Here is a 72,089-nt window from a genome sequence, read left to right as displayed (position 1 = left end):
GTTTGAGAATCGGCGCAGACGCAAAACACTCCTTCAAGGTATTGAATGCCTCCCTGGCCAGACTGGACCATTTGGAAAAGTCTGTCCCTTTCCTGGTCATATCCATCAGAGGTTTGGCCACTACCAAAAAGCTTTTGATGAATGTACAGAAGTAGTTGGCAAAGCCTAAAAACCTTTGTAACGCCTTTAAGTCTTCAGGACGATCCCAATCCAGTACCGCTCGGACTTTCTCTGGATCCATGTGAAAATCGGTGGATGATAAAACATAGTCCAGAAAAGGGATCTCCTCAAACGAGAACATGCATTTCTCTGGTTTGACAAATGATTTATTGTTTCTGAGTATCTCTAAGACTTGCCTAACATGTACCTGATGTGACTCATGGTCAAGAAAATAAATTAATATGTCATCGAGATAGATCACAACAAATCTCCCTGCCAGGTGACTAAAGATGTAATTAACAAAGGGCAGAAAGACGGCAAGGGAATTAGTCAACCCAAATGGCATCACAAGGTTCTCGTGGTATCCCTCAGGTGTACTGAAGGCTGTTTTTCACTCATCCCCCTCTTTAATACAAATGAGATTATACTCCTTAAAATCCAGTTTACAAAATCATTTTGATCCAACTATCTGGTTAAAGAGGTCAGGGATGAGAGGGATAAGATACGGATCCTAGACCATGATCTGATTGAGTTCATGGAAATTTAGGCAGGGCGGAACCCAACGTTTTTCTTCTTTACAAAGAAAAATCCTGCAGCAACTGGGGATGAGGATGGTCTGATATGACCCTTTGCCAAACTTTCCGTGATATAGTCCTTCATGGTGTGCCTCTCTGGACCAAAGAAATTACATAGTCTACTCTTTGGCAGCTTGGCCCCAGGAATAAGATTAACTGTGCAGTCATAAGAATGACAGGGAGGAAGTTCTTGGCACCCCTACCCCAAAGTCACACAGGTATTTAGGCACAGATTGGGTATCCACCCTGGCTAGCCGGGTGCCCAGTGTCCTTGACAATAGTCGCTCCACTTTACCACCTCCTGAGTCTGCCAATCTACCGCAGGGTTGTGCAGCGTGAGCCAAGGTAGTCCAAGAACCACAGGAGAGGGCAGACTCTCTAACACATAACAGTCAATACATTCTGAGTGCATGGCCCCTGCCTGTAGATGTATCCATTGGGCGACTTGAGTAAAATACCCCTGGCTCAAGGGTGCAGAGTCAATGGCAATTTTGGGTATATGTCAAGAAGGCATACAACAGAGCAAAATTTACATCAAGACAGGACGCCTTATACACCTCCAGACTACCTTCGATGATGTAATAGGTCAGATTTATTACCTCCGTAAATGTCTGGAGACACTGTGGCACATTCTTTTGGGGGATCCAGTCCTGGCAAAATATTTGAGTGACACACCAGCTATTACCTTCACAAGAGCCTCCAACCTGAAGGATAAATTGGTCCAAAGTCACTATAAACACAAGCCAACAATGTTCCGTGATTCCATTAAACAACCATGGGGTTGCCATCTGTGTGGCAAATGTGTGGCCTGCCCAAATATTTCTAGGTCAAATTCATTTACTGACTCCACTGGCAACAAGAACTTTACTATTACTCAGGCTATTTCATGCAATACTCGTGCAGTGATCTATTATGCCACCTGTACATGTTCAAAAATTTATGTTGGGTTGACTACCAGACAATTCAAAGTTTGCTTGAGCACATCAATGGCATTATTGCAGCCAAAGACATTGATGACCTGAATACTCTCAAGACCATCCCCAAGCACTTTAACCCCTTAATCCCATATGACGTACTATCCCGTCAAGGTGACCTGGGACTTAATTCCCAGTGACGGGACACTACGTCATATGCGACGTCATATGACTATCGCAGCTGACATCCGGCACTATGTGCCAGGAGCGGTCACGGACCGCCCCCGGCACATCAACCCCCAGCACACCGCGATCAAACAGGATCGCGGGGTGCCAGTGGTACAGGGATGCATCGCGCAGGGAGGGGGCTCCCTGCGTGCTTCCCTGAGACCCCCGGAGCAACGCGATGTGATCACGTTGCTGCGAGGGTCTCTTACCTCTCCTCCGGGTCCTGCAGGGAGGGAGGTGGCTTACCAAGTGCCTGCTCAGAGCAGGTGCTTGGTAAGCCTGCAGTCCTGTAAGTCAGATCGCCGATCTGACAGTGCTGTGCACACTGTCAGATCAGCGATCTGTGATGTCCCCCCCGGGTCAAAGTAGAAATGTAAAAAAAAAAATTTCCACATGTGTAAAAAAAAAAAAAAAAATTCCTAAATAAAGAAAAAAATATATATATTATTCCCATAAATACATTTCTTTATCTAAATAATAAAAAAAACAATAAAAGTACACATATTTAGTATCGCCGCGTCCGTAATGACCCAACCTATAAAACTGTCCCACTAGTTAACCCCTTCAGTGAACACCGTAGGAAAAAAAAAACGAGGCAAAAAACAACGCTTTATTATCATACCGCCGAACAAAAAGTGGAATAACACGCGATCAAAAAGACGCATATAAATAACCATGGTACCTCTGAAAACGCCATCTTGTCCCGCAAAAAACGAGCCACAATATATCATCATAAGCAAAAAAATAAAAAAGTTATAGTCCTCAGAATAAAGCGATGCCAAAATAATTATTTATTCTATAAAATAGTTTTTATCGTATAAAAGCACCAAAACATAAAAAAATGATATAAATGAGGTATTGCTGTAATCGTACTGACCCAAAGAATTAAAATGCTTTATCAGTTTTACCAAACGTGGAATGTAGCACCAAAAACCAACTTCACATAAGGCAAAAAGGTAAAACAAACAACTTTATTAAATGACAATAATTAAAATCAATCAACATCTGGGTGGCCTCCTAGAGCACAAGAACACGGAGGACAACCCAGCGGACACTCTATAGATAATACAGACAGTAATATATTGATAATTAATCATAACATTAGTGATCATGTGCAAATGAACAATGTCACATAATATCAAACATGAAAAAAATATATACATAAATTAATGGTATCGTTACCAAGGAAGAGCGCTGCTGGATGCCCACCAACACCCGACGCACGTTTCGCACGCGCGTCGGGTGTTGGTGGGCATCCAGCAGCGCTCTTCCTTGGTAACTATACCATTAATTTATGTATATATTTTTTTCATGTTTGATATTATGTGACATTGTTCATTTGCACATGATCACTAATGTTATGATTAATTATCAATATATTACTGTCTGTATTATCTATAGAGTGTCCGCTGGGTTGTCCTCCGTGTTCTTGTGCTCTAGGAGGCCACCCAGATGTTGATTGATTTTAATTATTGTCATTTAATAAAGTTGTTTGTTTTACCTTTTTGCCTTATGTGAAGTTGGTTTTTGGTGCTATATTATTGGTTGCTTCACGGCTATATGTAGTGGGTATTAATAGGTGTTGTGCAAACGTGGAATGGTATAAACGCCCCCCCCAAAAAAGAAATTCATGAATAGCTGTTTTTTTGTCATTCTGCCTCACAAAAATCGGAATAAAAAGCGATCAAAAAATGTCACATGCCCGGAAAATGTTACCAATAAAAACGTCAACTAGTCCCGCAAAAAACAAGACCTCACATGACTCTATGGACCAAAATATGGAAAAATTATAGGTCTCAAAATGTGGAGACGCAAAAACATTTTTGCTATAAAAAGCGTCTTTTAGTGTGTGACGGCTGCCAATCATAAAAATCCGCTATAAAAAATGCTATTAAAGTAAATCAAACCCCCCTTCATCACTCCCTTAATTAGGGAAAAATAATAAAATTAAACAAATTTATTTATTTCCATTTTCCCATTAGGATTAGGGTTAGGGCTAGGGTTAGGGCTAGGGTTAGGGCTAGGGTTAGGGTTAGGGTTAGGGCTAGGGTTAGGGTTAGGGCTAGGGTTAGGGTTGGGGCTAGGGTTGGAGCTAAAGTTAGGGTTAGGGTTGGAGCTAAAGTTAATGTTAGGGTTGGGGCTAAAGTTAGGGTTAGGGTTTGGATTACATTTACGGTTGGGATTAGAGTTAGGGGTGTGTCAGGGTTACGGGTGTGGTTAGGGTTACCGTTGGGATTACGATTAGGGGTGTGTTTGGATTAGGGTTTCAGTTAGAATTGGGGAGTTTCCACTGTTTAGGCACATCAGGGGCTCTCCAAACGCGACATGGCGTCGGATCTCAATTCCAGCCAATTCTGCATTGAAAAAGTAAAACAGTGCTCCTTCCCTTCCGAGCTTTCCCGTGCGCCCAAACAGGGGTTTACCCCAACATATGGGGCATAAGCGTACTCGGGACAAATTGGACAACAACATTTGGGGTCCAAGTTCTCTTGTTGTTACCCTTGGGAAAATATAAATTTGGGGGGCTAAAAATCATTTTTGTGGGAAAAAAAAAGATTTTTTATTTTCATGGCTCTGCGTTGTAAACTGTAGTGAAACACTTGGGGGTTCAAAGTTCTCACATCACATCTAGATAAGTTCCATGGGAGGTCTAGTTTCCAATATGGGGTCACTTGTGGGAGGTTTCTACCGTTTGGGTACATCAGGGGCTCTGCAAATGCAACGTGACGCCTGCAGACCAATCCATCTAAGTCTGCATTCCAAATGGTGCTCCTTCCCTCCCGAGCTCTGCCATGTGCCCAAACAGTGGTTCCCCCCACATATGGGGTATCAGCGTACTCAGGACAAATGGGACAACAACTTTTGGGGTCCAATTTATCCTGTTACTCTTGTGAAAATATAAAACTGGGGGCTAAAATATCATTTTTGTGAAAAAAAAAAAGAATTTTTATTTTCTCGGCTCTGCGTTATAAACTGTAGTGAAACACTTGGGGGTTCAAAGCTCTCAAAACACATCTAGATAAGTTCCTTAGGGGGTCTACTTTCCAAAATGGTGTCACTTGTGGGGGGTTTTAATGTTTAGGCACATCAGGGGCTCTCCAAACGCGACATGGTGTCCCATCTCAATTCCAGTCAATTTTGCATTGAAAAGTCAAACGGCGCTCCTTCCCTTCCAAGCTCTGCCATGCGCCTAAACAGTCGTTTACTCCCACATATCGGGTATCAGCGTACTCAGGACAAATTGCACAACAACTTTTGTGGTCTAATTTCTTCTCTTAACCTTGGGAAAATAAAAAATTGGGGGCGAAAAGATCATTTTTGTGAAAAAATATGATTTTTTATTTTTACGGCTCTGCATTATAAACTTCTGTGAAGCACTTGTTGGGTCAAAGTGCTCACCACACATCTAGATAAGTTCCTTAGGGGGTCTACTTTCCAAAATGGTGTCACTTGTGGGCGGTTTCAATGTTTAGGCACATCAGGGGCTCTTCAAAGGCAACATGGCGTCCCATCTTAATTCCAGTCAATTTTGCATTGAAAAGTCAAATGGCGCTCCTTCCCTTCTGAGCTCTGCCATGTGCCCAAACAGTGGTTTACCCCCACATATGGGGTATTAGCGTACTCAGGACAAATTGTACAACAACTTTTGGGGTCCATTTTCTCCTGTTACCCTTGGTAAAATAAAACAAATTGGAGCTGAAATAAATTTTGTGTAAAAAAAAGTTAAATGTTAATTTTTATTTAAACCTTCCAAAAATTCCTGTGAAACACCTGAAGGGTTAATAAACTTCTTGAATGTGGTTTTAAGCACCTTGAGGGGTGCAGTTTTTAGAATAGTGTCACACTTGGGTATTTTCTATCATATACACCCCTCAAAATAACTTCAAATGAGATGTGGTCCCTAAAAAAAAAATGGTGTTGTAAAAATGAGAAATTGCTGGTCAACTTTTACCCTTATAACTCCCTAACAAAAAAAAATGTTGGTTCCAAAATTGTGCTGATGTAAAGTAGACATGTGGGAAATGTTACCTATTAAGTATTTTGTGTGACATATCTCTGTGATTTAAGGGCATAAAAATTCAAAGTTGGAAAATTGCAAAATGTTCTAAATTTTCGCCAAATTTCCGTTTTTTTCACAAATAAGAGCAAGTTATATCGAAGAAATTTTACCACTATCATGAAGTACAATATGTCACGAGAAAACAATGCCAGAATCGCCAAGATTCGTTGAAGTGTTCCAGAGTTATAACCTCATAAAGGGACAGTGGTCAGAATTGTAAAAATTGGCCTGGTCATTAACGTGCAAACCACCCTCGGGGCTTAAGGGGTTAAGGAACACAACAATTGTGACCCATCACAATTGATGTTCAAGGGAACTGATCATATTATTCCCAACTTCAGGGGTGGCAATGTGAGTAACAAGCTGGCCAAATTAGAAACCAAGTGGATTTGGACCCTCAAAACATTATACCCCTTAGGCCGTAATGAAAACTAAAGTTTTGTCCCTTTACTATAATTTCTCTGCCATATAACTACCATTCTATTATCGAATGCATATACCGTACACCTTTCTAGACCTTGTTCTCCTATTTTTAACCTCATAAATTTGTTATTTATTATAATAATAATTTTTTATTTATCTTGTTTTTATTCCAATTATGCCCTTGAGTTTTGCCTGGTTATATCCTTGATTCTAACATTTTTCTTATATCCCGCAGCCCGTTGGGTTTTCTCTATGTTCTCCAGTTTCCTTCCACACTTCAAGACATACTGATAGGGAATTTAGATTGTGAGCCCCAGTGGGGACAGCATTAATAATGTATGTAATGCGCCGATGAATATGATAGCGATATGTAAGCAATGCAAATAAATGAATATTTACACTGAAGGATTATATAATTGTGTTGCCTAAACAGCCTGCTGATCAACCAATGAATGAGCAACACACTTGTTGGCCTGGTGAAATGATTTTTTGTGGTGCATAAAAGATCATCATTCTCGGCAGCGTATCATCCTGTCTAAACACGACTAGCACTGCAAAGAACAATGGTAGCCTATGTGCACCGATCTAGCAAACCTGGGCTTCAGGTGACTGCGACTTTTTACATATGCTCTCCCAAATAAAATAGAAATCTAGATCTCTTTGGGCCTGTCAACAGATCACAAGCGGCAGACTTCAGAGATAGCTAGCAATTTAGGCAACAAGTAAAACAGAGTAAATTCATTCATAATTCACCCTCATTCTCCACAAGTTAAAACTGTCTTAGGCCGGTTTCACACGTCAGTGGCTCCGGTACGTGAGGTGACAGTTTCCTCGCGTACCGGAGCCACTGACACACGTAGACACATTGAAATCAATGCATCTGTGCAGATGTCATTGATTTTTTGCGGACCGTGTCTCTGTGTGCCAAACACGGAGACATGTCAGTGTTCGTGGGAGCGCACGTATTACACGGACCCATTAAAGTCAATGGGTCCGTGTAAAACACGTACCACACACGGATGTTGTCCGTGTGCAGTCCGTGTGCCGTGCAGGAGACAGCGCTACAGTAAGCGCTGTCCCCCCCACATGGTGCTGAAGCCGCCATTCATATCTTCTCTGCAGCAGCGTTTGCTGTAGAGAAGATATGAGTAATCCTTTTTTTTTTTTTTGTTTCTCATGTTTAACATAAAGATCCATGTCCCCACCCCCCTCCCACCCCCTGTGCGGCCGCCTGCTGTTATTAAAATGCTTACCCGGCTCCCTCGCAGTGTCCTGTCCTGGCCGCAGCTTCTACTGTATGCGGTCACGTGGGGCCGCCCATTACAGAAATGAATATGCGGCTCCACCCCTATAGGAGGTGGAGCCGCATATTCATGACTGTAATCGGCGGCCCCACGTGACCGCTCATACAGTAGAAGGTGCGGCCAGGACAGGACACTGCGAGGGAGCCGGGTAAGTATTTTAATAACAGCGGGCGGCCGCACAGGGGGTGGGAGGGGGGTGGGGACATGGATCTTTATGTTAAACATGAGAAACAAAAAAAAAAAAAGGATTACTCATATCTTCTCTACAGCAAACGCTGCTGCAGAGAAGATATGAATGGCGGCTTCAGCACCACGTGGGGGGGACAGCGCTTATCTCTAGCGCTGTCTCCTGCACGGTGCGTGTGGTACCCAGTCGGTACATGGGCAGCACACGTCTGCCGCACGTGTGCCACACTGATGTGCCAAAGAAACGCACGGGCACACGGACACGGATAATTCCGGTACCGATTTTTCCGGTACCGGAATTATCTGGACGTGTGGGACAGGCCTTACCAGTCTAAAATATACAAAAAAAGTTGCACTCTAACAAACGACTGACTGGCACATCCAAGATAGTGTGAGTAGGTGCATACCAGGAGCAGTTACCTCCATAAACAATATACAAAAAAATGTTGCACTCTATCGTGCTAAAGCATGTCAATGTGAAATATATGAAATATGAATAGCAATACGGCTTCCGAATATTAGGAAAAAAATTAGACGCTTTGCACATAATTTGGCCAAATCATGCCTGCCCATCAACCAACATAAAAAAAAGATGGGTCCCTATGTGTATGAATAGCTTTCATAGGAGTGCTCAGTCAGTAAGCTAACATACATAGAGTGCAACCTTTTTTTGTATATTATATATGGAGGTAGCTGCTCTTGGTATGCACCTGTTCACACTATATTGGATTTGCCAGTCAGTCTTTTGTTATTTGTATGTTAACTTACTGACCGAGCACTCCGCCCTTCAACATGAGGTGATTTTTTTTATTACAGCAGGTTCCTACCTACCCATAAATGCAGGCTTTACTGAGAGTGTTGTCCACATTCACCCAGGAATTCAGACATCAGCCTAAGGCCGGCGTCACACTCAGCGTATGTAAATACGGTCCGTTTATTATGGCCGTAATACGCAGAAATGTTCCAAAAATAGTGATCCGTATGTCATCCGTAGGCAGGGTGTGTCAGCGTATTTTGCGCATGGCCTCCTCCGTATGTAATCCGTATGGCATCCGTACTGCGATATTTTCTCGCAGGCTTGCAAAACCGACATCTAATCGATTTATGTGCTCAAATGTTCGTTAAAACATATATACAGTATGTATATATATATATATATGTCATTGAGACACACATATATATATATATATATATATATATATATATATATATTCTGTATTTATATTTAATTCAGCGCGAGATATGTGAAAAGCCGGTAATTCAATTGCCGGCTTTTCATTTCTCCTTCCCAAACCCGACATGATATGAGACATGGTTTACATACAGTAAACCATCTCATATCCCCTTTTTTTTTGCATATTCCACACTACTAATGTTAGTAGTGTGTATGTGCAAAATGTGGGCACTCTAGCTTGTAAAATAAAGGGTTAAATGGCAGAAAAAATTGGCGTGGGCTCCCACGCAATTTTCTCCACCAGAGTGGTAAAGCCAGTGACTGAGGGCAGATATTAATAGCCAAGAGAGGGTCCATGGTTATTGGCCCCCCCTGGCTAAAAATATCTGCCCCCAGCCACCCCAGAAAAGGCACATCTGTAAGATGCGCCTATTCTGGCACTTGGCCTCTCTCTTCCCATTCCCATGTAGCGGTGGGATATGGGGTAATGAAGGGTTAATGTCACCTTGCTATTGTAAGGTGACATTAAGCCAGATTAATAATGGAGAGGCGTCAATTATGACACCTATCCATTATTAATCCAATAGTACGAAATGGTTAATAAAACACACACACATTTTTTACAAGTATTTTAATGAAATAAAGACACAGGTTGTTGTAATATTTTATTATACTGGTAATCCACCTGATGATCCTCGTCCTGTAACAAAGGAAAAATAAAAACTCAACAATATCTCATACCTTCCGACGCTCAGGTCAAGTCCCACAAAGTAAATCCATCTGAAGGGGTTAAATCATTTTACAGCCAGGAGCTGTGCTAAAGCAGTGCTCGTGGCTGTAAAACCCCCAGGAATGAATGGATTGCAGGGGAATGACCTGTAGTTACCTTGAGTTGCGGTGAGGCACCCTCTGCTGGATGTTCTCATGAACTGGAGCCTGGTAAAAGTTCCCACGCTCGAGCTCATATGAGGACATCCAGCAGAGGGCGCCTCAACGCAACTCAAGGTAACTACGGGTCATTCCCCTGCAATCCATTCATTCCTGGGGGTTTTACAGCCACGAGCACTGCTTTAGCACAGCTCCTGGCTGTAAAATGATTTAACCCCTTCAGATGGATTTACTGCGTGGGACTTGACCTGAGCGTCGGAAGGTATGAGATATTGTTGTTTTTTTATTTTTCCTTTGTTACAGAACGAGGGTCATCAGGTGGATTACCAGTATAATAAAATATTACAACACCCTGTGTCTTTATTTCATTAAAATACTTGTAAATAATGTGTGTGCGTTTTATTAACCATTTCGTACTATTGGATTAATAATGGATAGGTGTCATAATTGACGCCTCTCCATTATTAATCTGGCTTAATGTCACCTTACTATAGCAAGGTGACATTAACCCTTCATTACCCCATATCCCACCGCTACACGGGAATGGGAAGAGAGAAGCCAAGTGCCAGAATAGGCGCATCTTACAGATGTGCCTTTTCTGGGGTGGCTGGGGCAGATGTTTGTAGCCAGGGGGGCCAATAACCATGGACCCTCTCTTGGCTATTAATATCTGCCATCAGTCACTGGCTTTACCACTCTGGTGGAGAAAATTGCGCGGGAGCCCACGCCAATTTTTTCCGCGATTTAACCCTTTATTTTACAAGCTACAGTGCCCAAATTTTGCACATACACACTACTAACATTAGTAGTGTGGAATATGCAAAAAAAAAAAGGGATATGAGATGGTTTACTGTATGTAAACCATGTCTCATATCCTGTCGGGTTTGTGAAGGAGAAATGAAAAGCCGGCAATTGAATTACCGGCTTTTCTGTAGAACACCGCTGCGTATTTCTCGCAAGTCACACTGCTGGTCCGTGTGTAATCCGTATTTTTTTCGCCCCCATAGACTTTCATTGGTGATCTTTTTGCGCAATACGGTGACAAACGCAGCATGCTGCGATTTTGTACGGCCATAGAAGACCGTATAATACGGATCCGTAAAATAATGCTGATAGGAGCTGGGACATAGAGAATCATTGGGCCGTGTGTTATGCGTATTTTACAGGTGTATTTTCTGCACTCATACGTCCGTAAAACTCGCCAGTGTGACGCCGGCCTTAGAGAGGTATTCATACACATAGGGACCCATCCGTTTTTTGAGACCACCTTGACGTTGGTTGATGGGCAGGCATGATTTGGCCAAATTATGTGCAAAGCGTCTCATTTTTTTCCTAATATTCAGAAGCCGTATTGCTATTCATATTTCATATATTTCACATTGACATGCTTTAGCACGATAGAGTGCAACCTTTTTTTGTATATTGTATATGGAGGTAACTGCTCCTGGTATGCAACTACTCACACTATCTTGGATGTGCCAGTCAGTCGTTTGTTATTTATTTATCAGTCTAAACTCTCCAGGAACTATGCATATTCTCATGCTCTATAAAACACCATACATTTTTTCTAAGTGGGTGATTACTGTTGCCATTTTTCAATGGCATGACTGAAAGCCCACCTCTAAGTTGTGCATATATGCAGCTTGACAGACAGGAGAGCATGAGCAGGGAGACAAAAATCTGCTCCCACTTTCTGTAATCCGTCTCAGTACATTTTATGCTAGAAACAGCACGCTTAAAAAGAGGTGTTGGCTAGCAAGTTACACCGAAGGAAGACACACAGTGGACCTTTAGAAATAAAATAATAAGAGGTAAGACATCTTTGTTTAATAAAAATTAATTATCAGATTGTCTATTTACATCTATCAATTGTAATGAAAATGTTCTATTTCATTAGAATTCTAGGAATGTACTATGCAATATTCGAGGTAAGAGAATCACAGATGTTAAATAGTACGATGTGATGACCACCTTTTTTCTGCTCAATTTATTATGACATATTTTAATCTTGTTCAAATTACTGCATGAACCAGAAAGCTCAGAAAAGTGTGGAAAGTTAGGAGCTAACACTGGAAAGTTATAGCTCTGCGAGTCTGACCTGCATTATTACAATAAAGAGTTATTGTTTTGTTAGGGAAAGTTCACAATAATCAATGCATATCACAAGAGCAGGACCCCCAAACCAACTTACACGATTATGGTGAATGAATGAGTATTCCTAGCTCGTTCCATGATAATATTGAGGTCTCAGAAGATCATTCTCGACAGCACATCGTCCTGAGAAAACAATGGCAGTATATGTACACGGAAATATCTATTACTGATCGTACAATGCACATCGGAAGCCGGTTCAGCCTGTTTGATGGGAAACTGGCAGCCGGTCCAGTTACTGGCCAGTCTAAAGCTTTAGGCTATGTGCACACTTTGCGGCGTGCTCTGCGGGTTCTCCCGCAGCGGAATTGATAAATCTGCAGGGCAAAACCGCTGCGGTTATCCCTGCAGATTTATCGCGGTTTGTTTTCCGATTTCCGCTGCGGATTTACTCCTATACTATTGATGCTGCATATGCAGCAATATGCAGCATCGATAGTAATGTTAAAAATAATAAAAATTGGTTATACTCACCCTCTGATGTCCGGATCTCCTCGGCGCTGCACGCGGCGCTCCGGTTCCAAAGATGCTGTGCGAGAAGGACCTTCGTGACGTCACGGTCATGTGACCGCGACGTCATCTCAGGTCCTGCTCGTACAGCAACTGAGACCAGACAGCCGCGTGCAGCGCTGAGAGGTGAGTATATCATTATTTTTTATTTTAATTCTTTTTTTTTACACTATTTATGCTTCCCAGGGCCTGGAGGAGAGTCTCCTCTCCTCCACCCCGGGTAGCAACTGCACATTATCCGCTTAAGGTACCTTCACACTAAGTGACGCTGCAGCGATACAGACAACGCTGCCGATCGCTGCAGCGTCGCTGTTTGGTCGCTGGAGAGCTGTCACACAGACCGCAGGGCCGCGCTTAGTAACCCGATGTTTACTCTGGTTACCAGTGTACAAATGTAAAAAAACAAACACTACATACTTACATTCGCATCCCGTCTGAACTTTAACCAACGACCAGCGATATCACAGCAGAATCCTGATCGCTGCTGCCTTTCAAACTCAATGATATCGCTATCCAGGACGCTGCAACGTCACGGATCGCTAGCGATATCGTTTAGTGTGAAGGTACCTTTAGTCTCCCTGGCTACATGGCTAAATGGTTTGGTAAATGCCAGAAACTCTTCTCCAGATAAATGAAATGCTGAAGTGGTTCAAAAAGGAAGCATAATAGGGCATTTTTTATGAACAAAAATGCACCAATTTCGGGGAGAAAATATGCTTTAAAAACTGGCGCATTTTATACTAGACATATTTATTAACTATTTTTACCAGAAAGAATGATATTTTTTTACACACTAGACACTTTGCTCCTGAACGCTCAAAAGACACGAGGCTTATGATTGTCTAAGTTTTATACATATTTTTGACTAGTTTGTAACAAAATGTGGCACAATAAAAGTGACGTAAATTATACCACATCCAAACTGGCAGGGTTTGACTAGTTTCGCAAAATTTACCATTTACAATGAAAAATCATCCAAGTAAAAATGATTTAAGTTAAACTCACAATTAGGCATCAATAATGACTTTTAGTCTTTGTTGACACATTTATGACTCTAAAGACTTTAAAATAACATATATATGTCATACAGCAGCTTGTGACTCAATTGTTTCATTTTTAACCCCCATATCACAGGCATTGACCTTAATTTGTAGTTTTATGGAAAATATACTGTATATGCAGTGTGACCGCGTAAGAAATGTGCTCCAGTAAGGGACATAGACAAATGCATTCTGGCCGTTATTCAGCAATTTGCTCAAGAATTGTGACAGAAAACTGAAATATCGCGTTTTTGCGCAACTTGTAGTTTTTACACCAATTTCAGACAGCTGCCCAAATATTGAGAAAGTGGCAAAGCTTCACTTCTAGGACGCATGGTCAACAACAAATTCATTATTGCTTCTGCTGCTAAACTGGCGTAAATTTTTACAGAACTGTACTCCAACCAAATTAGGCTTATGTGTTATCTGATGAGTTTTTCTCAATGAAAATTTATTTTTATCTATTGTGGTGCATTTACTTTTTCCATAAAGATTGTGATATCTATGACTAAAACATCAGACTAAATAGCCCCAATGGTCAGTGTAAAAATTGCATGATTACTAATTTTTTGTTTTGTTCTGTTATAAAGATTGCGATAAATATACACTGTAATGGTTGAAAGTGTTGCCACCCTTGAAATTGTTCCAGAAAATGAAGTATTTATCTCAGAAAATTATTGCAATTACACGTTTATTTCCTTTGTGTGTATAAAAACAGCAAAAAAAAAAACAGATGAAAAAAGGCAAATTGCACATAATTTCACAGAAAACCCCAAAAATAGGACAGACAGAATTGTTGGCACCCTCAGCTTAATTTTTGGTTGCATACCCTTTGGAAGAAATAAATGCAATCAATCGCTTCCTATAACCATCAACAAGTTTCTTACACCTCTCAACTGGAATTTTGTCCCACTCTTCTTTTACAAACTGTTCCAGGTCTCCCATACATGATGGGTGCATTCTCCCTACATAAATTTTAAAATCTCTCCACAGGTGTTAAATGGAATTTAGATCCAGATCCATTCCTAGCCACTTCAGAACTCTCCAGCCCTTGGTTTCCATCCATTTCTGAGTCCTGCTGGAAAACTCATGACCTAGGACGCAAACCCAGATTTTTGACAATGGGCACTACATTGCATCCCAAAATCCTTTGGTAATCATCATATTTCATGATGCCTTGCACACAGGCAAGGTACCCAGTGCCAGAAACAACAAAACATCCTCAAAGCATCTTTGAACCTCCACCATCTTTGACTGTAGGTACTGTTTTCTTTTCTTCGTAGGCCTCATTCCATTTTCAGTAAGCAGTAGAATGATGTGCTTTACTAAAATGTGCTATCTTGGTCTCTTCTGTCCACAAGACACTTTCCCACAAGGATTTTGGCTTACTCATGTACATTTTGGTAAACTGCAGTCAAGGTTTTTCATGTTTGTTTCAACAGTGAGGTCCTCCTGGTTTTCTTGCCATAGCGTTTCATTTCATTCAAATACAGATGGATAGTATACGCTAACACTGATGCACCTGGGGCCTGCAGGACAGCTTGCATTTCTTTGGAACTTAACTTGTGCTGCTTTTCCAACCATCCAGACTATACTGAGTTGCAACCTTTAATACATTTTTCTCTGTTGTCCACTTCCAAGGAGAGGTACAGTGCCTTGATTGTTGATATTTTTCATCAATTCTGGTTCTGAAGTCCTCAAATAGTTCTCTTCTCTTTCTATTCTCTATGTTTAATGTGGCACACACAGACCCACAATGCAAAGATTTAGTAAACTTCTCCCCTTTTCATCTGGTTTCAGAAAAAATTGACCACATTCGACAGGAAATCATTTCCCAATCTCTTCATACCAAGCACTGTCCTCCCTCCCCCACTGCATCTAGTTCACTCTCTGACTTTGAACCAGTTACAGAAGAAGAAGTAAGCAGGCTCCTTGCATCTTCTCGTCCGACCACTTGCACCAGCGACCCCATTCCGTCGCATCTCCTCCAGTCCCTTTCCCCGGCTGTCACCTCTCACCTAACAAAAATATTCAACCTTTCCCTCACTTCCGGTATTTTTCCCTCCTCATTTAAGCATGCCATCATACATCCACTACTTAAAAAGCCCTCCCTCGATCAAAATTGTGCCGCTAATTATAGACCTGTCTCTAATCTTCCCTTCATCTCTAAACTCCTGGAACGCCTGGTCCACTCCCGTCTTACCTGCTATCTCTCAGATAATTCTCTTCTCGACCCTCTTCAATCTGGTTTCCGCTCTTTACACTCTACTGAAACTGCCCTCACTAAAGTCTCTAATGACCTACTAACAGCTAAATCTAATGGTCACTATTCCATGCTCATTCTCTTGGATCTCTCCGCAGCATTCGACACTGTGGATCATCAGCTCCTTCTCACTATGCTCCGCTCCATCGGCCTCAAGGACACCGTTCTCTCTTGGTTCTCCTCCTATCTCTCTGGCCGATCCTTCACTGTTTGTTTTGCTGGTTCCTCCTCCTCTCACCTTCCCCTTACTGTTGGGGTTCCTCAAGGATCAGTCCTAGGCCCCCTCCTCTTCTCTTTGTATACTGCCCCTATTGGACAAACAATCAGTAGATTTGGTTTCCAGTACCATCTCTATGCTGACGACACCCAATTATATACCTCTTCTCCTGTTATCACGCCGACCTTTTTAGAAAACACCAGTGATTGTCTTACCGCTGTCTCTAACATCATGTCCTCCCTCTATCTGAAACTGAACCTGTCAAAAACTGAACTCCTCGTGTTCTCTCCCTCTACAAACCTACCTTTGCCCGACATTGCCATCTCTGTGTGCGGTTCCACCATTACTCCAAAGCAACATGCCCGCTGCCTTGGAGTCATCCTTGATTCCGAGCTTTCATTCACCCCCCACATCCGATCACTGGCTCGCTCTTCTTATCTGCATCTCAAAAACATTTCCAGAATTCGCCCTTTTCTTACTTTCGACTCTGCAAAAACTCTTACTGTCTCACTTATTCATTCTCGTCTGGACTATTGTAACTCTCTACTAATTGGCCTACCTTTTACCAGACTCTCCCCGCTCCAATCTGTCCTGAATGCTGCTGCCAGGATCATATTCCTCGCCAACCGTTACACCGATGCCTCTACCTTGTGCCAGTCATTACACTGGCTACCCATCCAATCCAGAATCCAGTACAAAACTACTACCCTCATCCACAAAGCACTCCATGGCTCAGCACCACCCTACATCTCCTCTCTGGTCTCAGTCTACCAACCTACCCGTGCCCTCCGCTCTGCTAATGACCTCAGGTTAGCATCCTCAATAATCAGAACCTCCCACTCCCGTCTCCAAGACTTTACACGTGCGGCGCCGATTCTTTGGAATGCACTACCTAGGTTAATACAATTAATCCCCAATCCCCACAGTTTTAAGCGTGCCCTAAAAACTCATTTGTTCAGATTGGCCTACCGCCTCAACGCATTAACCTAATTATCCCTGTGTGGCCTATTAATAAAAAAACAACAACATAATCACGTTCCTCCATCATGTTCTCATACACTTTATGCAGTTAATAGCCTCTGTGTCTGTACTGTTACATACTTAGGTAGTTAACTGGTTCATGCAGCTTTACATGAACACCCGAGCCTTACACTATGGCTGGTCCAAATAACTAAAGCAATTGTTACCATCCACCTCTCGTGTCTCCCCTTTTCCTCATAGATTGTAAGCTTGCGAGCAGGGCCCTCATTCCTACTGGTATCTGTTTTGAACTGTGATTTCTGTTATGCTGTAATGTCTATTGTCTGTATAAGTCCCCTCTATAAGTTGTAAAGCGCTGCGGAATATGTTGGCGCTATATAAATAAAATTATTATTATTATTATTATTAGGTGTAATTTTCATATTTCCCACACCTGTTACTTGCCACAGGGGAGTTTGAATGTGCATCACATGCTTGAAACAAAGTTGTTTACCCACGATTTTGGAATGGTGCCAGCAAATTTGTCCACTCCATTTTTGGGGTATTGTGTGAAATTAGATCATCGTTCTTAGAAGTTCATTATCCTGTCTAAACAGGACTTGCACAGCCAAGAACAATGGAAGCCTATGTGCACAGGATGAGCTATTACAGATCATTCAGTGTACATTGTTAAGGGCGGTCTGTTTGTGTAAAACTGGCTATTAAATGACTGCCATTTAGTAAATTATCATTTTGGCTAGTTTTCTGGGGTAAATACTAATGAATTTGTCAGCTACCCTTGGACATACCCCCCTCTCAGATAATCTCCACCTATTTACAGAAAGTTGGCAGAGCTAACATTTAAATGCAAAATACCATAATCTTCAGTTTTTTGCCAAAATTCTGGTGAAAACTGATAAATCTGGGCCTTAGGCTGGGTTCGCATTACATTTAAGCAGTCTGTTAGATGGACTGCGTTACACCGCCGCATAACACGGTGTCACGCAGTCGGTTAACGCTGCCATAAAGCACTATTTCGGGCACATTGCTAGCGCACGCCCAAAATGGGCGTGCGCTAGTGATGTGCCGTCATAGAGTGACGGACCCTCAGACGCGGGCTGCAGCGTTTCCTTGTCCATCACCGCTAGCGCAATGGCATGTCGGCACTTGCGTTAACGCAGCCCGTTTAACGCATGTGTTGAATGGGCTGCTTTAACGTAATGTGAACCCAGCCTTAGTATATAAACATTAGGCTGCCATCACACTAGCAGTATTTGAGTATTTGGTCAGTATTTTACTTCAGTATTTGTAAGCCAAAACCAGGAGTGGGTGATAAATGCAGAAGTGGTGACGTGTTTCTATTCTACTTTTCCTCTGATTGTTCCTCTCCTGGTTTTGGCTTACAAATACTGATGTAAAATATTAACCAAATACTACTAGTGTGAAGGCAGCCTTAATCTAGCAAACCTTGGCTCCATGTGACTGTGTCTTTTTACATATGCTTTCCCAATTAAAATAGAAACATAGATTTCTTCGGACCTGTAGATAGATAGATAGATAGATAGATAGATAGATAGATAGATAGATAGATAGATAGATAGATAGATAGATATTAGAGAGATAGACAGATATTAAATATTAGATAGATAGATAGATAGATAGATAGATAGATAGATAGATAGATAGATAGATAGATAGATAGATAGGAGAAAGAAAATTAGAGCAGCACAAAGAAAGAGTTTGGGTGCAGAGCTCCCCCAGGCAAATACCAAAAATCAATTATAAAAAACCTGAAAAATTGGAGGCAGCACACCGTTTTGTAGTGAAAAGGAGCTATTTAATCAGCCCAGAAAGCAAGGAGAAAGGTTCCTGTTGGGACCGAAACGTCGCTTTCTGGGCTGATTAAATAGCTCCTTTTCACTACAAGACGGTGTGCTGCCTCCAATTTTTCTGTTTTTTTAGATAGATAGATGTTAGATAGAGATAGATAGATAGATAGATAGATAGATAGATAGATAGATAGATAGATAGATAGATAGATAGATAGATAAAGAAAACAAAAAAGCAGCACCAAAAGAAAACAAAGGGTGCAAAAAATCCTTCCAGGTATATACCAAACCTCATGCTATTATCCAGAAAAATGAAGGCAGCACTCCAATAGAAAAAATAAAAGTGGTTTATTGGCCCATGTGTGACGTTTCAGTCTAGGATGTGGACCTTTCTCAAGCTTGAGAAAGGTCCACATCCTGTACTAAAACGTCGCACATGGGCCAATAAACCACTTTTATTTTTTCTATTGGAGTGCTGCCTTCATTTTTCTGGATAATAGATAGATAGATAGATAGATAGATAGATAGATAGATAGATAGATAGATAGATATTAGATAGATAGATAGATAGATAGATATTAGATAGATAGATAGATAGATAGATAGATAGATAGATAGATAGATAGATAGATAGAGCAGTTCTCACTCTCTCAGTGTCAGAGACAGAGCTCCTAGACCAGACTAAACATGACATGACATATGGGAGGTAAGGTGTGAAGTCATAACATATTCATTTCAACTCCTGTGACAATCATAACAGGCTGTGCCGCCGAGCAGTTCAAGGCTTTTCCTCGATGAACTCAACTTTTTAAATAAAAAGTGTTTTGTGCCTACACTAGATCTCCTGTATATATTATATGGCCGGGGAGATGCTGGGATGGAAGAACTCAATGCTGGACAGCTTCCCCCTCTGCTAGCAGTCTATGGACATTAGGGCTCATTGAAGCACTCCTGTCCTGAGACACAGCATTGCACCCACCATCACCCCTCCAGCTAAGCTGTCTACTCTCCTGGGAGCCACAACCCCCAGCACTGGCACTGAATGGGTTAGCAAGAGGCAGAGCTGCCACTGTTATCAGCAGCCTGCAGATCCCCATTACCCACTCAAGGGTGACTACAGATGTATTTCCCACATTACCAGTCAAAATAAATAATGTGTGACATAAAGCCAATCTAACCAGGGCCAGCCTGTGATAAGATGATTGCATGCAGAGAGGAGCTGCAGCTCACAGCCACACAGGGAATTATACGTGACAATTACACCAACACTAGATGTGTGTCTGTGGATATATATATATATATATTTAGGCATTTAGGGTGTGTGTGTGTGTGTGTGTGTGTGTGTGTGTGTGTGTGTGTGTGTGTGTGTGTGTGTGTGTGTGTGTGTGTGTGTGTGTGTGTGTGTCCTATAGATACTGTATATATATAGATATATATATACATAAACTCCTGTGTATACACACACACACATATATATTATGGACTTAAGTTTTGTATCTATTTTATTATGTACAGCGCAGATTACTAAATTACTTTTGATACTATTACACAACTAATTCCAATTGCCACCATACAGATCCGAGTGATCAGCTAACATCCAAATCAAATGTTCAAATAATAATCCTGTTTAATATTCATTGATGCTATATATATATATATATATTGCAATGGAAGCACTCCAGTAGAATGAGTGAAAAAGTGTCCTGTGTTCACCCAGAATAGACGACCATCGCTCCACTTTTGGTGTTGTGCTCTCCAGATGTGCCCACCACCAGACACCCATGTTAGAGCACGAGTTTAGCTTGGCCCCATTGCATCCTACGTGCATTGCTCACTTTCATACTGTATCGTTTTAACTCCTGATGCGTTAGTCCAGTACTCAAAGGGTTACACACTGGCTATTGGAAAGGTACAAAGCAGACAGGGGGGCCTGGAATTTTTGACTAATCCTGGTTTTACAAGTCAAAAGGACAGTAGGAGGGGATCACTGCGGGGGTCTCTTTCCATCCCAAACACTAATATAAATACAGGGCGTATTAGCCGGACACTTAGCGGCTCCTCTCCTCTGTGACTCCATTACAAGCTGTTTCTCCTCCCAGGACTGCCCTATACTAGCGGTATGGAGTTTGGACAAAGTTGTCCTGTGGGTGGAGGGGAAGCTGGAATCAAACTGGCAAGTCTTCTTTTCTGCATGACAAAGAGGGGCGGACAGTGAGGGAGCAGGGTCCCTGCATTGTCCCAGTGCCATGGCTCTGGGCTCCATTGCCGCTGCACTGGCCATTTACTCTCCATACACTCCTAAACAAATGCAGAGCTCATTGTGTGATTGTGATGTAAAGCTGCTGCCACAGCCCACTGTGCAGAGCCCCCCATGGAGGCTGCTCGGCCATTTGTGCCCATACAGCTCGCTGCTATATACCCATGTGGCAGGACTCCTAGCAGTGCCCAGCCATCCCACCCTGCCCAGTGCCAGGGACCAGTCTCCAGCCAGTGTAGTCCTGATATAAATTAACTGGTAACCATAGCTACTGAGCCCCGATTGGCTGCTAGAGGCAAACGTGCCGGTGGACGTCACCAAATCTGAATAAGGATGCGCGAACTGCCAGGCTTGGCACACAAAGCTGGTTATGGGGCATAGAGGTGGAGTTGGAGAAAGTGTCATCTAGGATCTGTGCACATCCAGCAGCCTGTGCCCGGCGAGGAGGACACTGGACCAATGAGGAGGACATAAGGGAGCACTTGTATCCTGGGCACTGCCAGCTGTCACATGCGGGCACAGGAGTGGCACTGAGGAGCCGGGTGTATGTGGATTTATCTGGAGCCAGGTCTAGGTGTTCTGGGTGAATCATGATGGTCCATTGCGCTGGCTGCGAGAGGCCCATCCTGGATCGCTTCCTCCTCAATGTGCTGGACCGGGCTTGGCACGTCAAATGCGTCCAGTGCTGCGACTGCAAGTGTAACCTCACCGAGAAGTGCTTCTCCAGGGAGGGCAAGCTCTACTGCAAGACAGACTTCTTCAGGTAAGAGCAGAGTGTGCCCAGGAGTCGGGTATTAGGGCAGAGACTGTCCAGGAGTCGGGTATTAGGGCAGAGACTGCCCAGGAGTCGGGTATTAGGGCAGAGACTGCCCAGGAGTCGGGTATTAGGGCAGAGGAGCTGTGCCCAGAGTCGGGTATTAGGGCAGAGGAGCAGTGTCCAGCGTCGGGTATTAGGGCAGAGGAGCTGTGCCCAGAGTCGGGTATTAGGGCAGAGGAGCAGTGTCGAGCGTCGGGTATTAGGGCAGAGGAGCTGTGCCCAGAGTCGGGTATTAGGGCAGAGGAGCAGTGCCCAGCGTCGGGTATTAGGGCAGAGGAGCTGTGCCCAGAGTCGGGTATTAGGGCAGAGGAGCTGTGCCCAGAGTCGGGTATTAGGGCAGAGGAGCAGTGTCCAGCGTCGGGTATTAGGGCAGAGGAGCAGTGTCCAGCGTCGGATATTAGGGCAGAGGAGAGGTGCCCAGCGTCGGATATTAGGGCAGAAGAGCAGTGTCCAGAGTCGGGTATTAGGGCAGAGGAGAGGTGCCCAGCGTCGGATATTAGGGCAGAAGAGCAGTGTCCAGAGTCGGGTATTAGGGCAGAGGAGAGGTGCCCAGCGTCGGATATTAGGGCAGAAGAGCCGTGCACAGAAGCCGGGCATTAGCGGCAGCGGGTCCTCTATCTGCAAATACTGTGTGTATATTTAGCAGACATACTAAATAACATAAGGCATTCTGTCTGTAAATCTATATATCTACCTATTCATCTATCTTTCTTATTATTAGTTTAACACGCTATTTACTTGTTTGTTTGCATCTTTATTTATCTATTCATATACAAGTTTAACTGTACAAGAATAAAAGACATGTAGTTCACATTTACAGATACCAAATCCCAAATAAAACATTGTAAATGGCAGTTTTCTGCGCACTGAAATGGTTAATATACTTTGGATTTTAAACGGACTTTCCTTAACATGTTCTTAAAATGAAAATAAACTCAGGCAACATTAGTGCATCACACATGTGGGCAAATGAGAAACCGAATGCTGATAACTGTGATAATGCTAATAATAATTGTGAATATCCCTCAATATTTTGTACACACATATACATTTAATACAATATAAATTCACTGTATGTGTACGTAAATATATATATTTGTATGTTTGTGTGTGCGAATGTATATATATATATATATATATATATATATATGTGTGTGTGTATTTATTTATGTATGCACATATATATATATATGTGTATATATATGTTTTTGTGTATGAGAATATATATATATGTCTGTCTGTGTGTGCATATATATGTGTGTTTTTATATGTGTGTGTGTGATTGAGTGAGAGGGTATATAATTCTGTATATAAATATATATATATATATATATATATATATATATATATGTATATATATATATATATATATATATATATATACGTGTGAAGGAATAAATATATGTGTGTGTATGCATATGTGTGCCTGTATGTGCATATATGTGCGTGTGCTTATATTTATGTGTATATATATATACTGTATATATATAGGTGTGTGTGTGTATGAATATATAGTTGCACACGCACGCACACACACACACACACACACACACACACACACACACACACACACACACACACACACACACACACACACACACACATATATATCTTCAATGAAAAACTTAAATAAATATTCCTTGCGTTACATAGTGTGATCTTTCCATCTTTCCTAAGGCATAATTGGCCATAGGGGCAGCCCATCAGTATTAGTGTTCCAGGATCGCAGATCCCTCACTTTTTCACATCTGGATATTTCTTTTTCATGTAAAATTCCAGTCTATTACTTCCATGTTACGCCATATAATGTCACTGAGCTAAACGAGCCTGGAATGAATGGGTATTGTACTCCTGGATCTCCAGCTCACCTTTACAGTGTTGTTCTGATTTTGGCAACTTGATTGACGGAAAGTTTTGAAAGCTATCTGAGGAAGGGGTTAATTGGGCAATTCGCTCCCCCCCCCCCCCCCCTTTCCCTATCATGAAACAAATGAACAGTTCCTCAAAGTCCCCTCCCAACTAATGTGAAAACTATTTAGAAGCATTTAATGATTTTTGATAAGGTGCAGGTGAGCTAATTATTTTTCTGGATAAGGCAACCATGACTTATGACCTGTATTACAGACACTAAATCAAAGTCACAAGAAGCCTCAGGTGAACACAGCCTTAGCCTCCTCACACAGAGATGGTCAGGGCTTAACATGCATTATTAGCATTATCATGCCTGTATGTGTATATATATATATATACACATCTATATATATGTATATATATATAGATATATATATATATACATACACACATACACATCATACACACACACACTATATATATATATATATATATATATATATATATATATATATATATATATATACATACACACATACACACACACACACACACACACACACACACACTATATATATATATACATACACATACACATCATACACACACACTTTATATATATGTAATTTGTATAATTTGCATGGGGCAATAATTTGCGTTATCGCAGGGACAATCGCATTGCTCAGGAAATAATTGTTAATTTAAATTTAGTCCTAAAATGGTTTTATTCGATCTTTTTCACAATTTCGTCGGAATTAGGTTTTACAGTAGCTTGATATTCTAATTTCCAAGTGATGTGAGCATACTATTTACTTATTGATGGATAAATAAAAATATCTACAAAGCTTTTGTGAGAAACAACCGCAAATCGGCCCCACATAGAATATTATACTGGGATTGTCCTATATATGGAATTATTTTTCTCGTGTATGTATTATTTTAATAATATGTTGGTCTTGTAGTTTACTTCAAATTGTGTTGACATATAACATATTCATGCAAAATATATTATTTTAGTAGGTAGATATTGTCTGCTTCTTTATCCCTTTACACATATACACCCACATAAACATGTTCAAATATTTGTATGCAATACCCACAATCTAAATAGATAGATATGAGATAGATGGATAATAGAGAGATAGATAGATAGATAGATAGATAGATAGATAGATAGATAGATAGATAGATAGATAGATAGATAGGGGATAGATAGATAGATAGGGGATAGATATGGGATAGATAGATAGATAGATGGATAGATAGATAGATAGATAGATAGATAGATAGATAGATAGATAGATAGATAGATAGATAGATAGATAGATATGGGATAGATGGATGGATAGATAGATAGATAGATAGATAGATAGATAGATAGATAGATAGATAGATAGATCCGTTGTATATGAACTGTTGAATTGTAAAGCGCTGCGGAATATGTTGGCGCTATATAAATAAAGATTATTATTATTTTATTATGTTTATTCTTAATATTATTGATATATATGAGAGATAGATAGGTAGATAGATAGATTGATTTATGTGTAGTTTATTCTGTTATGACCTAAAATAAATCATAATTTGTAGAAATGGTCGGGCAATGTTTCCGGCCGGGGCGATGAAGAGCAGATCTGTCAGGTCCCACATCCAGTGCTCACATCTCTCCCCTGCACGATATCATTCCTCCCTCTTGTCATTACCTATATTCTGCTTTATTATATTTGTTATCATTCATTTATTTTCATTAGCAGTGGGAATATGAATACGTTCAGGATGAAATCATAAGTTTCCAGCGGCAAATAACATAACTGGACATAAAGCAAATATATAGAACTAGTATAACTGGGGATCGGTTAGAGCTTCCTTTAGGGCTAAAAGGAGCATAAGGCATTAAAAATAATATAGTCTAGTAATGATGTCAGGAAAATATAATATTTCAGGAAGAATAATATAATATTTCAGGAAAATATATTGTGAACACCCCATATGATGGGACAGATGCCTGGCAGAGCCAATCACCACTGCTGCCAGGAATGGGATTCTGACACATAGTATTATATATATCCATATAATGTCCGAGTATATAGTGTGTTATCTCTGTGCTCCGGGCCCCAGCTGAAGACCCCACTCCGCGGGGAATGGGGGATGTCTGGCTGCAGCAGATCTCGGCCATGCTGTGCTCCCCTCCGCTCACACTGGGCTCCCGCCGTCCTGTCGTTTCTCTATTAATGAGCATGACATAACATGGCTGGAGGAGACACAATGATCGCACGAAGATCGCACGAAGATCGCCACAACTTCCTCTGCAGTGTCGCGATTTCTGGATATCTTTCTGTCTGAGATTACGGCGTGTTCTTTTTTTTTCTCTCTAGGAAATTCGGGACGAAATGTGCAGGGTGCTCTCTTGGAATCTCTCCCAGCGACCTGGTGAGGAAAGCCAGGAACAAAGTTTTCCACTTGAATTGTTTTACCTGTATGGTGTGTAACAAGCAGCTGTCTACTGGGGAGGAACTCTACATCATAGACGAGAACAAATTTGTCTGCAAGGAGGATTATGTCAGCGCCAGCAGCCTGAAAGAGAGCAGCCTCAACTCAGGTGAGACCAGGCGCCGTGACGTCACCTTAGGTAGCCATGATGTCATTGCTTTTGCCTTGTGACACATATCTGATGAGCAGAGTCAGGAGTGTTTGGAAGAGACACAGATGGATATATTAGATAGATAGATAGATAGATAGATATAGATAGATAGATAGATATTAGATAGATAGATAGATAGATATAGATAGATAGATAGATAGATAGATAGATAGATAGATAGATAGATAGATAGATAGATAGATATGGGATAGATAAATAATATATAGATATATATAATAAATGTGATACAAAGATACATAGACAGATAGACAACAGATAAATAGATAATACATAGAATATATCTCTCTATATATTTATTTATTTATTTATTTATATATATTGATGTATATATATTACAGAAATATAGATAGAATAAATAGATATGAGATGGATGGATAGATAGATATGGGATAGATAGAATAGATAGATAGATAGAGATCAAAATTGGAACAGTATCTGATATTACCACAATTGTTGTGCAGCGCTTCCCAAACCAATGGTCCAATGGCTTCCAATAATATAGATAGATAGATAGATAGATAGATAGATAGATAGATAGATAGATAGATAGATAGATAGATATGAGATAGATGGATGGATAGATAGATAGATATGGGATAGATAGATAAATATGGGATAGATAGATAGATATGGAATAGATAGAATAGATAGATAGATAGATATGGGATAGATAGATAGATAGATAGATAGATAGATAGATAGATAGATAGATATGGGATAGTTATGGGATAGATAGATAGATAGATAGATAGATAGATAGATAGATAGATAGATAAGGGATAGATAGAATAGATAGATATGTGATAGAATAGATATGAGATAGATGGATGGATAGATAGATGGATAGATAGATAGATACATAGATAGATAGATAGATATGATATGATAGAATAGATATGAGATGGATAGATATGTGATAGAATAAATAGATATGAGATGGATGGATATATCGATAGATAGATAGATAGATAGATAGATAGATAGATAGATAGATAGATAGATAGATAGATATGGGATAGTTATGGGATAGATAGATATATAGATAGATAGATAGATAGATAGATAGATAGATAAGGGATAGATAGAATAGATAGATAGATAGATAGATAGATAGATAGATAGATAGATAGATAGATAGATAGATATGGGATAGTTATGGGATAGATAGATAGATAGATAGATAGATAGATAGATAAGGGATAGATAGAATAGATAGATAGATATGTGATAGAATAGATATGAGATAGATGGATGGATAGATAGATGGATAGATAGATAGATAGATACATAGATAGATAGATATGAGATGACAGAATAGATATGAGATGGATAGATATGTGATAGAATAAATAGATATGAGATGGATGGATAGATAGCCAACCTGTACATTGCTGTATGTAGCAGACTGCATGCCCCTCTCCTCCTCCCCCACCTCCCACCCCCAATTCTAACGCTTTTACATGAGCCCTTAATAGAGGTCATGATTTGCTAATCTCAGACAGAGCACCGAGATACACAAACACTCGCCCTCCCCTTCCCTGGTTGCCAGCCTGTGGGTGGACCTGAAGCAGTAGCTATAGTCTGAACATAACCACTACTGCCAGACACACCTGCTTTTGTTAACTAGCCAGGACCACAAATATCCCCTAAAGAGGTGTAGTGCCCAGCCTTTCATTCTACGTGAGTGCCCCTTTCCCCATGCACCCTGAAGGTGCCCTGTTCACTATTGGCCAGTACTTTATTGTGTTCGTTTCAGTGCACACTATTCTGGCTCCCTCCCCATAATTATGACATTAGTCCTTATTAACTATGGTTTATCACTGGATCAAGAAAACAGCTATAAGTATTGAATATTGTATTGTCCTTAGTATAGTATGAACACTGTTATTTGCTCTTTGGGGATACTCCTTTATCAACTTTATGGAATTTCATACATTCCAATGGACATTTTATATCATATATATGAACCTTGTTTATTATTTTTTTCACCTGCCTAAAGTCTCCTGAACTTCAGATTGCAATAGACTATTGTCTAATCAGAAAATATTTATTCTAACATTTATGATACTATGATATCCTACCAAAGCAACGTTTGGGACAAGTTGTAGACTCCGTTCACTTGTCAGATTATATTTTCCACTTGACCGTTCCGTGTAGAGTAGATAAACAGAGCGGATAAGCAGGATAAGGATCCCTTGCATTCCTGTTTCAAACCGAAACAGAGGGGACCCTTCTGGAAGACCTCATTCAGATGTCAGTGTTTTTTCTCTTATGTAATTTTCATCCATATTTTTGATCCAATTTTCATCAGTATTTGGTCCATGCGTCAGATTTTGCCATCAGAGTTTCATCAGTGATTTGCTCGTATGAAAAAATAAATAAACGATAAAGTTTCTCTTATACATTACATTGTTAATCAAGGACAGTACACGGATTGCAAACAGATGACATTGTGAAAAATGGATCTGTGACTCAAAAAACAGACGTGTCTCAGTGATTTTATTATGACCATACGGTCTGCAAAAAAAAAAAGGCATGCGAACAGCCCCACAGATTACACTGGGGACATATCCTGTCCATGAAAAACACTGATAGATCATATGCATGAGTCACAAATGTCTGAATGAGGCTTTGTATGGGGGTCACACTAATTTTCTTTTTATTTTTACAATTAAATAAATAAGTTCAGCATGATTTCCAAAAATAAACAACAAAAGGATGTGAGATGGACCCATTAAAAAACAAATGAGCCCCTCTGATAATTCCATTTATCTGAACCAACAAATGAAAAAGAGAAACAGACATGTGAGCAGAACCTAAGGCACGAATGTGCCTTCACTAATTCAGTGGGCATATTATGTTAACATTGCTTCTTGTGCTGGCAGATTAATGTGTTGGAGTCCTTTCTTTTCTATTGTGCACTGATCAATCTAACAAGAAAACCATACACTAGAAAAAAAACACAATGAAGCCTCAAGGTCACATGTGAAGTTTTGTTTTGTCATTCTTTCCTTTTGTTGCACATCTAAAGACACCTTTTTTCCTAAGACTGTACCAGATACAGCTATATAATTTTATTTTCTTTGAATTTAAAACATATATATTTGTAAACATGTTTGTTTAGAATGGATTTGTTTAATTCAGTTTTTCCAAATGTCCCTTTTTTATGGATAATTTCGTAGGTCTAATAGCTTTGAAAATACATTTCCAAAAACCATTTTAAGGGCATGTGCACACAATGTCTTTTTTTAGGTGAATTCAACCTGGAATCTGCCTGAAAAAAGGGCTGCAACGCCACAGCAAAAAAATGAATATAATGCACAGCAAAGTAAAAACAACATTGTTGTGCACATGATTAGTCTTTTATTGCTTCTTTTTACCGCTTCATTGTTTGGAAACCATGAAAAGACAATACAGTTGAAAGTACAAAGAAAATACACCGGCGGATGAGCTGCCACAAAATATGATGGCAAAACCACCACCGACGCCGCTTTAGGAAAAATACAGCCGTAGTCTGTAGTAGACAATGTCTGAATGTCCGCTTCCAGTAGAGCTCATGTTCACTCTGTACCATTATAGTCTATTGCCCCATCGGCGCATACGTCTGAATCCCATTTCGCGGAGGGATCAAAGAACAAATGGCAAAACGCAATCTGAAAGCACCCTTAGAAAATATTGGTAGCTCCGCCTGCACCCCAATGACGTTGGGTGCATATACAATTAAGGGGTTTCATTTTTTTTTTCAAATCAAATCTATAATTATGGATGTAACTGACCTAAACATCTGAAAGAAATGTCTGCACTGTAGTACCACACAGAAAAGAAATGCAATAAGACTGAGAAGTGTTTCTGATAAGACTGACAAGGCAACCTGTCATCTGATTCATGCTGCTCAAACTGGGGTCAGCATGAATCAAAGCCTGCCTGTGTGATTGTAGCCAGGTATGTTTTTCTCGGAAACACACTGACATTTCAGAGACAACAGACTTTAAAGATCTGGCTGGGGACCATAGCCAGATACCGGACTAGTTTGGTGCTGCCCTTGGCTGGCTCCTTCCAGCGTTGCTAAAGGTGATTGACAGGTCTTCCCCTATATACACAAGAGAGACATGTCAATCACCTGCAGCAGCACTCTTGAAAATCGGCCAAGGGTGGAGCTGGACTAGTCTGGTCTTCAGCTATGGTCCACTGCCTGATCTTTAAAGGGAACCTGTCAGATGATACATGCTGCACAATCCATGGACAGCATCTATCAGCCACTGGCTGTCCTATCCCAGCCATATATGATTGTCTGTGAATTTCTGCGAAATTTCAGAGAAAAACATAATTTTATTAGGGACCGAGCTGTGTGGGTGACTAGTCGTCCCGGCAGCTTCTCCACCCACCCACTGACCGTAAGTGACAAGCCTCTGCCTATATGTACAAGCAGGCTGAAGCTCATCAGTCACTGTCAGTGAGCAGGGAGAAACCGCCAGAGAACCCACCTGTACGACTAGTCAACCACGCGGCTCGGTCCCCAACTGCCATTAAAGGTATGTATTTCTCTGAGACCCTCTAGCCTTTCACAGACAAGCATACATGGCTGGGATACGACAGCCAGTGGTTAATACATGCTGTCCACGGTTTGGGCAGCATGTATCAACTGACAGGTTCCCTTTAAAATATATTTTCTCTAAAACATCATAGTGTTTCAGAGTAAAATATACCTGGCTGCAATCTCACAGCCAGGCTCTGATTCATACTGCCTGAATTTAGAATTATGAAATAAGGATTATAAGGATTTATGATTATAAAATTAGAAAGGAGGGATACACAAAAAAAATCCACAGGCCTTATGGTCTACAGGTAACATTTAGTCATATGGTGATATTATTGATATGGAGCTGTGATTGTCTACTTAGGATGGTCGTGACTTAGGGCTCATACTCATCTGCCCTTAAATCGGACGAGTGCAATCCGATATAAACTTATTGTTAGTCTATGATTCCCTGCTCATATGCAATTTTTTTCTCAGCACAGATCGGACTGAGAAAAAAATAACAGCATGCTGAGAGTGGTCGCGTATACCGGGCGAGACTCGGTTTTCTCAATGAAAGTCAATGGTTGTGAGAAAAAAAAATGGATCATGCATGTTCCGTCCGATTTTTACACACCTATCTGCTAGAAAACCTGACATAAAATTAGGGTTGACCCCACGTCATTTTTTGGGGGGAGGTACCCTCTTTTTAATAACCAGTAAAAGCTATGCAGACAGCAGTGAGCTGTTATTAATACGCTCTGAAGATTTATGGATAGTCACCCTGTCCTAGAATAATAACACCAGCGGTCTGCTTTCCCTCAGCAGGTTAAGAAAAATGAGGGGGACCCCACACCAATTTTTTCTGTAACCTCTTTCTAACCTCGGACGGGATAGTACGTCCGAGGTCAGATACCGCGCTTTGATGCAGGCTGCGGCGGTGAGCCCACATCAAAGCCGGGACATGTCAGCTGTTTTGAACAGCTGACATGTGCCCGCAATAGCGGCGGGTGAAATCGCGATTCACCTGCCGCTATTAACTAGTTAAATGCCGCTGTCAAACGCAGACAGCGGCATTTAACCGGCGCTTCCAGCCGGGCGGCCGGAAATGAGCGCATCGCTGACCCCCGTCACATGACCGGGGGTCAGCGATGCTTCTGAATAGTAACCATAGAGGTCCTTGAGACCTCTATGGTTACTGATCGCCGGTAGCTGTGAGCGCCACCCTGTGGTCGGCACTCATAGCACACCTGCATTTCTGCTGCATAGCAGCGATCTGATGATCGCTGCTATGTAGCAGAGCCGATCGCGTTGTGCCAGCTTCTAGCCTCGCATGGAGGCTATTGAAGCATGGCAAAAGTAAAAAAAAAAGTAAAAAAAAATGTGAAAAAAAATATAATAGGTTAAATCACCACCCTTTCGCCCCATTCAAATAAATCAATAAAAAAAAAATCAAACCTACACATATTTGGCATCGCCACGTTCAGAATCGCCCAATCTATCAATAAAAAAAAGCATTAACCTGATCGCTAAACAGCATAGCGAGAAAAAAATTAGAAACGCCAGAATTACGTTTTTTTTGGTCGCCACAACATTGCATTAAAATACAATAACGGGCGATCAAAAGAACGTATCCACACCAAAATGGTATCATTAAAAACGCCAGCTCGGCACGCAAAAAATAAGCCCTCAATTGACCCCAGATCATGAAAAATGGAGATGCTATACAAGTATCGGAAAATGGCACAATTTTTTTTTTTAGCAAAGTTTGGATTTTTTTTTTCACCACTTAGATAAAAAAGAACCTAGTCATGTTAGGTGTCTATGAACTCGTAAAGACCTGGAAAATCATAATGGCAGGTCAGTTTTAGCATTTAGTTAACCTAGCAAAAAATCCAAACAAAACACAAGTGTTGGGACTGCACTATTTTTGCAATTTCACCGCACTTGGAAATTTTTTCCCGTTTTCTAGTACACGACATGCTAAAACCAATGGTGTCGTTCCAAAGTACTACTCGTCCTGCAAAAAATAAGCCCTCACACGGCCATATTGACGGAGAAAACAAAAAAGTTATGGCTCTGGGAAGGAGGGGAGCAAAAAACGAACACGGAAAAATGGAAAATCCCAAGGTCATGAAGGGGTTAATTTTTGTATTAATTAGCTAAATACATGTACAGTAAGCTACACACACAAAGCACTGATTACATAGCTCAATGACATCTATCTATCTAGTTATCTATCTATCTATCTATCTATCTATCTATCTATCTATCTATCTATCCCATATCTATCTATCCCATATCTATCTATCCCATATCTATCTATCTATCTATGTATCTATCTATCTATCTATCTATCTATCTATCTATCTATCTATCTATCTATCTATCTATCTATCCCATATTTATCTATCTGTCTATCATGTATCTACTGTATCTATTATTTATCTCTGTATTTAATATTCATTTATTACTTACTAGCTTTAACCCATTCACCCCCGGAGCTTTTTTCGTTTTTTTGTTTTTGTTTTTTGCTCCCCTTCTTTCCAGAGCCATAATTTTTTTATTTTTCCATCAATATGGCCATGTGAGGGCTTATTTTTTGCGGGACGAGTTGTATTTTTGAAAGATACCATTGGTTTTACCATGTCGTGTAACAGAAAACGGAAAAAAAATTCCAAGTGCAATGAAATTGCAAAAAAAGTGCAATCCCACACTTGTTTTTTGTTTGTTTTTTTTGCTAGGTTCACTAAATGCTAAAACTGACCTGCCATTATGATTCTCCAGGTCATTATCGCATTTTAATGCAATGTCGCGGCGACCAAAACAATGTAATTTTGGCCGTTTAGCGATCAGGTTAATCCTTTTTTTTTTTAATTGATAGATCGGGTGATTCTGAACGCGGCGATACCAAATATGTGTGGGTTTTATATTTTTTATTGTTTTATTTTGATTGAGGCGAAAGGGGGGTGATTTGAACTTGTATTATTTTTTTATATATATTTATATTAAACACTTTTTTTTAAAAATTTTGGCATGCTTCAATAGCCTCCATGGGAGGCTAGAAGCATGCACTACTCGATCGCCTCTGCTACATAGAAGTGATGCTCAGATCACCTCTATGCATCAGAATTACAGGCTTGCTATGAGTGCCGACCACAGGGTGGCGCTCACAGCAATCTGCCATCAACAACCATAGAGGTCTCGAGGAGACATCTGATTGTGATGGCAATGCACCGAAGACCCCCAATCACGTGATGGGGGTCAGCGGTGCGCGTACTTCCGGCCGCGCGGCCGACAGTGCTTGTTAAACGCGTCATTTAGCTAGTTAATGGGTGCAGGCAGATCACGATTCCGCTCGCGCCCATTGCGGGCACATGTCAGCTGTTGAAAACAACTGACATGTCGTGGCTTTGAGGTGGGCTCACCGCTGGAGCCCACCTCAAAGCGGGGGGATACTGCCAGCTGGCGTACTATTCTGTCAGCTGGCAGAAAGGGGTAAAAATGACATAAAAAAATTATAGTATGTAAAAGCTGATGTTAATATTACCAGCAGAGTAGGCAAAAAAATTAAAACATAACCTTTAATAATAATACTCTAAAAAGGCCCTATGCCATGATGCATATTAGACAACAAAACATACATAAAGTGCAAGTGCTCAAAACAACCGTGCTCTAGATAAAAAACTGGGGCAATCTCACCAAATAGTTCTAGAACTATTTCCTTCTTTTTCCTTGACAGGGGTGCTGACGCAATCAGCTTCTGATGAGGTTTCACTTGCCATTGCAGGGAACCTGTTACAGACAATACTATAACTTTTTAGCTAGTTTTTCTACCCCCTGATGAACCCCCTGAATGGATGGAGAAATGCGTAGTGGAGGCTACATGTCCCTATGGGTAACTTATAACAGGTTCACACTAGGGTACTGTCGTTGTCAGGGCAGGAGTAATACAGGGGCACGACAAGGAGTGGTAAAATACTAAAAAAGAACTCTCGAAAATCCCCCTTTTGTATTTATAAGTTTTTTTATTGTCTGTTCTATATTGGTGAGATTGTCCCAGTTTTTTATCTAGAGCACGGTTGTTTTGAGCACTTGCACTTTTTGCCTACTCTGCTGGTAATAATGGTCTCTAATTGAGAAGGCACTGCAACTCAGATCAACATCTGACGTAGATTGCTACAATAAAAGCTGATGTTAAAATCATATTGCATACAGATCGCATACCCATTTCATACAGATGCCATATGGATGCTAGTTGAGAAAAATCGCATTGTACTTGAATGACACTCGTCTTACTTTTCAGGAACAACATCGCACCGATTTTATTTATGCTGATGAGTGTGAGCCATTATAGTGAGGTGATTGTTGGAGATTTCCAGAAGGGCCTTTGACGTTTTGGCATTTCACCAATAGTTGTCAACTTTATAGTGGTATAGTTTTCAAAAGACTTTGATAGTTGTACAAGGTTTGAAATCAAAGTTAGAGGGGTTTTCCACTTTCAGGAAAGTGGATCCCAAATGCAGTAAAGTATCTTAAATAAACACAGTAGATCCGCACTCTCCCTGGGTCCTGCAATGGCTCCTCAGAGTCCTCACTGCTGCTCCGGTCTGGGTGGTCTAACACAGGATGCTGTCGCTGGGCCCAGAGAGGGTGAGGAGCTGCTGTATTTATTTCAGGTATTGGGGTCCACGTTTCTGAAAGTGGAAAACCCCTTTAAGCAAGATTTGAGTGATGATTTATACATTTTATCTCCAATACTAGTGTAAACATCATATGTTAGAGAGTAAATCAGTGTTGCAGCATTTGACCAACATTACATTATGATTTTGAAGATCTTTTTATGCAATGCTTTTCAATTAGTTTGAACGAGTTCTCCACAAAATGCTCCTATCTATGCTTTCCTTGCCTGGTGTGCTCACGCGATGGATATGTCTCTGTTTTGAGGCTACTTATACTACTGACATGCCAGTTAAAAAAAAACAGTTGTGTTTCCCGTGAAGTAATAATTCTTGTACATGCTAGTTAGGATTATGTATTGTGCTGGTCTTAAAAATGAGAAATATATTGACAACTAGGACATACTATTTGTTTTGTCAAAGGGGTGTGTCCCTACACAATCTGCAACTACCAGCACCGACTGGAGAATCTGTAGAGACACACCCTGTTGTCAATTGAGAGCTGACAGGTCCTTTTTAACTGTCGCTTGCTGTAAAACAAAAACATCAAAGCTGTGGGAACATTGATGAAAATAAAAACATGCCACTATATGATGACGCTGCACAAAGATTGTTGCCATTATTATTATTGATACTAGTAATAATAACTTAACATTCTAACTATTTGCATGTTTGTAATATCCTAATTGATATTAGAGTTAATCTCTCTAAATATCTAGAAACACAGCAGGCATCATACTGATAGGAGATCAAAAATAGGAATACATACAGTGGGGCAAAAAAGTATTTAGTCAGTCAGCAATAGTGCAAGTTCCACCACTTAAAAGGATGAGAGGCGTCTGTAATTTACATCATAGGTAGACCTCAACTATGGGAGACAAACTGAGACAAAAAAATCCAGAAAATCACATTGTCTGTTTTTTTATCATTTTATTTGCATATTATGGTGGAAAATAAGTATTTGGTCAGAAACAAACAATAAAGATTTCTGGCTCTCACAGACCTGTAACTTCTTCTTTAAGAGTCTCCTCTTTCCTCCACTCATTACCTGTAGTAATGGCACCTGTTTAAACTTGTTATCAGTATAAAAAGACACCTGTGCACACCCTCAAACAGTCTGACTCCAAACTCCACTATGGTGAAGACCAAAGAGCTGTCAAAGGACACCAGAAACAAAATTGTAGCCCTGCACCAGGCTGGGAAGACTGAATCTGCAATAGCCAACCAGCTTGGAGTGAAGAAATCAACAGTGGGAGCAATAATTAGAAAATGGAAGACATTCAAGACCACTGATAATCTCCCTCGATCTGGGGCTCCACGCAAAATCCCACCCCGTGGGGTCAGAATGATCACAAGAACGGTGAGCAAAAATCCCAGAACCACGCGGGGGGACCTAGTGAATGAACTGCAGAGAGCTGGGACCAATGTAACAAGGCCTACCATAAGTAACACACTACGCCACCATGGACTCAGATCCTGCAGTGCCAGATGTGTCCCACTGCTTAAGCCAGTACATGTCTGAAGTTTGCTAGAGAGCATTTGGATGATCCAGAGGAGTTTTGGGAGAATGTCCTATGGTCTGATGAAACCAAACTGGAACTGTTTGGTAGAAACACAACTTGTCGTGTTTGGAGGAAAAAGAATACTGAGTTGCATCCATCAAACACCATACCTACTGTAAAGCATGGTGGTGGAAACATCATGCTTTGGGGCTGTTTCTCTGCAAAGGGGCCAGGACGACTGATCCGGGTACATGAAAGAATGAATGGGGCCATGTATCGTGAGATTTTGAGTGCAAACCTCCTTCCATCAGCAAGGGCATTGAAGATGAAACGTGGCTGGGTCTTTCAACATGACAATGATCCAAAGCACACCGCCAGGGCAACGAAGGAGTGGCTTCGTAAGAAGCATTTCAAGGTCCTGTAGTGGCCTAGCCAGTCTCCAGATCTCAACCCTATAGAAAACCTTTGGAGGGAGTTGAAAGTCCGTGTTGCCAAGCGAAAAGCCAAAAACATCACTGCTCTAGAGGAGATCTGCATGGAGGAATGGGCCAACATACCAACAACAGTGTGTGGCAACCTTGTGAAGACTTACAGAAAACGTTTGACCTCTGTCATTGCCAACAAAGGATGTATTACAAAGTATTGAGATGAAATTTTGTTTCTGACCAAATACTTATTTTCCACCATAATATGCAAATAAAATGATAAAAAAACAGACAATGTGATTTTCTGGATTTTTTTGTCTCAGTTTGTCTCCCATAGTTGAGGTCTACCTATGATGTAAATTACAGACGCCTCTCATCTTTTTAAGTGGTGGAACTTGCACTATTGCTGACTGACGAAATACTTTTTTGCCCCACTGTATATAGATAATAGTCAGATAGAAGATAGCTAGATAGATAGTATATGGTATTAATAGATGGATAGATGATAGATAGATACCGTAGATAGATAGATAGATAGATAGATAGATAGATAGATAGATAGATGATAGATAGATAGATAGATAGATAGATAGATGATAGATAGATAGATAGATAGATAGATAGATAGATAGATAGATAGATGATAGATAGATAGATAGATAGATAGATAGATAGATAGATAGATAGATGATAGACAGATAGATGATATATAGATAATAGATAGATGATAGATAGATAATAGATAGATAGATAGATAGATGATAGACAGATAGATAGATAGATAGATAGATAGATAGATAGATAGATGATATATAGATAATAGATAGATGATAGATAATAGATAGATAGATGATAGATAGATAGATAGATGATAGATAGATAGATAGATAGATAGATAGATAATAGATAGATAGATAGATAGATAGCTTGATGAAAGCAGATGCAAATTTGCATCAGTTTTATCATGAGTTGTGATTAGGTGAGGCTCAAAAAAACTGACCCTGATGCAATTGATATATGTGAACCCAAATGGAGGCTCTTTGAGCACAGCCCTTATCTTCCACTGTTTTTTTCTGTGTTGCATCCTCAAACTTTCATTTTGTTTAATGAGGGTGTCAGATGCAAAGAAATATGCGTCTATCATTTGTTCAGTAAAGAACAATAAATTTACAGCATCTATGTGTCATATAATAACAACCTGATCCAGGAACCAGAAACCAAACACTCACTGATGGCATGTTATCACTTCTCCAACCAGAAGCTGCGCCCAGCCTTTTCTTGTATCCCCTATTATCTATAGGACATAATTTGGCACATCACTTATAGAGTGTACTAATGACTTCGGTAATCGGCTTGCATTTGGATTACAAAAAATTTCTTTAGCTAATTGATTAAAAAGAAAGAAAAGTGTAAAATCTTTTTTATTGTAAAATAGAATTGTCTTTTCTAACTTGGGTATTTCTGTGATAAATATACATAGGCAGATGAATTTGTGCTACAGTTCTAAAAATATGAAGTTTACATTAAACGTAGGGGTTTCAGAATACATATACAGCCATACAATCCCAACATACAGTCCCAACCATACTCAGCCTCAGGCCATGTTCACACATTCAGTATTTTACATCAGTATTTGTAAGCCAAAACCAGGAGTGGGTTGTTGTTTAAAAATGGATGCCATACGGTTGTAAAATATATATAGAGGTCACACGGATGGCATATGATATGAATGATAATACAGATGAAAAGCATCCTTTCTTTTTTCTAGATTAAAAACATACAGTTTTTAATTTTCTCATGTGAACCCGGCCTTATTCTGCTTCCTTCACACCAGCATCTTGCAAATCATTGACATTCTATACTCTGGCATGAAGACAAGGTGTAATTGGTTATGTACGCTGGATATCCGCTGCCATCTCTCACTATTGACAGGGCAGGTGCACATTACCAGGTCTGGCTCTTCTTCCAGCAAAGTCTCTTTTGCCTTCCATGTACAATAATGTTTATAAAATCGGTAGGGTTTATAAATTTCCTTCATATCTATAGCGCCAACATAGCATGGGGAAGCAGTAAGCAAACATGACAACACATACAATGGGGGAAATAAGTATTTGATCCCTTGCTGATTTTGTACATTTTCCCACTGACAAAGACATAAACAGTCTATAATTTTAAGGGTAGGTTCATATCAAAAATAAAATCTAGAAAATCACATTGTATAAATTATATAAATTTATTTGCATTTTGCAGTGAGAAATAAGTATTTGATCCCCCTGGCAAACAAGACTTAATACTTGGTGGCGAAACCCTTGTTGGCAAGCACAGCAGTCAGGCGTTTTTTGTAGTTGATGATGGGGTTTGCGCACATGTCAGGAGGAATTTTGGTCCACTCCTATTTGCAGATCATCTCTAAAACATTAAAATTTGGGGGCTGTTGCTTGGCAATTCGGCGCTTTAACTCCCTCCATAAGTTTTTCTATGGGATTTGGAGACCGGCTAGGCCACTCCATGACCTTAATGTGCTTCTTTTTGAGTCATTCCTTTGTTGCCTTGGCTGTATGTTTTGGATCATTGTCTTGTTGGAAGACCCAGCCACAACCCATTTTTAATGTCTTAGCTGAAGTAAGGTGGTTCTCACTCAGGATTTTACGGTACATGGCTCCATCCATTCTCCCATTGATGCGGTGAAGTTGTCCTGTGCCCTTAGCAGAGAAACATCCCCAAAACATAATGTTTCCATCTCCATGCTTGACAGTGGGGATAGTCTTCTTTGGGTCATAGGCAGCATTTCTCTTTCTCCAAAACAAGGTGAGTTGAGTTAATGCCAAAGATCTCAATTTTTGTCTCATCTGAATACAGCACCTTCTTCCAATTAATTAAGTTAATTAGCAAACTTCAGATGGGCCTGCACATGTGCCTTCTTGAGCAGGAGGACCTTGCGGGCACTGCAGGATTTTTAAACCTTTACGGCGTAATATGTTACCAATGGTTTTCTTGGTGACTGCTTTGAGATCATTAACAAGTTCCCTCGTGTTGTTTTAGGCTGATCTCTCACCTTCCTCATGATCAAGGATACGATGTGAGATTTTGCATGGTGCCCCAGATCGATGTCGATTGACAGTCATTTTGTATTTCTTCCATTTTCTTACTATTGCACCAACAGATGTCTCCTTCTCACCCAGCATCTTACTTATGGTTTTGTAGCCCATTCCAGCTTTCTGCAGGTCTATGATCTTGTTCCTGACATCCTTATAAAGCTCTTTGGTCTTGCCCGTTTTGTAGAGGTTACAGTCTGCCTGATTAATTGAGTCTGTGGACAAGAATGTTTTATAAAGGTGACTATGTAAGACAACTGTCTTTAATGGAGGTACTGAGTTGATTAGGAGCGTCTAACTGGTCTCTAGGAGCCAGAACTCTTAATGGTTAGTAGTCGATCAAATACTTATTTCTCACTGCAAAATGAAAATAAACTTATATAATTTATACAATGTGATTCTCTGGATTTTATTTTTGATATTCTATCACTCAATGTTAAAATTAACCTACCTTTAAAATTATAGACTGTTCATGTCTTTGTCAGTGGGCAAACTTACAAAATTAGCAAGGGATCAAATACTTATTTCCCCACACTATATAGCTACTACTATGGTAAAAGCTAAAAGCAGACAGGATCTTGTCCATTTGAGATTATAATCTTGGGGGGATGGGGAAGAGGAGTGTCACAATCCATAAAAATGGCTGATTATACTATTAGTCTCAGCCCAATATGAAAAGTGTGAGTGGAGAAATAAAGGCATGAGCTGTGAGGAATGCACACATCTCATATATTCTAGGTTGCGGCTGGCGCCAGCTCTTGGCAGGCCAAGTATATGTCAAGGCCTCGGGGTCACACTCGGCCCTGTGCACACTACATCTATGGAGGGCCTCAGCAGTTAAACCCACTTCATACAGAGCAGGGGCCAGCTTTCTTGTACAGCTGGCACTCGAGCCTAACTGCTGTGATTGTGATCAGACCTAGTTTTAGTCAATCATGACAGCTGTCGAGTGACTGCAATTATAAGGTTGGAAATTGGGGGAGTTGCCCCTTCAAACGTTTTTTTTTCCCTCCTCACAAGACCGCAAATACTACTAAAGACCCATGTCTGCCATTTTTGCAGAGGTTCTAAAGGTACCGTCACACTCAGCGACGCTGCGGCGATATAGACAACGAGCCGACTTAAACTAGATCGCTGGAGCGTCACTGTTTAGGTCGCTGTAGAGACGTCAAACACAGCAGCTCCAGAACGATGCAGGAGCGATCCAGTGACGTAACGGCGACTCACTTCTCGTTCTCACTGGTTGTTAGCTCCATTACATCCATTGTTAGCGTCGTTGCTTTTGATGTCAAACACGACGATACACGCCGACCTGGTGACGAAATAAAGTTCTGGACTTCTAGCTCCGACCAGTGATGGCACAGCGGGATCCAGATCACTGCTGCGTGTCAAACACAACGAGATCGCTATCCAGGACGCTGCAACGTCACGGATTGTTGTCGTTCTCTTTGCAAAGTTGCTGAGTGTGACGGTACCTTTTGAAGAATCTGGCACTCTGAAGTGAGTATAGTGAACAAAATGAGAATTTTGTTACTCGTGATCCTTATAGATATTGTGTATCATACGTGACGCTTCGGTCAGTAAAGACCTTTATCAAACATACATGTGTGTCAGGCCACTAAGTGTGGGAGAAGACAGTTTTGTTCACCTATAAGCCCAGCGTGTGGCTTGAGCCTCTTAGGAAACCATTAGGTTAAGTTTGCATGATAAGTTTTTGGTGAGTTTTTGACACACCAACAAGATACAGTACAAAAACGACAGCCTCAAAAACGCGATAATAAACACTGCAGCCTTGCAAGCACTGGGGTCCTGGGTTCAATTCCCACTAAGGACCTGGGTTTCCTCCAGGTACTCCAGTTTTTTCCCACGCTCCAAAGACATACTGATGTAATGAAAAAGAATGCAAGTAACCTAATTTACCTACAACATCAAACAACTAACCAAAAGCGTATTGTGGGACTGTATCCTTAAATGTACAATACACTCAAATATTACAAATATTACTGTATTGTTCAACAGATCAAAAGTTTAAGTCTTCTCTGGGGTCTAAACCTTTTTTTTTTAATGATACATTTTTAGAAAAAAAATCTAAAAGTTCAAATCACCTCTTTTCTAGATCTAAAAATAAAAAAAAACATATATGGTATGTCTGGATGCATAGTGATCCATCCATAACATTTCTTCCATTTGGTGAATACTGAAATGGTGTTAAAAAATGGCAGAATTGCTGTTTTTGATCAATTTGCTTACTAAAAAATTGGAATAAAAAAGATCAGAAAGTTGCATGGACCTTAAAATGGTAATGATGAAAACTACAAACTATACAACAAAAAATGACCTTGTACAACTCCATCAACTAAAAAATAAAAAAGCTATGGTCTTGGAATTCAAGATGGAAAAGTGAAAGCGAAGAGGGGCCAACTCTGTCACCCAACAGTTTGAATATACCTGGAACCTGTCCTTTCTCGGTCACAATGTTGCCTTTATATTTCATATGAGTTCCTATTTGGAAAAATGAGCATAATATGCCTTGTAAATGGCAGATTGTGGGACTTTCAGAGAAATGCATGGCTATGAAACCATATTGTATTTTTAACAATGAACACAATACTGCTAATTATATGTTTAAGTATACAACACAACATTTCTGAAAAGAAATCCACTTGTGTTGTGTTTCTTGAGTATCCCTTTGACATGCTTATGAGGACACCATTCACATGGATGAATTCTAGCATGGGACTATGCATGAAAATAGGAGATGTTTCATTGTATCAGAGTCCATTCTTAAGGAAGCACTAGGTATGTGAACATGCTAAGATTATTTGCATTTAGTGACCTTTTGATATGTTAAATAACACAGTGAATTAATTATAATGTATTCATTGAAAATTAACCTAAAACCACTTTACTTTCAATGTGCATTTTGTCTTGAGATTGAAATGATTCTTGTATATATTTACTATGTATGAGTTCACGTCAACCCAACGTGACCTAGCATCTTCCATCCTATTTGTGTATATATGATATAAAATAAAACTTGCAAGATACTTTAACATCTGTTAGAGTCATCATAGACTGTGTGCTCAAAAACAGCCATGGAACCAGTGTAGCAGTGAACCTTTTCCTTGTGACTTCATATGCTATGTGTGTGTGAACACTGGTTCAGCCTAAATGTTCTCGGAAGCACCTGGTATAAATATGTGTACATTTCTAAATGTTTGAAGGGAACCTGTTATGTTAAACAGTCTGATCTGTGAGCAGCATGTTATAGAGCAGGAGGAGCTGCCCAGATTGATATAAAGGTATCTAGGCAAAGATTTTGGTATAACTAGAACTTAATTAATTGAAATCACTTTAGATGGCTGTTGGCCGATAAAGTCTTTGACCAATCGTTTGGCCATCTCGGCCAGCTCTCTCATACGCAAGAGTGCTCGCTTGTCCAATCGCTCCTGTGCTTCTTATGAGAAAACCATTTCTAGACATCTCCCTGAGAACAAAAATATCAAAAGTCTGAAATTGGAAATGCCCAATCGACATCTCCAACAATCACTCTTTATGTGAAGGAGAGAATGGCTAATGAAATCAATTATTAAACCTTACATAAGCCAGCTCAAATATGATGTGACAAAGATGGCGACTATATCCTGGAACAACACCCTGGAAGAATTTTTGGAATGTGAAGCAGATACTGGACATTGGATTGAATACCAAATATGAGTGGAGTTGGCAAGGACCTATCATATGCTGACACCATGAACTATTCAGAAGTTGTACAGCACCAACTTCCTGCCTGTTACAAGATTCTTTTTTGTAAGAATAATGTTCAGTTGTTTGCCAGCCTTTGCCGAGGAAGGAGCATATATCCGACTCTGTGTCCGGTGTCTCTCTTTTAAGCATGCACTTGGCTCATATTTTGGTCAGGAACAGGCAATCACAAAAGGTCTCACCTTAAGAGATCACCCCAACACTTACACATTAGATTGTTGGCCGAACCCATCATTATTGATGGATTTGGACAACATTTTACTATTTCTCCATACTCCTTCAGATAAGGTTGTCAGCTACTTATAAAACTGCCACTGGACTTTTGAGCAAAGAATGAACAATGATTTCAATAAATAAAACACAAGTTATACCAATGTTTTGCCCTGGTCTAGACCATGCTACCCATAGACGGCGCATCATTTTCATGATGATAACGTTGATAAAGGATCAAACAACTGATGCTACTGTACGGTCTAAGCACCATTTTACACCACTGACTTCAATGTAGAAAACATTGAAAAACCAATGTTAAGAGTTTTAGGCTTGTATGTGTTTAAGAAGTATGTTCAAAACCCAATTTTACTTGATAGACCCTTGCTACGTCTTCCAAAAGAATCCACCCTTGCAGCATAGCCCCAGTATACGTAAAGTCAACAAGTGTAATAAAGTTATAATCCAGCAACGGGAGGTGTGCGGAGTACAGCTTCACCAGTATAAGGTTCATGCACCAAGGCCAAGGCAGGGAATCGTGTTTGGATGGACTTTTTTAGGCATTATGAATAACGGCAGAGTTTTACTCAGAAGCTTTACCATTGCTGGATTATATTTGTTTTACTAGCTAAAAGATTGAAACTCTGTGCCTGAATCCATATAGATAGATCGAATATTCTAGTTGTCTTCTAAACATACAGGTTGTATAACACTATGTTCTGTGTTTCTTAGTGTCCTCTTGTACAGACAGAAGTTTATCTCCAGATCTTCAAGACCCTATACAGGATGAAAGTAAAGAGACAGATCATTCCACCTCTTCTGATAAAGAGACTGCCAACAATGAGAATGAGGAGCAGAACTCTGGCACCAAAAGAAGAGGACCTAGGACCACCATTAAAGCAAAGCAACTAGAGACCCTCAAGGCAGCATTTGCAGCCACTCCAAAACCAACAAGACACATTCGAGAACAGTTAGCACAGGAAACAGGACTCAACATGCGAGTGATTCAGGTAAACGACAGTTCCGGAAGATATTATTTCCTTTAGAATCTATATGTTTATGGTGCAATATTATTATTAATACTTCTGTTACTGTATTTGTTCTTGGAGTTTGGGAGAATGCATGAAAATTCTTTCAAGCAGAAAGTGATGTCTATTACTTTAGATGCATTGGATAAAAAGCTGATATAACGGGATAAAAAGAACGCTCCACCTTATGTTTATTTCATTGATAATTGCTAACAATTTACAAAAACATTTGTTTGATTTGGTAGTTAAACAGTTAGTATGTTTTGGCCTTATCTACAATGAATCAATAATGAATGATGCCTAAAGGGGAGTTCCATCACTAAGATCCTATTCCAATATGTAGTAGGTGTAACAATAATAATAATAGAAGGTACCTCCAATTAGAAATGTAGTATAGTTCTTCTGATTCGCTATGTCTTACCCATGTGCAAGGCATTGCAGTAGCTTAGGTATCCATGGTTACGACCATGAACAGTTAACTGTCACTATATGAGTAGTTGTAATCATGGACACCTACGCTACTACAATGCTCTGCACGTGGGGTAAGCGACATAGCGAATCAGAAGAACTAAACTACATTTCTAATTGGAGCTATTATAAAATTATTATTACTACATCTACTACATAATGGGATTGGATCTTGGAGATGCGACTCCCCTTTTAAATCTATTTTTGTTAAATAATCTGAGAGCAGAATGATGTAGGGGCAAAGTCCCTGATTACAGCAATGTACTATTTACTGAGCTGCTTTCTGCAGTTTTGATAAAAATCACTGTAATATCTGCAGCAGATCTAGCAGTTCTCTGAATGCTGAGCTCTGTATAACCCTACCCACACCACTGATTGGCATTTTTCTGTGTACACTGTGCATAGGCAGAAAGCTGCCAATCAGTGATGGGTTATACAAAGCTAATTAATATATTGGACTACATGGCGTCAAGTTTACTAGTTCTTTCGTGATAATCTCCATTTAGTCAAGACTGCAGCAAGCAGTCCAGTGACACATTACTGAATTCAGGGTCTTTGGTAATACAATTCGACTCTGAGATTAGGTGGCAAAAACCTGGTGACAGATTCACTTAAAAGTGAATATCAACTTATTGTCATGTTTTTTCTAGGTCTAACCTTCAGTGCTGTCTATTTTAGCAATGTATTTTTACATGGTAGCTCAATTTTTTTATACAGAGCTACAAATCCCCTGTGTGCACATTGAGTTAAATGATAAAATTCTGTCTGCCCGCTTCCTCCACTAGGGGGAGCTTGGACTATACAAAGAATTAATCGTCTCAAAAAGAACCTTTCTACACTTATGTGTAGTGGTTGTTCCATTTGTAATATGTGTAATTATCATAGCATTTTATTTGACACTCATATGTAAAGGATGAGGTTATGAAAAAAATAACTGCTTTTCATATTAAAAAGGGCTCTAGTTTCAACAAACTTTGCATTATCAATGTTCAGGCGAATATAAGAAAATATATGGTATATCTTATCAAAGAAATCTGCTAATTTCTCCTCTTAAGAGCCACTTCTTCCCCTCCTCACACCTCCAGAACTCACCATCCACTCTAAAAAAAAAAAAGCCAAAATCAATTAGAGCAAGACCAATGAGGTGCCAGGTTTCACCTCCTGATATAGTCTATGGAGAGGGGAGGAATGAGGAGAAGTGAGGAACACTCAGCACAGTGTGACCCATAAGACTTGTGCTGCAGCTTCAAGCAAATATTATACATCAGTATAGAGCTGGATTCGCAGCCATACTGCTCAGTACAGCTGTATAACTTCTTACATGCAGCTGTTGCTGCTTTAGATCATGTGTTGCACAGAGACATAAGAGCAGGAAACCCTCTCCTTTTGTGTACTGTGTATGGGAGACATCATAGAACCTTGTTTCCTCCCAGTAGCTCAGAGAGGACTAAAAATTATAGAGCCCGCAGAGGCGAAAGCTGGTGCAATAAGAAGGATACAAGTAATATAATGTCCAGAAGCTAAGTGATTCCTTGTGTAAGCACAAATGACAGCTTATTTTGAAAAGTTACCTGAAATGACAATTACGCATTAATGTTTAATGTGTATTGTTATACAGATGGGTCCCAATTTCTGTAGGCCATGGGCAGTTACCAAAGATTTGCACAGATGAGCCACTGAAGACATTGCCATTGTGTAACATCAGTTGCCCTGGGGCAAAACTACATTGAGAAGAAACAAACCAAAGGAAGAGCTCCATTACAAATTAACATTGATTCTATCTACCTTTGGGACATTTTTTAACTTAGTGTTTAGGCCAAGTGAGAAGGATTGTGCCATAATGGGCCCATGTCACATGTTCTTTTTACACCATTATGAAAATGACCTTTGAGGGGTTCATTAGATTTCTTACACCAGAGATAAGCAATTTGTTGCCCTTTAGGACATTACAAACACTAACTTAGCACCTTAATGACCTATGAGGTACATTTTCATTATAGGTCGATAATGAATGTATGAAACAGTCTCAGGAGCTGAAACCGCTTGATATCAAGCAGGTGCTGTGTTGCACAGCTGATTTTTGCATTTAACTACAATGACCAGAGCTTTTTCCGATCACTCCAGTTTAACCCGCCATTTTGATCCTCCAGTAAAGCTCACAGTGAAGCCACAGGCTGAGATCCATAGGAGAACCGCGATTTTACTATATACTGCAATACTGTGGTTTTGGAATATATAGTATAAGGATCGAACAAATATAGGTTGAAGTCCAACACGTGGACTAAAAAATATAGTAAAAATGAAAAAAAAAAATGTTTTCCGAAATATAAAAAATATAAAAATCTGAATAACACTATCGTCCCCATTAAAAATTATGAAATTAAAAAAAATAAACCTATTTGGCACCTCCGTGTTCTAAAAAGTCCAGTGTAACAAAATATAAGGTTATTAAATTCAGAAAATTAAAAAAAAATGTGAAACTCCAAAATCGTAGTATTTGCAGTTACCTCACTTCCTCCCCAAAAATATAATATCAAAATATATCTATTCCAAAATGGTGTCAATAAAAGCTACAGATCAGCGCATAAAAAACAAGCCTTCATACAGTTCCGTAGGGAAAAAAAGTAAAGTTACCGGTCTCGCAAAATGAAGACACAAAATTATTTTCTTTACAAATTTCAGCTTTTTTCATCATTAAAATAACATAAAATATTGAAGTTTAGTATAACTATTATCATATTGACCCTTAGAATCCTCTCCGAAGAATGAATACGTTGAAAACAAAAATCCCCAAACAATGGCGGAATTGCTTTTTTTTTGTTGTTGTTTACAATTTCACTTGGAATTGTATTTCTCATTTTTCAGTAACTGATATGATAAAATTAATGTCATCATTCAAGCTACACCTCAGCCCACCAAAAAACAAGCGCTCACACGTCTATGTTGATGGAAAAATAAAAATAAAAAGTTATGGCTCTTGGTAAAGGAGGTGGAAAGAATGGAAGTGCAAAAATGAACAATTCCTGGGTCCTTAAGAGGTTAAAGTGCATCCTGTACTGTGTTATTTTTATTTTTTCAGCTGAACCAAGAACACTCTATAATGATTTCATGTCACAATGGAGGAAAATAATAGTCCCTCCTACAATGATTGGCCATTAACGGTCATAATAAGTGGTAATGAGTCCGTCGTAGTGCCCATTCATGGCACACCGCTGCTTTATTATTGGCGACATCACACAGAGGCAATGCGATATGCTGCTAATATTCCCACTGGTAATGAATTTTCCTTAATAAATATACCACATGCTTTTGTAAGCCTTAAAAAATTAATTGCCTCAAGGTAATGTTGAACTATGGCCTATCCCATCTCCAAGAAAAAGATAATTATACATATCTACGTTTCATATAAAAATGAAGGGCCCGATTCATTACTGCATTTGTGCCTGTTTTTTTATGAGTTTTTAGTGTTTTGCACCTTTTTTTGTTTGTGCTATATTCATCTTTCTATTTGCACCTTTTTTTAAAGTCACTTTTTTATGTGTTCATCTGCTTTTTTTCCCACTATGGGCAAGTTTGTGACTTTTCTAAAAGTTGCAAAATTTGGCACAAATATACTCCAGTCCCCTTAAAGTAATTTTATGGGCACATTAAACTTTAGTACAATTTTTGTGACATTTTTTGCACTAAAAAGTCACACAAAAGTTTTTTTTTTTAATTTTGCTCAAAATTCATGAACGGCATGCACTATGTTGATGAATTTGGCGCAAACAGCACCAACGTATACCATAAGACAAGAAGTGAAAAGTGATTTCATAAAATCGCTAATGATATGTCTTTTCTATTAATAATTTTTCAATCATTCTGAATTATGGAAGATAAAATACAGTAGAGAAAGGGAGTTATTAAACAAAAAGCTAATTTTGGTATATGTTTATGTTATATGTAAGTTATTTAGTCTCTAAACCTATCTGGTAGCTGGGAACTTTGAATTATAATTTAACTCCTTTAATAAAGAAATCAGAGAACCTGACCAGTGTTAAATTATTACCCAGAACTAGTGATTAAAATATGTTCAGGAGGACTGTAAGCCATTCAGATGACATTTTTTCCCTATTTCTTATCTTTTTGAAAATATTCAAGGTAAAATCCATAGGACATTGTCATGTATTTGCCTGCGCAGTATGCGTGTTCATGTCATTATTAATTAAATATCCTTTACGGTAATTAAAGCATAGCTTTAATGTTATGTGTTTGAACAATGAACTATGTAGAAAATATATGAAGCACAGATTTATCATCATGAAATTAACAAAGATATTTGCTGATAAATAATTTCTGCTAATTTATGTTTCTTTTTAAGAATTGTAGAGAAAAAAATATGTTAATTTATACTTTAGGCACATTCAGTAGGATATTAGACTTGGCTTTTTTCAGTTGATATATTAACTATATTTTTCAATATCTAAAGAAATTCGTTAAAAATTCTCAAAAAATATTGACTACATAAGATTTCCCAGTGTTCTATCAAAATCTATAAACCTGAGACAACATTTATAAACTGCTTATCAAAAATTTGTATTATTTTATGAAGTTTTTGTGCAATCAGCAGTCAAATAAAAAATAAATAAATCTAAAATGCAAAAACAAAAATGCTAGTGTGAACACAGCCTCAAATACTAATAAAGTGATAAATCAATTTCAAAATCTTTATTTAAGGGTATATATAAAGAAATGTCTAAACAATAAAAAGAATATTAATAATCTGAACAAAACAAATGCTACAATCGTAATGTTTTATCTTGTCGGGTTCCTGAACTCAGGTGTACATCTGGATGAAATGGCAGAGCTCAGTCTTGTTCTTTCTTAGTTACATTTTTATGTGGGTCTTTGTATATTTCTGTAGCTATTTTTTTTTCAAAGTTCAATACTTTTTTTTTCCAAGTCCCTGCCTATTATTTAGTTTGTAAAAAAGATTGGTGTTTTTTAATCCTCATTTCGCCGGCAAAAGAGTAAGGTCCTTCCCTTGTCTCTCAGACGGGGGTCCCCATTCATCGCCCTGAAAGAGTTGTAATCCGTATCCTATAAGCCCTTTAGAGGGGCTTGTACAGGATATGATGCTTTTGATAAAGTGGTTTTCATGTTTGATGGTTTTCATGTTCCTTCTCTTGCGGCTTATCCCAGTAAGAATTCCTCCAAAGTTCTCAGTAATCCCTCATCTTAGGGGTGGGACGCCATGACAGAACCAAACTTAAGGGATGAGCTGTAGACCTGTGGTTTTAAAATGCCATCACCGTTTCACTACACTAAGTTTGTAATTACCTTGTCCTCTACAATGACATGTTGTGAAATTTCAGTGTTTTCCACAAGTCCTTAAGTAAAGACGATCAGAAGATCAATGTTTTACTCTTCTCTTCATCTTATAGAGTATTTATACTGTAACATAACACGTTTTATTACTGGATTAGGTTTTTTGGGCTCATCCAGAAGCTCGTGACACTAGATCATGTTGTGCCCATAATTCATTACTTGAATATTATTTTTTGTGTTTGGTTTCCATTCACTTTTATATTGTGTAGATTATCTAGTTTATGTTAAATACATTTCCCGAACATTAAAAAACATAGCAACCTGTTTTTGTGACATGTGTACGCTATAACGCTAGCTCTGTATGTAAATATAAGCGGCTATGCGGCAATTACTAATCTTTGTTAGCATAGCCCAAACATGGCGAGCAGCGCTGCACAGATAGGATTTATGCTTTCATCTCAGGTCCCTGTCCCAATGGAGCTTACTATCTAATTTTCATGGCACAGGCAAAAAAACACATAGGGGTCAATTTCATAGGAAGCCAATTAACCTGGAACTGTGGTTTTTAGATTGTGGGAGGTAACCAGAGTGTCTAGAAGAGACCCATGCAAATATAGGGTCATTCATTCAACCTGAATGCAGATGGTGCCTGATTCTGAATAAATGAGGAGATCCCAGCAACGCAAGACAGCATTGCTAACCATTGTGTCCCCATGCTGGAGGCAGATAGTTCAAAAATAGTTACTACTTACCCAATATATGGTCAAAATTGTACTGCCGTTCCCTTTCACAGGGAACACACATAGCGTTAAGTGGATGTCACTTTCTTTTAGCACTCTCGGCAAAGATGCTGAACTCTCTCAGTATCTGACAATCTGTCTGGCAGTCTTTTTTTTACTAGACACAAAGTGGCACATTTTTTGTTAAATGTTATATTAATAGAAGTTTTTAACATAGTTAGATGTAAAGATTTTTATGTGTTAATAGCTTATGCACATACACTCTTTATTTTAAATTACTTCTGCTCATTCACATCCTTGAAAAATAGATGCAACATCCATATTCATTCCTTCTAAGGGTTCTTCTCATGAAGCACAGTACCTTCTTTTTACCAAATTTCTGTTGTTTGCCGTAGCTCGTGAAATGTTTCTATTTTTCACAAACCAATAGCAAATAAATTACCTGTTCCAGAAAATATACATTTTTCCCATGATTTATCACAATTTTGTGGTTCTTCTTTGAACAACTAACGGGCAAAGACCTCTTTTCAGAACTTCATGGAGGTTAAATAGTAAAGACTACTTTATCGGACTTTTTTTTTGGGGGGGGGGTAATCAGTAAGAAATTTCACTACTTGTATGTAAAAATAGGACAGCTGAAGACTCATTAAACATTAATTGTGTAATTATAGTGCATAACCGTCGCTCATCTCCAGTACAAGCTATGTTAATGAAAATTCCCCATCTCATCAGATCAGATGGGAAGTGCCTGAGTACTTTTATTGGGCTGGGGCTAATTTTGTTTTATGTGATAATTTCTCTCCATCTTGGTAGGGCTTGTATATTGTGCTTTGAGGAAAATTCCTACCACAGGACCACATACAATAAATATTTCCTTTCCTTGTTATGTTTAATTCACATGATGTAGCTTTGTTTCAGAGATATCTAAAACTTAAAATCAGTTCCATTTATCAGAATGGGGTCATTCGGACAACAATCCCAATTTTTTGAAAGCCCTTTTAGATTCTTGGAACAGTTGTAGAAGCTTCTAGAACAAATCTGCACAGAGTGATTTATGGAACCTAGCTAATCACAGGCTACTGGCCATAGATAAATATATGTAACTAGATGGCAGCCCGATTCTAAAGAATCGGGAGTCTAGAATCCATATATACTTTATTTATTCAAATGTAAGAATAATACAATTAATAAATAATAGTAAGAAAGAACAAAAAATGGCTGCACTCACCAGCTCTTGACAATTCTTGACAGTATGGCACATTTCTGATTGGTCGCTCGCGGCAGGCGGCAACCAATCAGAAAAGTGCCGCGCACCACGAAGGCATATATCTTTGTCCACCCTGAGCGGGTGTAGGACGCTGGTGACGTCACTTATCTCCGGACATTATCTCCGGACAAAGCCACGGAAGTTGGCACAAATTGCCGGAAGTAGTATTCTAGGCAATTATATATTAGATTTTAATGTTATCAGTGTTTACCTTTGAACGTTTATATTGTATTGTCCTGTCACCAGCCATGTGTACGATTATCGGCCGAAAGCCTCTCTGGAACCAATAATCACCCCATGTAAAGGTATCTTTATAAGTTAAAGATTCAGAATACTATGACTTTTATCATATCCTGAACAGTCAAGTTTTTTTATGAACCGTTAAGGTTTTCTGGTTGAAGTAAAAAAAACTCTGAGTGTTTACAGTTTGAAACCATAAAATGTTGAAAAATTATGTCATTCTTGAGTATATCACTCAATGGTGCTCATAAACGTGTCAAATTTGATCTATAATATACTTTAATATACGTTACTTTAATCTTTAATATACTTAAGAACAGGGCCCCAGACATCACACAGGGGGTCTGAAACACCGCACAGTGGTCCAAAATATCGCTGTGCTCTGCCTGGGGCCCCATATGCTGCCTGGGGCCCCTGTGCTCTGCCTGGGGCCCCATATGCTGCCTGGGGCCCCTGTGCTCTGCCTGGGGCCCCATGTTCTGCCTGGGGCCCCTGTGCTCTGCCTGGGGCCCCATATGCTGCCTGGGGCCCCTGTGCTCTGCCTGGGGCCCCATATGCTGCCTGGGGCCCCTGTGCTCTGCCTGGGGCCCCATAGGCTGCCTGGGGCCCCTGTGCTCTACCTGGGACCACTGTGCTCTGCCTGGGGCCCCATATGCTGCCTGGGGCCCCTGTGCTCTGCCTGGGGCCCCTGTGCTCTGCCTGGGGCCCCATGTTCTGCCTGGGGCCACTGTGCTCTGCCTGGGGCCCCATAGGCTGCCTGGGGCCCCTGTGCTCTGCCTGGGACCACTGTGCTCTGCCTGGGGCCCCATATGCTGCCTGGGGCCCCTGTGCTCTGCCTGGGGCCACTGTGCTCTGCCTGGGGCCCCATATGCTGCCTGGGGCCCCTGTGCTCTGCCTGGGGCCCCATATGCTGCCTGGGGTCCCTGTGCTCTGCCTGGGGCCCCTGTGCTCTGCCTGGGGCCCCATGTTCTGCCTGGGGCCCCTGTGCTCTGCCTGGGGCCACTGTGCTCTGCCTGGGGCCCCATGTTCTGCCTGGGGCCACTGTGCTCTGCCTGGGGCCCCATAAGCTGCCTGGGGCCCCTGTGCTCTGCCTGGGGCCCCATATGCTGCCTGGGGCCCCTGTGCTCTGCCTGGGGCCCCATATGCTGCCTGGGGCCCCTGTGCTCTGCCTGGGGCCCTGTGCTCTGCCTGGGGCCCCATGTTCTGCCTGGGGCCCCTGTGCTCTGCCTGGGGCCACTGTGCTCTGCCTGGGGCCCCATATGCTGCCTGGGGCCCCTGTGCTCTGCCTGGGGCCCTATATGCTGCCTGGGGCCCCTGTGCTCTGCCTGGGGCCCCTGTGCTCTGCCTGGGGCCCCATATGCTGCCTGGGGCCCCTGTGCTCTGCCTGGGGCCCTGTGCTCTGCCTGGGGCCTCATGTTCTGCCTGGGGCCCCTGTGCTCTGCCTGGGGCCACTGTGCTCTGCCTGGGGCCCCATATGCTGCCTGGGGCCCCTGTGCTCTGCCTGGGGCCCCATATGCTGCCTGGGGCCCCTGTGCTCTGCCTGGGGCCACTGTGCTCTGCCTGGGGCCCCATAGGCTGCCTGGGGCCCCTGTGCTCTGCCTGGGACCACTGTGCTCTGCCTGGGGCCCCATATGCTGCCTGGGGCCCCTATGCTCTGCCTGGGGCCACTGTGCTCTGCCTGGGGCCCCATATGCTGCCTGGGGCCCCTGTGCTCTGCCTGGGTGTAGGACACTGGTGACGTCACTTATCTCCGGACATTAGCTCCGGACATTAGCTCCGGACATTAGCTCCGGACATTAGCTCCGGACAAAGCCACGGAAGTTGGCACAAATTGCAGGAAGTAGTATTCTAGGCAATTATATATTAGATATACACTATCTAGATAACAATGACTGGCTGATATTCTACACCTGGAATAGTGCTTGTATTGCCTGAAGGCCCAATACACATTAAGCTAACATCAGCTAAACTCACCAATATCGTCAGGTATGACCGACAGTCTAATGTATATGGAACTCCTGATTCTCCCCCAATAGATGATGTCAGAAGAATCCAATATGTCCAATTTTGAATTGCTGAACCTTTTTTTCTCTGAGAGCTACCGCCAGAGATGTCTGTCAACATCTCTCATAGAAAATACAAGGGAACTCAACAAGCTGAGTGCTGCTGTACATGGGAGAGTCTGGCAAATATAACTTCTGGCCAAATGATCATCCAAACCATCGTTTTGCCGATGGCTTTCTAAAATGTATGTGAGGCAGATGTCAATGTATTATCTCCAGTAGATTATTTTCAGAGCCACTTGGCTTCATTTCTTTCCAACCTACTGTAAAGTAAGGGTACTGTCACACAGTGGCACTTTGGTCGCTACGACGGTACGATCCGTGACGTTCCAGCGATATCCATACGATATCGCTGTGTCTGACACGCAGCAGCGATCAGGGACCCTTCTGAGAATCGTACGTCGTAGCAGATCGTTTGGAACTTTCTTTCGTCGCTGGATCTCCCGCTGTCATCGCTGGATCGTTGTGTGTGACAGCGATCCAGCGATGTGTTCGCTTGTAACCAGGGTAAACATCGGGTTACTAAGCGCAGGGCCGCGCTTAGTAACCCAATGTTTACCCTGGTTACCAGCGTAAAAGTAAAAAAAAAAAAAACGTACATACTCACATTCCGGTGTCCTTCAGGTCCCTAGCCGTCTGCTTCCCGCTCTGACTGTGAGCGCCGGCCGGAGCAGAGCACAGCGGTGACGTCACCGCTGTGATCTGCTTTCACTTTCCGGCGGCACTCAGTCAGAGCGGGAAGCAGACGGCTAGGGACCTGAAGGACACCGGAATGTGAGTATGTACGTTTTTTTTTTTTTTACTTTTACGCTGGTAACCAGGGTAAACATCGGGTTACTAAGCGCGGCCCTGCGCTTAGTAACCCGATGTTTACCCTGGTTACCCGGGACCTCGGCATCGTTGGTCGCTGGAGAGCGGTCTGTGTGACAGCTCTCCAGCGACCACACAACGACTTTCCAACGATCACGGCCAGGTCGTATTGCTGGTCGTGATCTTTGGAAAGTTGCACTGTGTGACAGTACCCTAACAACCTCAATAGCGTAAGCTGTTATGTCCACATTCTGGTCAACATACAAATATATAGAGGTCAACTTTACCACTTTATGCTGTAGATGCAATGCAGTGACTAATATTTGTGCTAACACCCCCGAAATGATAGTCAAAATTGTTCTCTGCTTGATGTGATCAGTTATGACACTGATATATAATTATTCCCTCCAATGCTATCTTCCATTTACCAGCACTTTAGTAAAACCAGGAAATGGAGCTAAATGAGGCTTTATTACATTATTTCTTACAATAAATAAAGAAATGGATATAGCAAAGTCAGGTCATTGTTCTATTGAAAGAAGAAAAAAATAGAAAAGAATAATGATATCTAGAATCTGATTGCTTCCATCGCTAAGACACCTGCATTGTGGACATCACATATGCATTGTGAATTATATTACAGCCAGAAACCCCAGTAAGGAGCCATATCGGTAACACTACAGATGCCTGTGGTGACCAACAGAACCTAATAACTTATGGCAGGGTCAGTTGAGTTTTCTACCATTTTTTTATGCTTGATTGCGTAGAAAAATTTAAAGCAAAGCCACAAAAAGAGGAATTCAGTTCATCCAAAAATTCAAGATTTAACACAGCAGGAAAGGGCAGCAGTATTTACCTGCCAGGTCACAGAACTAATGCGCTATCAGGATGCAGCAAACCAATATAATAAAGATGACGGCAACAAAGGTGCAAAATACTGATGAGATAACAGCTCACCACCTACAAATACATGGAGGGGGTAACTGCTTAATATTAAAATTGCACACAAAAAAGGCTTGTATAGGACGCTGGTCACACACAGGTAGTGCACAGACCTGGGAATACTGTTGCCCTTTTTGCTGTGTTAATTGTTTAAATAGAGCCATCATATTCCACAGCACTTTACAGACATTAATATTGGCAGTATTCACCATTTTGATGAGTGAAACGGCACTGCGTGATGTAGTCTTAACACAATCGGTCATTCTAAACAATCAGTGTTGATCCAGTCTACCCATCTTTGATAAAAGTGTGGCAAATCAAAGCAAACCTGAGAAAAGACACTGTTCCTTTAAGGTTGGTATCAAGATTGGTGGACATAGTGAGGAGAGGGCCCCTATGCAAGAACGCTTTATGGGCCCTCTGCAAGCCAATAGCTCATCATAATGACACAATTCCACCTGCTTTGTAGGTAAGAGTGGGCCCCCTTATCTCTTGGGCCCCCGTTTGGCTGTACAGGTTGCACCAATGGTATGTCCGCCCCTGGATCCTTAGTCATCATACTCATCTTGGACAGTAAAGTCTTCATGAAACATCTCCAAATTGGTCACTTTTTTTGTCTTATACATTTTCATATAATTGACATTATGATAAATCTTGTACGGTTCCTTATGCAGGTTCAATACAAGTTTGTGAGGAGGATATACTGTCCATCATCCTTTCCCATGCCACTATTGCTATGCTCTGCTAGTCAGTGACCTTGCATGGACCAGTAGAGTATGATGTCCCCTAGTCCTTAATCACATTGACAAGATGACAAGAGCTGTTGAGAGGAGTTTTGCAGGAACAAGAAATTCACCGCAGAGGCCGCTGAAGTTTTAATGGAACAATTATAAAAAAAAATCATATTCTACAAATAATCTTCATGAAGACTCATATATGAACTCAAGCATTCAATATGTAGCCTTCCCAAAATCTTCTGGTTTTCTGTGTATTTGAATGGTTACGTAATTACTCATACGTTAAGTTCTGTACGTAAAACCATTCATCCCAGGTTGCTCAATCATTAGGGATACAATGGGAAAAAAGTATTGAGTCAGCCACCAATTGTGCAAGTTCTCCCACTTAAAAAGATGAGAGAGGCCTGTAATTGACACCATAGGCAGACCACAACTATGAGAGTCAAAATGAGAAAACAAATCCAGAAAATCACCTTGTCTGTTTTGGCAAGATTTATTTTGCAAACTATGGTGGAAAATAAGTATTTGGTCATTGACAAAAGTTCATCTCAATATTTTGTTATATATCCTTTGTTGGTATTGACAATGGTCAAACATTTTCTGTAAGTCTTCACCAGGATGGCACACACTGTTGGTGGTATGTTGGCCCATTCCTCCATGCAGATCTCCTCTAGAGCAGTGATGTTTTGGGCCTGTCGCTGGGCAGCACAAACTTTCAACTCCCTCCAAAGGTTTTCTATGAGTTTGAGATCTGGAGACTGGCTAGGCCACTCCAGGACCTTGATATGCTTCTTACGAAGCTACTCTTTCATTGCCCTGGAGGTTTGCTTAGGATCATTATCATACTGAAAGACTCATCCATGCTTCATCTTCAATGCCCTTGCTGATGGAAGGAGGTTTACACTCAAAATCCCACGATTCATGGCCCCATTCATTCTTTCATGTACACGGATCAGTTGCCCTGGTCTCTTTGCACAGAAACAGCCCCAAAGCATGATGTTGCCATCCCCATGCTTCACAGTAGGTATGATGTTCTTTGGGTGCAACTCAGCATTCTGCCTCCTCCAAACACAATGAGTTTTGTTTCTACCAAACAGATCTACTTTGGTGTCATCAGAGCATATGACACTCTCCCAATACTCTTCTGGATAATCCAAATGCTTTCTAGCAAACTTCAGACGGGCCCGGACATGTACTGGTTTAAGCAGGGGGACACGTCTGGCACTGCAGGATCTGAGTCCCTGGTGGCGTAGTGTGTTCCTGATGGTAGCCTTTGTTACGGTGGTCCCAGCTCTATGCAGATCATTCACTAGGTCCCCCCCTGTGGTTCTGGGATTTTTGCTCAGTGTTTTTGTGATCATTTTGACCCCAGATCAAGGGAGATTATCAGTGGTCTTGTATGTCTTCCATTTTCTTATTATTGCTCCCTCAGTTGATTTCATCACACCAAACTGCTTGCCTATTGCAGATTCAGTCTTCCCAGCCTGGTGCAGGGCTACAATTTTGTTTCTGGTGTCCTTTGACAGCTCTTTGGTCTTCACCATAGTGGAGTTTGGAGTATGACTGTTTGAGGTTGTGGACGGGTGTCTTTTATACTGATAACAAGTTCAAGCAGGTGCTATTACTGCAGGTAATGAGTGGAGGACAGAGGAGCCTCTTAAAGAAGAAGTTACAAGTCTGTGAGAGCCAGAAATCTTGCATGTTTGTAGGTGACCAAATACTCATTTTCCAGCATATTTTGCAAAATAAATCTTGCCAAATCAGACAAGGTGATTTTCTGGATTTGTTTTCTCATTTTGACTCTCATAGTTGTGGTCTACCTAAGATGTCAATTACAGGCCTCTCTCATCTTTTTAAGTAGGAGGACTTGCACAATTGGTGGCTGACTAAATACTTTTTTCCCCAATGTATGTTTAAGAGGTGGTCGAATATGTTTAAAAATGTCCCAAACAGCAGCAAATGAAATAAATACAATTTAAAAAGGGTAACTGGACAAAATAAAAGCTGGATATGTAAAAATGTCCAAACTCATTAAACTCACCTACCGCCACTCACCTGGATCCAGCGCAAGCCACTCTGCATTTAGCATCGGCACCAAACAGCCAGCAGACCACTGGTGCCTGTGATTGGCTACAGCGGTCAGTTGACTTTTGTAGCACATCATTGAATGTTTTTTAGATAACAAGCAGTTCAAAGTCAACTGACCACTGCAGCCAATCACAGGCCGCAGTGTGGTGGTGGCTGGTTGAATGGTGGTACCACCACTTCCTGTGCCAATGCACTAAGGTGAGTGCCAATAGGTGAGTATTAATATGTTTTGTATTTTTTTCCAAAGATTTCATTTTGCTTGGAAGACCCTCTAACCGTAATTTACCTTTTAAATCCCAATAACCCCATACCATCAATCTGGTGTTCTCTTCTAAAATTGTTACGTTCTACAGTCATTAAGTGCCGCACATGCTGATGACCACTGCAGCCAATCACTGGCCTTAGTGGTTTTGTTTCATACATGCATGCACCACTGCTGAAACCAGTGATTAGCTGCAGTAGTCATGCACATGACTGGCACATGACCAGGCAAAACAGCACAAAGCACTAGAGACCACTGGAGCAGTGGGGATTTAAAGCATAAGTTATGGTTTGTTTGTTTTCCACATTTGCTAGTGTTTGGGACATTTTGGAATATCTCGGACACCCTTAAGGTAGTCTGTAGTACTAAGAATAAAGATTGCTATATACTGTCAGACCCAAATGCCTTTATCCACCCTGTGGGAGACAATATCTTTATTAGAAATCAAAAAATAAAAATATCTAGATAGTTAGGCTAACATTCCTGTACATAAATTATGGGTAGCATGGTGGCTCAGTGGTGAGGACACAGTGGCTCAGTGGTTAGCACTGTTGCTTTGCAGCGCTGGCGTCCTGGGTTCAAATCTCACCAAGGACAACATCTGCAAGGAGTTTGTATGTTCTCCCTGTGTTTGCGTGGGTTTCCTCTGGGTTCTCCGGTTTCCTCCCACACTTCAAAGGCATACTGATAGGGAATTTAGGTTGTGACCCCAATGGGGACAGCGATAATGTATGTAAAGCGCTGCAGAATTTGATGGTGCTCTAAAAGAAACATATAAAAATAATACATTTTTAAAGTGTCAACCTTAATTCTGTCTGGTATTTAATGGTTTGAGTAGTCACTTATTGATCATGTATTTTTCGGGCCCAGCCTAGGATTATACTTCTCATATTAGCCAGAAAGGACATTACATCATTGCCTAGCGGACCAAATAAGATATTGGTATGATTGGTATGTCAGTGTTGTGCAGCCAGCCCCTGTCTCAGGTGTGTAAGGAAATTACTGGTTTCCAGCATTTTGCACAGTCTGTAGCTACTGGAGGGTAACATATTCATCTTTCCTGGTGACAAGTCATTTCTACAGCTATTTCAGGAATTTATTTTATTTTATTTACAAAAGGTAAAGGTTTTTGCTAATATCCACATGAAAAATGTATTATTGGTTGCCATTTAGATGATTTTGTAACTTCGTTTATCTTTTTTTTATTCTAGGTTTGGTTTCAAAATAGGAGATCCAAGGAGAGGAGAATGAAACAACTCAGTGCTTTAGGTGCTAGAAGGCATGCGTTTTTCAGAAGCCCAAGACGAATGAGGCCATTAGGCGGGAGGCTTGATGAGTCGGACATTCTTGGGTCAGGCCCTTACAGCTACTATGGAGGTAACCTACAGCCTGAGTGTGATGTGCCAGCAGACAGATCCTCAGCTGATTGGGGATACCACCTGTGAGATTAAAGGCAGTATTAATCCTCATTGGGGAAAAATCAAAGTTGGAATATGGATGTGAATTCATGTCCGATGGGGCTACACATTGTTTTTTAAACTGATTCTCAGTGTTAAAGTTTTCTAATTAATTTGTATTTTTTGTGTTGTTACTGTTTTGTTTTTGTTGTTTGTTTTTTTTGTTTGTTTTATAAATAAAGTATATAGTGTGATTTTTTTTTCTGGGGAATGAGTATTCAATCAAGAACCTTTATTTGAATTAGGGTTTATACATTTATCTGTTACATAATCTAATTAAAACATTCAACGTCCAACTTACTCCCAAGTACATGCATAACCCCTCAGAATAGCAACGACTTTCTGTTTTGTCTCACAGTGTATATTTTTTATTAAAATCCCTCTACTACAACACTTCATTAACTAAGCAAATTATTCTAGAATCATGTTCAGTCTCATTTTTAACAATATCTCAGAGAAACGCTTGATAATTGTGTTAACACTATGTTCCCTTTACACATGACCAAAAGCATATAATCTGGGTTTTTTTGCTTGTGTCACTAATGGACTCAGACAGAATGTATGTTCCATGCAAGATTAAAGTTATCCAATCTCTTTAACTTCTTTTTTTATTTTACCAAAAGGTCAATCATGAAAACTCATATTTAACTTAAGATGTATGACATTCCTTGTGGTGACCCCTATCAGTGCCTATTTAAGGAATAGTAAAGGATTTTACTTCTCTTTATCCCTAAAATACCTTTGCCCTACCCAGAAACCTCATTTTCAAAGATTAAATGATTGCAAAGCCTCCAAGAGAAGGATTTTCGCAAGGTTTCTTCCTGAGGTCTCTTTAATCTCCTTTTCCCTCTCAATCCTCTAACCACCATCACCACCTCCTCCTCTCACGGCAGCCATCACCTCTAGAAGGTCTCCTAAACTTTTTCTTGTGCGGCAAGTCATTGTAGAGGTGACATGCCCCCGGAGGGTTTTCCCCACGATGTGCTCCCCACCTTTCTGCTCTTTCCTCTTTCTACCTCCCCCTTCTTACTCTCCCCTCACTCTCCATCTCTCTCCATAGCGTTGTAGGGGACAATAGCACAGCTGCTTTCTTTGTACCTTATTCAGACAACAGTTGTTCCAATTACCTTCACATTCTTTGAACATATGGAGGGTGATTGGAAGAGAGCAGGGTACCCTGCCTTTCTCTGTTTGTTTTCTCCTTCCTCTGACTCACAATTTACCCATTGCAATTATTATGAGTGTCATGTGCCCTGAATCTCAGACATAAATAATAATCTGAGAATACCAAAATGCCGCGGTGGATCATTCTTCTCTCCTCTGACGTATTGTTGTATGTATTCAGCTATCATGTTTTCTCTCGCCTGCCTTACCACGTGCATTATTACCAAATATTAAGATTCTTAAAAGCCCTTAAGCAAAAATATTTTCTGATCTTTTGGCCTACATTCAGAATTGCGTGAATTAAATGAACACACACACATATATATATATATATATATGTGTGTTTTGCTTTTGTTGTTTTTTGTTCGTTTTATAAATAAAGTCTATAGTGCAATTTTATTTATGGGGAATGAGTATTCGATCAAGAACCTTTTGGGATATATATATGTATATATATATATATATATATATATATATATATATATATATATACGTGCATAGGTTCTTGATATATGATGAGGTTCTTGATGAAGATGTATATATATATATATATATATATATATATATATATATATATATATATATATATATATATCCTCACAGTTTTATGTCATTCTAGTTATTTGACTTCATGTGATTTTTTCTTCTTTGGCTTGATGTACCATGTAGTACAATGTCTAGCCTATTTCTTATTGATGTCAATATTTTCCTTCCGTACGCCTTTCCCTCTATTACGCCAGCCTTCCCTAGCTCCCTTTCCATCCTTGCACCTAATATATATTCCTCCTTCAATCCTTTCCACATCTCTGCCTCCCTCTCTCCCAAATCTCAGATTTTCCCTTCTCCTCTATACATCACCCCCCTCCTTCCCATGTCTTTGTGATCTGTTACAAGTTCGATGTGTCTTGTTTCTTTGAGCTGTATGAATGGGGATGTCTGTTTACCAAGAGCTGTGCATTCTGTGCCCTGAATAGATTTGTATGTCAAGAGATTACAGAATCGGTTCTTTCATTCTGAGCAAAGAGCAAAACAAAAGAATCCAAATACATGGCTTTATTCCTTCTCCTCTAGGTGATTTAGTCGCAAATTCAATTAAAAGGATACTAAATCTGACCCGTGGATCCTTTCACACAGGATCCTTTCTGCATTTACATTTATATTTAGTAGTAGAAGTCTAGTTTAGATTTTGTTTCAGTTCATGACATAAAGTAAGGTGAATATTTATTAAATAACTAAAGGAAGTGTCTATTTTAATATTATAGTTGTTTCTCGTTCTCTAGGTTTTTAATCCTATTTTTTTTAGATTATATCATTTTGATTCCATCTTGGTACTTTTTTTTTCATTGTGTAATAAGTAGCCTAAAAAGTAATTATTTCCCCATCTGCTCCCTCCCTGCATCTTTGTATTATCCCGTTCCTCCTGATGCAGCCCAGCATACCCTGAACACTTAATGCCTTGCCACACTTACAAATGGGTTTCATTCTGCTAGCTGTGTGATTTATTTCTACTAAGTGTTTGGCTTATTATTTACCATTAATTAGGGTATGAGTGCGCTGACCCCAGACAAGCTAGTATTGTGGGAGGTGTTTATCTCATGGCATCAAAGAACGCCCCCGTAAGAAATGATGCTGAACTTTGTCAACATCACATGAAGACACTTGGCCTTTTAAATGATAGATAGTAAACAAAAAAGGTTATATATTTTCATCCATTTAGAGGAATTCTCATATACACCGACATTAAGCACAGATGTGCCTCTACCTATTATTGATAGCTGAGACGTAAAGATTGTACTTGTATATCGCTCAGTCTAGGGCCTCGGAATGTTTTTTCAGATAGAAATATGAATGCAAATGGCATCGGTTTACTGGTAAAGCAGAGCTGGATGATGTCAGTCTAGCCCTAAGCAAAGTCTCTTCTCACCTAAATTGTTGTGTTTTTTATATATATTTTTTATAAAACAGTTTTTCCACCTAGGAAAAAAGTTGTGAGAAAAAAAAAATGAATTCCTCACCTTTCCTGTCTTGGTCTTAATTAATGCAAAGCAAGTTCTCGTTTCACAGTGGCTTTTCTCTCCTTTCAGTCTTTTTGTCTTTTCTTCCACTTGTAGTTTTCATATGCTTGTCATCTGCTTTTTAATCCTATGGCGGGTTTTATCAGCGGCACTCTCTCGCATTGACAGAATAAATTATATATTCACTAGAAAACACACAAAAGAGCTGCTTTCTGGTGCTATCTCATGTACCACAGCCACCAAGACCAGCTTACGATTCTGTACGCTAGGCACTGCTCTGTACTCATAACATGCATAAAAGGCCAAAAGTAGACCCTTTGGAAACAAAATAGGTTAAAAACTACCCATCATGGACAAGTCTAGGATGCTCACCTCTAATTTTGCCTTTTTTATTGACAATGTCATAGACATTTAAGTATGAGAAGTAAGAATAATTGATATAAAGAAGACATATGACCACACTGTCTTTATCATTTTTATTCATCTCTATTCCTGTTTCTATTTTTGCAGATTACCAAGGAGATTATTACGGAAGTGGAAACTATGATTTTTTCCCTCACGGTCCTCCATCCTCCCAGACACAATCCCCAGCAGATTCCAGCTATTTACAGAATTCAGGGCCTGGTTCTACTCCTCTTGGTTCCCTAGAACCACCATTAGCTGGCCATCATCCTTCAGAAAACCAAAGATATGCGGACATGATATCTCACCCTGATACACCCAGTCCAGAGCCTGGCATGACAGGCTCACTTCATCCATTATCTGGAGAAGTCTTCAGCAGTGGTCCAAGTCCTCCGTTTTCTATGTCTAGCAATAGTGGCTTTAATGGTCCTATACCCCATCAAAACCCAGACATTAATGAGGCCACAGTGTGGTAATAATTGAAACTTGGGGGATAAACTTTCTCTCGTCACTGACCACATATCAAGCATTGGTTTTTTATTTCATTCTTTCAAAGTGATAGGACAAAGACTTGATCCTGCATAAAGTAGAGTATAAGCTCTCCTGGAGTACCTCCTGCTCTTCAACACAACGCCCCATGCTGAGCTCGAAATGAACACTCCTCTGACAAAAGGGACAAAGTAAAAAACCAAAATGAAAGAGTACAGAAACAACCAAAAGCCAACACCCTGACAGTAGACCTCCAGTCAGTCTCCTTGTATCTCATCCTGAAATACTGGATCACCATCAGATCAGGATAAGATTCTTCATTGGGACCAAGATGGCACTAAAACCAAAATTCACCTCCATGGCTGTTGAATGGGCTGCCTCCTCCCTCATATTGGAACACCAGTGAAGCTACTAGTTTACCACATGGATTGGGACCAATTTTCATACTATACCTTTCTATTCTATTACTAGTGACAGTTCCAAAAGTTGATTAGAAGAGGAAATCATTTAGCATTCAGATCATCAGCAAAAAAGCTTATATTCCAAATAATTTATTTGATTTGTGTTTTGCAATTCTTTATAGAATTTTCTATTGACAATACAGAGGAAAAGACGAAATCAGACGCCAAACCTCACTGTCACTAATGGGTCGTTTGTGATAATAATAAAAAAAAGTTAAATTTTATTTCTCATGCATAAGCCGTAATGCTGGGCAGAACTTGCAGCAATAAGAAATGTTAGCAGACCTGTACATGCTAATGTGATGGATTGGATTTAGATATTGCTCCCATTTTCAGTTTTTGCATTGATTAAATTCTTAGCTGGTATTAACCCAGTGTGCTTAAGAAATGGGTGTCAAATATATAACCCTTATATTCTTACAATCGGATGATAAAATGCAAGGAAGAAAAAAAAAAACCCTTTAAAATAGTTCTAGAGGCTTAAATTGATCTGTTTCATGTATACCAACAATGTGGTGTTAGGATGTCCTCTAGTGGCAAGTTTGTAGGATTTGTCTTTCACTGATATTAGGCAAAAAGTCACCTTTATCTATTACTTATGCACTTCCAAGAAACTGTGCAAAAATATGTTTGTTTTTTATATAACCTCCCAGCCCCCGACAAAATAATTTATGGGAGATGAGAGGAGGGGGCAATGAGGAAGCCCCTATGCTGTACTATAATTTGAGAAGCTTCTAAGCTTCACATTTACTTATTTTGTATAAAGAATTGAAAAAATAAAGTACGTTTTGTGTTTCCTTATTTATTGTACAATGTTCACCAGCCTTTTTCTTTCCGACATCTTCCAACTTGCACTCTGGCAGGAGTATATTTTAATATACATTGCATGTCCTTTATCTTTTTTTGTCTGTGAAATACAGAATTTTCATGGCAGTAAACCTCTTCCCTTTTGCTAAACATATCAAACTGTTGTTTAAATATTATGTTCCTAATACACGATAGTCTGTATAGCCTATTGTTTATTCTACAATATTTTGTTTTTAATCATTTATTTCAGTTCTAATCATTTATTTAAATTCAGGCTCCATTTTGTCATTTTTTTTAACCTTTTTTGGATACTAGGCATTTTCACAGTGGCGTCAAGATTAGGGTTGAGCGAAACGGGTCATTCATTTTCATAAGTCGCCGACTTTTGGCAAAGTTGGCGTCTCATGAAACCCGACCCGATCCCTGTGTGGGGTCGGCCATGCGGTACGCGATCTAGGCGCGAAAGTCGCGTTTCGTATGACGCGTTTAGCGCCATTTTTGCAGCCAATGAAGGAGCGGTAGAGTGCTGATGTAGGTGTTAGGGGGCGTACACAACAACAGGCATTTTTTTTCGCGTGCATTACAGCGATGTGCAAAGTGTAAAATGAGCGTTCTGGGAGCGATGTGGAAAATCAGCGTTTAGGGGGAGAGAGAGAGAGAGCGAGAGAGAGAGAGAGAGAGATTTAAAAAATAATATTAAAAAAATTTCTTCATTGGGTTTCGTGTTTCGGCCGAAACCCGACTTTTCACGGTGGTCGGCCGATTACACTCGACTCGACTTTTAAGACAGTCGGGTTTCACAAAACCCGACTCGACCCTAAAAAAATAAAGGTCGCTCAACCCTAGTCAAGATCATTATAGCTTCTGCGCAATTTTTATTCTGGTTCTTTGAGTCCTCGCAGTGCCATTTGGTTTGAACCAAATTCATCAAATGTTTTGCACTACGTTTATAAATTTGATGCAAAATTCACCAATGAAAACAGAAAGACAAAATGGAAAAATGTGGCCGTAAAAAAGCAATCAAATTAGGGGTCCATATCTTTTGATATTAAATTGGATGGAAAAGTTATCATAGGTCTAAAAATCATCACAGCCCAAAGCGCAACCCTTAATAATCACTGATCTGAAATTTATATTATTCTGGCGTCCAAAGTGAGAATGATTAAAGGGCGGAAACAAAAGACTGAAATAAGGGATACACGATAAAGTGAAAAATTTGTACTTGATCATTAGACCCTACGTGAGTTTGTTGGCCATCCTATTCCAAAACCATAGGCATGCTTGTGAGAATTTGGGCTGGCTTAGCCATTTTTAAGGACAAGCACTTATTTTAGAAAGGCATAACTCGTAATTGGCCTTCCAAACTATCTCAAATTCTTTCATTGGTTTTGTATTTTGCTGAATTATCCTTCACTGGAAATAAGCGGACCTTAGTTTAACGCTCTAAAACAGCCATATTCTCGCTTCTCCATCATATAACAGAAGGCACTACCAATTCCAAGAGGTTGGATTCACCACTAAATATTATTCATCTATCCTGCTGCCATGATTCATCGTGCCAGGGAACACATTTCCTCTGATCCATAGTCCAGGAAGTTTACATCAGTCCAACTAAATCTTAGAAATGCATATTGGGATCCTAGGCTTTTGGACAGCTGTTTGGCTATGGAAACCCATTTCATCAGGCTCCAAAAACCCACTTCTTGTGCTAATGTCTTTCCAGAGACAGTTTGAAACTCTGTAATGATTGATGCGACACAGTAGGCATCACATACAGTACACACCAAAAGTCTGGACACACCTTCTCATTTAAAGATTTTTCTGTATTTTCATGACTATGAAAATTGTACATTCACACTGAAGGCATCAAAACTATGAAATAACACGTGGAATTATATACTTAACAAAAAAGTGTGAAACAACTGAAATTATGTCTTATATTCTAGGTTCTTCAAAGTAGCCACCTGTTGCTTTGATGACTGCTTTGCACACTTTTGGCATTCTCTTGATGAGCTTCAATTGTGTAAGCAATGGTTTTCTTGGTGACCATGGTCTCAACTGCTTTATTTCTAGGAGACGAGGGCATCGGGGATTTGGTGTGAGGTGAGTATAATGTTTTTTTATTTTTATATGAATATGTAATTACACTTTTTTTCTTTAACTGTGAGCACAGGTGTCGGCAGCTGATACTACTCTCCCATCAGACATAGACCGATGGGAGCAGTAGTCTCATCGGCCCGCACCTGCTTTTTTACCTCAGGTCACCGCTGCGGGTCACAGTCAGCTGCGGAATCATGCTGACATCTGCGAGCATGATCCCGCAGCATTGTGACCGACAGCACCAGCGGTAATGTTACCGCAGATGACAGTCACAGCTGCAGGGTCACGCTGACATGTGACAGCATGACCCCCAGCGCTCTGAGCGGCAGTCTTTCCAGCAGCTCCTGTCATCGCACGCACTGAGCGTGTGCAATGACAGGGGAAAATAAAGCCCACAGCATATGCTGCGGGCTACAACAAAATGGCCACGATCTCCTCCACAGCTGTGACCTGGACAGCCCAGGAGGGTGTGCCCAGGTCACAGCTGAGAGGCAGGAAGAGCGGCCTCAATGCAAGAGATACGGTCGGAGTCTGATCGTTGGCTCTTATGCCCATGGCTGCCATAAGTGAGGTGTGCAAGTGTCGTTCCCAGACACACACGCCCCCACTAGTCAAAATGGCAGCCCCTAGCGGCATACATAAATGTCAATAAATAAAAAACTATTAAAGTAGTTAATTTAATTTTGTATTAAAAATAATTGATTGTATAATCAATAATTATTAATACAAAAATTTAAATCACAGCACCTTCCCTTTAACAAGTCCCCCCTGTGTAGTTTTAGGCTGATCTCTCACCTTTCTCATGATCAAAGATACCCACGAGGTGAGATTTTGCATGGTGTTCCAGATCGATGTCAATTGACAGACATTTTGCATTTTTCCATTTTCTTACTATTGCACCAACAGTTGTCTCCTTCTCACCCAGCATCTTACTTATGGTTTTGTAGCCCATTCCAGCTTTGGTCTTGCCCATATTGTAGAGGTTAGAGTCTGACTGATTAATTGAGTCTGTGGACAAGAGTCTTTTATAAAGGTGACTATGTAAGACAGCTGTCTTTAATGCAGGTAATGAGTTGATTAAGAGCATCTAACTGGTCTATAGGAGCCAGAATTTTCCAGTTTCATACATCCTCATAACACACTAGATGGTAGCCCGATTCTATCGCATCAGGTATTCTAGAATATGCATGTAGTTTATTTATGAAGATTTTAGAATAATGCATTGAATACACAGGATTCGGCAGGCCGGACGGTGCCTGTCGCTGATTGCTCGCGGCCGGCCACGTAGTATATAGCACAGCCACGTAGTATAGCACAGCCACGTAGTACATAGCACAGCCACGTAGTATATTGCACAGCCACGTAGTATATAGCACATCCACGTAGTATATAGCACAGCCCATGGAGTATATAGCACAGCCCACGGAGTATATAGCACAGCCACGTAGTATATAACACAGCCCACGGAGTATATAGCACAGCCACGTAGTATATAGCACAGCCCACGGAGTGTATAACAGCCAACATAGCATATAACACAGCCACGTAGTATATAACAGCCCACGCACACAGTATATAACACAGCCCACGTAGTGTATAACAGCCCACGTAGTGTATAACACAGCCCACGTAGTATATAACACAGCCCACGTAGTGTATAACACAGCCCACATAGTGTATAGCACAGCCCATGTAGTATATAGCAAAGCCACATAGTATATTGCACAGCCCATGTAGTATATTGCACAGCCCACATGGTATATTGCACAGCCCATGTAGTATATTGCACAGCCCACATGGTATATTGCACAGCCCATGTAGTATATTGCACAGTCCACGTAGTACAATATATAGCAATGTGGGCATCATATCCCTGTTAAAAAAAGAATTAAAATAAAAAATAGTTATATACTCACCTTCCGTTGGCCCCCGGATCCAGGCAAAGCGTTTACCGATGCTCCTCGCGCGCTCCGGTCCCAAGAGTGCATTGCCGTCTCGCGAGATGATGACGTAGCTACGTCATCAGCTCGTAGATCGCAATGCATGGAGCGGTCACCAGAGCATCGCGAGGAGCGGGAAAGGCCTGTTCTGGATCCGAGGGGCCGACGGAAGGTGAGTAATGATTTTTTATTTTTTTTATTATTTTTAACATTAGATCTTTTTACTATTGATGCTGCACAGGCAGCATCAATAGTAAAAAGTTGGTCACACAGGGTTTATAGCAGCGTTAACGGAGTGCGTTACACCGCGGCATAACGCGGTCCGTTAACGCTGTCATTAACCCTGTGTGAGTGCTGACTGGAGGGAAGTATGAAGCAGGCACTGACTGCAGGGAGTAAGGAGTGGCCATTTTGCCGCCAGACTGTGCCCGTCGCTGATTGATCGTGGCAATCAGCGACTTGGGATTTCCGTTACAGACAGACAGACAGAAAGACGGAAGTGACCCTTAGATAATTATATAGTAGATCATCTGACATATTCTGAAATATGTTTTCCATAATGACATGGTTCAGACTAAATTGAGAAGAATATATTTGATAGTAACCATGTGTGCCATTATTTAATAGACAAAACATTTGTGG

At 40.4% G+C, this 72,089-nt stretch overlaps 1 protein-coding gene across 1 annotated transcript; it reads left to right on the top strand.

Annotated features, from left to right (window-relative positions):
• The first annotated feature begins 21,491 nt into the window (after nucleotides 1-21,491).
• LHX5 (LIM homeobox 5) lies at nucleotides 21,492-67,450 on the top strand. Its single transcript, XM_077280875.1, has 5 exons — nucleotides 21,492-21,901; nucleotides 26,182-26,405; nucleotides 45,393-45,670; nucleotides 61,824-61,989; nucleotides 65,759-67,450. Exons 1-5 carry the CDS (start codon nucleotides 21,729-21,731, stop codon nucleotides 66,124-66,126), a joined length of 1,209 nt encoding a protein of 402 aa, XP_077136990.1. The 5' UTR covers nucleotides 21,492-21,728; the 3' UTR covers nucleotides 66,127-67,450.
• Nucleotides 67,451-72,089: the final 4,639 nt, after the last annotated feature.

Source organism: Ranitomeya variabilis, chromosome 1, assembly GCF_051348905.1.
Source record: "Ranitomeya variabilis isolate aRanVar5 chromosome 1, aRanVar5.hap1, whole genome shotgun sequence".
NCBI lineage: Eukaryota > Metazoa > Chordata > Amphibia > Anura > Dendrobatidae > Ranitomeya > Ranitomeya variabilis.
This window is presented reverse-complemented; position numbering and strand designations above follow the sequence as displayed.

Bases quoted from the DNA above. Each gene is read 5' to 3' on its own strand.
- LHX5 (XM_077280875.1), top strand. From the start codon at position 21,729: ATGATGGTCCATTGCGCTGGCTGCGAGAGGCCCATCCTGGATCGCTTC. The intron at 26,406-45,392 runs GTGAGACCAGGC...TGTGTTTCTTAG, and splicing joins AGAGAGCAGCCTCAACTCAG to TGTCCTCTTGTACAGACAGA. The intron at 45,671-61,823 runs GTAAACGACAGT...TTTTTATTCTAG, and splicing joins TCAACATGCGAGTGATTCAG to GTTTGGTTTCAAAATAGGAG.